At 43.3% G+C, this 71,170-nt stretch overlaps 2 protein-coding genes across 6 annotated transcripts; one reads left to right on the forward strand and one right to left on the reverse strand.

Moving 5' to 3' along the window:
- Positions 1-2,493: 2,493 nt before the first annotated feature.
- Positions 2,494-57,848, forward strand: LOC110198027 (uncharacterized). 4 transcript variants are annotated; one of them, XM_078154617.1, is made up of 6 exons: positions 2,494-3,794; positions 4,103-4,191; positions 14,661-14,787; positions 16,508-16,603; positions 20,694-23,110; positions 55,383-57,848. In XM_078154617.1, the coding sequence occupies exons 1-6, from the start codon at positions 3,761-3,763 to the stop codon at positions 56,376-56,378; spliced, it is 3,759 nt and encodes a 1,252-aa protein (XP_078010743.1). In that variant the 5' UTR covers positions 2,494-3,760; the 3' UTR covers positions 56,379-57,848. The 4 variants fall into 4 exon arrangements, with proteins under 4 accessions (XP_078010743.1, XP_020827777.1, XP_020827779.1 ...); XM_020972118.2 differs by lacking the exons at positions 2,494-3,794; positions 4,103-4,191; positions 14,661-14,787; positions 16,508-16,603; positions 20,694-23,110 and adding exons at positions 42,636-42,723; positions 47,978-48,215; positions 48,703-48,788; positions 51,975-52,101; positions 53,099-53,194 and having other exon boundaries at positions 54,673-57,848; XM_020972120.2 differs by lacking the exons at positions 2,494-3,794; positions 4,103-4,191; positions 14,661-14,787; positions 16,508-16,603; positions 20,694-23,110 and adding exons at positions 42,641-42,723; positions 48,024-48,215; positions 48,703-48,788; positions 51,975-52,101; positions 53,099-53,194 and having other exon boundaries at positions 54,673-57,848.
- Positions 31,970-38,905, reverse strand: OTOS (otospiralin). 2 transcript variants are annotated; one of them, XM_020972123.2, is made up of 4 exons: positions 38,759-38,905; positions 38,224-38,306; positions 37,426-37,452; positions 31,970-32,404 (listed from the first exon to the last, which is right to left on the reverse strand). In XM_020972123.2, exons 2-4 carry the CDS (start codon positions 38,279-38,281, stop codon positions 32,220-32,222), a joined length of 270 nt encoding a protein of 89 aa, XP_020827782.1. In that variant the 5' UTR covers positions 38,282-38,306; positions 38,759-38,905; the 3' UTR covers positions 31,970-32,219. The 2 variants fall into 2 exon arrangements, with proteins under 2 accessions (XP_020827782.1, XP_020827781.1); XM_020972122.2 differs by having other exon boundaries at positions 38,711-38,905.
- Positions 57,849-71,170: the final 13,322 nt, after the last annotated feature.

The following is a 71,170-nucleotide window of genomic DNA, read 5'->3' on the forward strand; positions in this document are numbered from 1 at the left end:
AATTAAAATGTTTTTCATAAACGAATGTAATGTGGTCACAGTTAGAAGAAAACAGATAAATGGGAAAAAGCTCTGCAAGAAGTTCCTCTGATATAAGTCTTTTATCCAAGATATATGAGGAGTTGATGCAAATTTGTAAGATTAAGAGTCATTCCCCAGTTGTTAAAGGATATGAACAGGCAGTTTTCAAAGAAAGAAATCCAAGTTATCCACAGCCATATGAAAAAAAGTGCCTTAAATCTGTAGCAATTAGAGAAATACACATTGAAGCAATTTTGAGATTCTACTTCAGACCTTTCAGGCTGAAGAAGATGACAAAAGATGAAAATGACAAATGTAGGAGGGGCTATAGGAAAACAACCACACTGGTGTACTATTGGTGAAGCTGTGAATTAGTCCAGCCATTTTAGAAAGCAACTGGAAACTACATCCCCAGAATTACTAAATCATGCATGCCCTTTGACCCACTTATACCAGCACTAGTCCTATACCCCAAAAGAGATCGTAGAAAGAGGCAAAACATCTTTTATGTTAGAAACACACTTGACAAATGGTGAATGTCAAAGCACCAAAAGTTATTACAGGAGAATCTTAAGGAAGTGTTTACCTTTCTGGCCAGAAGTAGGCTGCACTCTCCTTCAGGGAGGAGTGAGCACTGAGTACAGAAGCAAGAGAAGCTTTATACTGTTAATTAGGCACAAGCCCTGCCATCAGAAAGCTGGCTGGCCAACTTTCTTCCAGGTCACAGTCTTTCTCATCTGTCCCCTGTATGTTTGCTCCCGATGTGTCTCAAACAACGTGATCATGCAGCCCATGATCAGTTAATGAGGCTCTGATTTTATGCGGGATATGTCAGTTAATATTACGTTAGCTAATTGAGCATTTGCAGTAGCAATTTTGACCCCAAGCGGTTTGAGCCAGATTGGTCCTTATCCTAAACTTGCATTTTTCTTGAAACTACCAGCTTGCTTTTTATTGACTAAGCCCACCTACAGCGTAACTGTTTCTTTCTATTTTGAAACAACTTGATTATTTCATACTCCCAGCACTATCTTATCTCTGTGGAAACCTATCCCTTGCCTGGCTCTCACAATTCCCAGCATTATTCTATCTTTTTGGAAACTTAACCCTTACCTGACTCTCACATTTATGTTCAAAAATGTCTGTTATAGCAGCTCTTTTGGTAATAGCCAGAAATTGGAAACTGTGGGGGCATCTTCCTACTGGGGAATGGCTAACCAAATTACGGTACATGAATGCAGTGGGATGTTACTGTGCCACAAGAAATGACAAAATAGACAACTTCAGGGGAAACTGGGAATACGTGTCTGAATGATGCAGAGTAAAGTGAGCAGAATTAGAATTTATGCAGTGATAACATTATAGGGCAAAATCAACTTTGAACGACGGAAAAAATTCTCTGATCATTGGAAATGATAAACTACCAACCCACAAGACTGATATTGAAATGCTCGTCTTTAGCCAGAGGTGGCGAACTTAAGATGCAGAGAGAGAGACAACATTTTGAGGCATAGCAGAGAGAAGAATTTGATTTGTTGGGTCACCTATGACGAGGGTTTACTTTTTCAGTTTTTAGTAGTTCAACTGAGGGTCAGTGTGAGGGACAGGTTATAAATATATGTAAAAATTAAAAATAAAACATCAATCTGACCATGTCACTCATCTACTCCAGTTGCTCCCAAGTACCTACATGCTCAAATATAAAGCCTTTGCTTGGCCTTTAAAGCTCTTCCCAACTTCACCCCTCTCTACCTTTTCTGTCTTCTTAGACTTTCCTCCTCTCCACAGACTCTATGATCTTGCCACACACTGACTTACTTGCTCTTCCCCACATTCTACCTTCCATTTCTGTGCCTCAAAGCTTGATGGTCTCTACAAATGGAACGTCCCTCCTGGCTTCCACCTCTTAAAATACCTTCATTCAAATCTCATCTCAACTCACAGGCTACCTTCTCCAAGAGGCCTTTTCCAGTCCCAAGAGTTTCCCCCTTTAAGGTCACCTTTTCTCTGTTCTGTATAAATCTTGTATCTCTTTATCACTTCCATGTCTCCCCCAAGAGAAGGGAAACCTTCAAATAACAGAGATTCTCAGCTCTATATATGCAGTCCCTTTTCTGTTATGCTTTACACAAGTCAATAAGTCATTAAATATTTATCAAGGCACTGTGCTAAGCTCTGGAGGTAAAAAGAAAGGCAAAGACAGTCCCTGCTCTCCAAGGACTGAAAATGTTCCTTTTATTTGGAGTTTGTTAATTTCTAAAAAAAAAAAAATGGAAAAAAAATGGAAGCTGCTTGTGGGCAGTGAGTTTTTGCTTTTCTTTGGGTCCCCAGATTTCCTTGTGTCTTGACCACTTTTTAATGAAATAGGTCCATTTAATTAAAGTCACTTAGCCTCTCTAGGCCTTAATGTCCTTGGCTTTAAAATGAGGGGAGGGAAAAACTATACTATTCCTAAACTCCTTTCAAGTTTCAAGGAAGGAATGCAGGAAATAGAAGTTCCTAATCCTAAATCCAAAATCTGAGTTCCTATTTAGGAAGTTGGCATCCATTTAATTTGGAATGTAATGGTAATGAGCTGGAACAGGAAACCGAAGACCCCGGTTTGAGTTCTGGCTCTGTCCTGGACAAGTCACTGGCCCTCTCTGGGCCTCAGTTTCCTCATCTGCTCCATGTGGGAGTCGGATTCAATAACATCTATGACTCCTTATAGCGTAGACGCCTCCACCTCTCTCCCCCTAGAGGGAGCTCTCTGCTCTCGTTAGCCTGGGAGAGGAGGGCCGCGGAGCACTCTGGGAGTTGGAGTCCGGGCGCTGTCTCCGGACTCTATTTCCCAGCATGCATTCGCCCTCCCTCTTCCCTCCCCCCCAACCCAGTGTCCAGGATGCCTAGTGCCTCTAGCCAGTGCAATGAGGAACCCCCCCAAGAGCGATGCATTGTGGGAGTTCTCCCCTGCAGAGTACAAACTTCCAGGGCTGGTTTCTGATGCAGACTCCCGAGTGTGGGGCGGCAGGGTGAGGGAGTTTGAGTGCGCAGGCGCCAGTTCTCTTTCCGCACCCCACCCCCCCGCCGCCTTCCCTCATTTCCCCGCCCCCTGCTCTGAGTGCAGGGCTCAGCGTTCATGATCCTTGGGGGTGAGTGAGTGAAAGTGTGTATGTACACGCGCGCTAGTGCCCACGCGTGTCCGAGAATGTGCATGCACCTGTGCACGGCTCTGGGCTGCCATGGCCCATTCCGGATCTGCGGGCGAGATTATGGGTGGGAATGAGGTTGTTATACTTGAATAGGTTTGCCTGCGAGTGCGGAGCAGTGTGGAAGTTCACGGGTGCCAGTGGGGCGGTGCGTGGTTCTTGGGACATTGCTGTGGCCCGGAGGATGCATTGGCAAAGAGCCCCGCGGTGGTGGGGGTCGCAGTGACTTTGATTATCTGTGCCTTGGATGAATGAGTCAGAAAGCCTGAGTGCCCACGTGTGACCGTGATTCCTTCCTTGCCCCTGATGCTGTCCCCCCCCCCGGCAGTGTTCTCAGGGGCCCCAGGACGGTGCCCACCCAAGACAGGGACCTGGACTCCACAGGGAAGGTCCTCGGCCCCCCGGCTTTCCTGAAGGTGAAGATGGCGGAGACCCCCGGGAAGAGGAACCCAGCCCACTGGGGTCGGGGAAGCCCCTGATCTCCTGGGGGGCTGCAGTTCGTGGTTGTCCTGCCCGCAGTGAGAAGACATGGGAGCAAGCGGGAGGTGACCATGGACAAGTTGGCCCCAAGGTTCGGGCAGAGAGGTGAGGACAGAAGTGGGAATGGGGAGTGGGGACGTGCTCCCAGGGATGCCACGGCTCCCATGCTCCTCTTCCTCAGTACACAGCAGTGTGCGTAGGCTGGCTCCAACCGATTGATCAATAATGAAGACTTCCAAGTGTGCAGGGCTGGGGTTAACTTCTGGTGTTCCTTCCTCGGTGATTGGCAGCTCAGGAAGAGGGGGCGTGGAAATAGATGGAAAGGTGGGCTTTGGAATGCCTGTGGCCTTGGGGCTTGGGAGGCTCGGGGCTGGTGTTGGGGTGCCGCGCATAACTGCTTTGTCTTCGTCCAGGTCAGCCTTCAGATGCAGCTGCTCCCCAAGACAGCTGCAGAGAAGATGGAGAGGGAAGGACTTTGGGGTTCCCCATATTCAGGATTCAGGTGAGTTCACGTCGACTCCTCTGGCCCCTTAGGAGCCCCATCTGTTCACACAGTAACATTTCTTTACCATTTCTTGGGTGGTCTCAATTCTCCAGGTCCAGTCTAAGGACCTGAGACTCATTTATTCTCCCCCAGAATCCTCTGACTACTCTGGGGGCTGATAAAGAGAACATAGATACATAGAACTGAAATGTCTCCATAATACCAATAAACAAACTTGAGGACAAGTGTATAGAATTCTGAAAGCAGGTATATTTATGACTACAAGTAGATGATGGCAGCTGGGTGGTGCAGTGGTTAGAGTTAGGAAGACCTGAGTTCAAATTCAGCTTCACACACTTCCTAGCTGGGCAAGTCACTTAATCCTGTTTGCCTCAGTTTCATCATCTGTAAAATGAGCTGGAGAAGGAAATGGCAAACCTTTCCAGTATCTCTGCCAAAAAAAAAAAATCGTAAATGAGATCACAAAGAGTCGGAGACAACTGAAAAACAACTGAGCAACAAAAAATGTTGGCTGAGTAGTTCTGAAAGTAGGCTAAAAGTTGTACTAGGTAACCTCCTGGGTCTAATTCAACAAATATTTAATAAGTTGCTTCTATGAATCAGTCACTGGGGATCCAGGTACAAATGAAACTGCACTGAACTCAAAGACCTTAGGTCAAGCTAGGGATTTGTGTGTGTGTGTGTGTGTGTATTTTATATACATGTGTGTGTATATATATGTATAATATGAATCAATCAATCAATCAATCATTCAGCCTTTATTAAGCACCTGCTATGTGCCAGGCACTGTGCTAAGTGCATAGATAAGAGACAAGGAAAAGAACATAACAGAAATGGAGGGAGGGAGAGGCAGGGAAGAGAGGGCTGAATAGGAGTTGGAAAGAAGGTAAGTGGGAGGAATTGAAAACAGACAAAAGGGCTATTTTTTCTTGTGGTTCATCATTACTCTGCCTTCAGTCTACCATGGTGTCGGTAGGAGGAGTGGCCATAGCGGACCATTCTGGACCAGTGGATTAGTTACACTTAGGTTTGAGAAGATAAGGTTTAGGGGGAACATGAGAACTTTGCCAGTATATCTGATGGGAAAATGTTAGCAAAAGGAAGCTGGCTTTTTTTTTTTGCTCAGCCTCAGAGGGTAGAACTAGAAGCATCACAGAAATTGTAAGAGGAAATAAATGTTTCATCTGAAGGAAAACTTTCTGACATCCTAATTGATCAAGAAGTGGAAGGGTCCACTTCAGGAAATAGTGGGTTCCTCTGGAGGTGTTTTTAAAAAACAGGATTTGAGATTTCTTAAAAATAAGATTTGTGGGGTTTAGAATAGCTGTTTTCAGTTATTTAAGTAGATTTTCCCCTGCATCCCTTTTCTTCCCTCTTATCAGAGAGGTATCCCTTCTAAACAATAATTAAAAAGAAAAATGAAAAGAAATAGAGATGAAAAAAATTCAGCAAAATCCATCACTGAAAATAACCTGAAGTTATACTCAGTCCAGAGTAAAATAGCCTGGATAGTTACCCCCACAGAATTAGCTAAATATTTTCAGCTATATAAAAAATGCTTTCTGGTTAGTTAGGAACACACACAGACATACACAGATGTACATATATACACATATGTATATACATATATACACATGCACAAACCTTTCTTTAAAAATTCTTTGTTATATGTGGGAGGGGAGAAAAAGAGCTATAAGGGGAAATTTAGGCAATATTAAAACAAAGCTATCAAATATATAGCATCTAACATCCTTGTTAAATATTTAATATGTATTATAAACAAAAGATATCCATTAAGTATTGCATATTTAATGGATATCGTTTATTTTGACATTGCCTAAATTTCCCCTTGTGTCCCTCCTCCTCTCCACATATAACAAAGAATTTTGTTTTAAGAGAAAGAAGGAAAAAACAGGATCAGCACATTGAAAAAATTTAAAAATACATGCAGTGTTCCACACCCATAGCCCTCCCTCTTCTACTAAAGAGTAAGCAGTGCTGTCTTCTCCTGATTCCTCTTTAGAACCGTTGGAATTCTGCAACATTCACTTTTAATTGTTTTGCGTTGTCGGTCTTTCCATTTACATTGTTATAGGCATCGTATTGTTTTCTTGGTTCTCCTTAGTTCAGTTTGCATCAGTGCATGTAAATCTTCTCGTGCTTCTCGATATTTATCATTCATCATTTCTAACAGCACAGCAAAATTCCATTCATGTGACATGGTTTGTTTGCTTTTCTCCAGTTGATAGACATCTGCTTTGTTTCCAATTCTTGTTTCAGCCGTTGCTTCGCTCAATGCCTAGCATATAGTAGGCCTTTAATAAATGCTAGTAGATTGATTAATTGGTGTATGTGGAGTCTTTCTTTTTATCTGTGACCTCTTTGAGATATATGCTGAATCGTGGAATCTTTCAGTCAAAGGACATGTACATTTTACCCACATTTTTTGCATAATTCCAAATTGCTTCTGAGAACTATTGTACTAATTCCCAGTAACGGTAGGTTAATGTGCCTGTTGCCATTCTACTCCAGCATTGTTCATTCCATTTTTTGTCATCTTTGCTAATTTGCTGGGTGTGAGGGGAAGCCTCAGGCTGGTTTCGATTTGCCTTTCTCTTACGAAAAACAAAACCAAAAAAATCCCAAATTATATGATTATCTCGAATGTAGGAAATCCTCTGACAAAGGATGTAAATGGTCAATATTGAAAGGTTAAGAAGAGAAAATTTTGATTTGGGAGTCAGAGTGGGGTAAAAAAAACAAAATCCAGCCCAAAACCTTTGTTTCGGATATCTCTGACAAGGGGTTACTATACAATCTGTATTGGCAGTTGTGACAAAAATACGTGACCCAAAAGTATTCCCTGATAAATTATCAAAACATGTAAATGCATAGTTCTTAAAAGGAGAACTGCAAACTATTAATACAAAGAATGTTCCACATCATTAATATTAGGAGAGGGATTCTCTTTTTGTTTCTTTTTTAATAAATTTTTATTGCTGTCTTTTTTTAATGGCAACATAATTTCTCCCAGCATCCCTCCCACTTCTGTGATGGGTGAAAGAGGAAATGACTGAGGGAACAGATTCAAGCTTCTGAGCCTATGGCTTTATTAAGCACTCGTGCCAATTTCATGATAAATCGGGACGCAGTGTCCTCGCTTGGCACCATACCCCAAATACAGGGGTGGACAGATTTCTGTGCATTAAAAGAAAACAGTTAAAAGGATGTGAACCAGGACACAGGATTAGGCAATCTGATTTCTAATTGAAGGAGAGATTAGGGGCTTTGCAAGTTGGGAGGGGAAGAGCAAATGGTGCAATTCCCTGAAATCAAAAAAGAGATGTCCCCATGCTTCCTCCCTCCTCCCTCCTCCCAAGTGTCTGGATTCAATTAAAGAAACATGGAAACAATAACTGATTGATCAGTATGGAGCAATTTCAGATCATACATATGAGTTGCTTGAGGATGTATAATTATGAGGAAATTCCTTGCATCAGTCTTTGGGTCTGACCAGGTTTCTGGTTAGCATTACCTAGGTCCTTAGTTTTTTTTTTTTGTTTGTTTGTTTGTTTTGTTTTGTTTTTAGGCAATTGGGGTTAAGTGACTTGCCCAGGGTCGTACAGCTGGTAAGTGTCAAGTGTTTGGTCTGAGACCGAATTTGAACTCGGGTCCTCCTGATTTCAGGGCCGGTGCTTTATCTACTGCATCACCTAGCTGCTCCTATCCTAGGTCCTTAGTTAAGGGTCACTAAGCAACAGATAGAAGGTGGTCCAGCTTCCCAACCACACAGGACTAGGCTCAAATAATGCAATAAAGTTTTCACACAAGACAAAAATTGGGCTAGACCCGTAATTGAGTAGAAAGAGAGCTGAGTTTGCTCCAGAACTGAGTCACAAGATGGAATCAGTATGGTTCACTGAATTCCCACATTTCCAGAGAGTCATCCCATATAAATAATACTGTTTGAAGATGAAAAACGAAAGAGGAAAAAGATCAGTAAAACTTATTGAGACATCAAAAATGTCTGAAAAAGAGGCAGCTAGGTGGCACAGTAGATAGAGCCCGGCCTTGGAGTCAGTAGGACCTGAGTTCAAATGTAGTCTTAGACACTTGACACGTACTAGCTGTGTGACCCTGGGCAAGTCATTTAACTCTGATGACCTCACCAAAAAAAAAAGTCTGAAAATGTGTACTATGTAACACATTTGTGAACCTGCTACTTTACAGAACTGGGATATCTTTTCTTCCAAGCCATGCTTGTTCTTTATTCTTTGTAACATTCATTTTTTGTTATTTTGTAGTTAATGAGCATCAACTTTGTTTCCAATTCTTTGCCATCACAAAAAGTGCTGCTATAAATACTTTGATGTGTGTAGGGACTTTCTTCCCATCAATGGCCTTCTTTGTGTATGGACCTAGTATAATTTCTGGGTCACAGAGTATGGATATTTTGGTCACTTTATTTATACAATTTTAATTGCTTCCAAAATGGTCATACCTATTCACGGTTCCACGAACAATACACCACTGTACCTGTCTTTATCCATTCCTCCTCAAACTTTAAATATCTCCTCTTTTGTACTTATTTTAGTTTTGCTGCCTTGTTGGCTTTCTGATTTTTAAAAATGTACATTCAGTTCATTAATCCTTTCATTTTTTATGTTTTGTTTTAATGCATGCTCTTACAGTTACAGTTTTCCCCCGACAACTGCTTTTAACTGCATGTCAGAAATTTTGATATGTTGTATCGTCATCATCATTTTCTTTCATATAATTATTGATTGTTTCCATAATTTTTTCTTTGACCCACTCATTATTTAGGATTTTATAGTTAAATCTCTATTTCAGTCTTTGTTTTTTGCTTGTGCTTCCTAAAGTGATTAATGTTTTTATTGTATTGTGCTCTATTAAAGATGTATTTACTATTTCTCCCTTTTTATTGTGATTTGACAGTATCTCTGTGCTCTAATATATGGTCTATTTTTTGGAAAAGTTATATGTGGTACTGAGAAACACATATTCTTTAACAGTCCCATTTAAAAGCTGTCTTAAGTATTTTAGCTCTAGTTTTTCCAGCAGTTTGTTCATTTCTGTATTTTCCCTTTCCATTAAATTTGTCCAAAACTGAGAGACGATTAAAATGTCCTGCTACTATTTTCTGGAGTAATTTATTTTGTATCAGTGCTTCATTGTTTTTGTTTGCCCTTCTTGTATTTTCTGTTGTATGGGGTGTTTGTAAAGCAAATAATCTACCTAGGTCTGATTTTCTTTATAGGAATGCTTCAAATGCCTCTTTTTTTATTGAACATATTGAACTTTTTTCATTAGTGTTACGTTCAAGTTTACAGAGTATGTGCCTCCTTGGGTTGCACCTTACTTCTTTGCTCAGAGAAACATGTTATTCTCTCCTTTGGTTTCTGGTGGGTGGAAAATAGTCTTGTGTTGTTCAGATTTTCTTTCCTTTATGTTTGAAGTTCTTTCTTCGGGCCACTTGTAGAATTTGTTGTACATCAATGGAATTGTTAAATTTAATCACTGTTGAGGGGATGAAGCCAAGATGGCAGATTAGAGGCAGCAACTCCGCTGAACTCTCTCAGGATTCCCCTCAAAACAACTTTAAAAGAATGCCTGAAATAAAATTTTAGGATGGCAGGGCCAACAAAAGGTCAGGGTGAGACATTTTTCCAGCCTGAGAAAAGTTAGGAGGTTGTCAGGAGAGGTCTGTGATGTCTGTGGAAGACAGTCCAGAGCACACATGTGCAGTGGCTACAATGGTGGTGGGCCTTGCAGGTGGCCACAACAGTGGCGGCAGCAGCAGCATCTTCAGGAGCTGAGGGTTGGACAACTGGTCAGAAAGAGATTATGGGGATCCTTTGCTGGCACTGGGTGCAGCTGATATGATTGTCCATGATCAAAAAAAGAGCCTAAATACCATCTTTCAAGAAATTATAGAGGAAAACCACTCTGATATTCTAGAACTAGAGGGTGAAATAGGAATGGAAAGAATCCACCAATCACCTCCTGAAAGAGATCCCCAAATGAAAACACCGAGAAGTATTATAGCCAATTCCAGAGCTCACAGGTCAAGGAGAAAATGTTTCAAACAGTCAAAAAGAAACAATTCAGATATCATGGAGCCATAGTCAGGAGCACACAAGATTCAGTGTCTTTCACATTAAAGGACCAGAGAGCTTAGAATATGATGTTCCAGAAAAGAGATAGGATTGCAGCCAAAAATAACCTATCCAGCAAAACTGAGTATAATCGTTCAGGGGGGAAAATGGAGAGCTAATGAAATAGAGGACTTCCAAACATTCATGATGAAAAACCAGAGATGAATAGAAAATTTGACATTCAAACAAAAGACTCAAGAAAAGCATAAAAACGCAAACACAAAAGAATAATCATAAGGGACTCAGTGAGGTTAAACTGTTCATATTCCTATGGGTATGGGTGAATTATGTTGGGATGATCTCAAAAAAAAAAAAAGGAAGGATAGGGGGAAGGGAGAGGCAGAATGGGGAAAATCTCACATAAAATAAGTACACAAGGAAGGGCTTTTACAGTGAAGGAGAAAATGGAGGGGGTAGGTTTGAGCAATATTTGAACCTCACTCTCATCAGAATTGTTTCAAAGGAGAATATATATACACACTCAGTTGTGTATAGAAATCTACTTTACCCAACAGGGAAGTAGGAGGGGAAGAGGAAAAGGAGAGTGGATTAAGGGAGGCAATGATCAGAAGCAAAACAGACTTTTGAGGAGGTATAGGATAAAGAGAGAGAAGAATGAAGAGAAGAAAATAGAATGGAGGGAAATACACAGTAATCACAACCTTGAATGTGAATGGAATAAGCTCACCCATAAAATGGAAATGGGTAGCGGAATGGATAAGGAATTAGAATCCAACAATATGTTTACAAAGAGATACACTTAAAAAGAAAGACACATACAAAGTTAAAATAAAGGGTTGTAGAAGAATCTAACATGGTTCAGTTAAAATTTAAAAAGACAGGGTAGCAATCATGATCTTGGACAAAGCAAAAGCAAAAATCAACCTAATTAAAAGAGGTAATCAGGGAAACTGCATTTTGCTAAAAGGTACCATAGGTGATGAAGTAATCTTAAAAAATTTTACAGCAAATTTTTCTAATAAAGGCCTTATTTCTCAAATTTACAGAGAACTGAGTCAAATTTATAAAAATAAGATTCATTCCCTAACTGATAAATGGTCAAAGGATATGAAGAGGCAGTTTTCAGAAGAAATCAAAGCTATCCATAGTCATGAGAAAAAAATGCTCTAAATCACTATTGATTAGAGAAAGGCAAATTGTGTGGTTTGTCCATTCTCAAAGAGGACTGTGACATCAGGGAGATGATATGACTTGCACTGAATTGGATTCAAGTGAGGGACCTCAGTACAAAGTCACTAGCCTCACTTTCTCCTCCAGAGCCATCTGGGACCAAGAAAGGGATAGAGGCAATTACACATGATAAAATAGACAATTTTGATCACAGGAAATTGAAAATTGTTTACAAAAACAAAATAGACATATGTGGGATAAGAAGGGAAGTAGTCCAAGTGGTCATCTAGGGGGAAAAAATCTTTGGAATATGTCTGATAAGGGGAGAATCAACAAAAATATAGAAGATGAAAAGCCATTCCCCAACAGCTGAATGGTCAAAGGATATGAACCAACAGGCTCCAATGAAGAACTGCAAACTATTGACAAACACGTGAAGGAATGTTCTGAGTCACTAGTAATAAAAGAAACACAAATACAAAATGTCCAAGCGCTTGCTCGCTCTCTCTCCCTCTCCCCCCTCCCTTCTTTCTCTCTCTCTCTGTCTCTCCCTCTCTGTCTCTCTCTCTCTCTCTCTGTCTCTGTCTCTTTCTGGAGGTCTTGAAGCAAAGGCAGGATGACTACTTCTCAGGGTTATTGTATGTAGTATACTTAATTAGGTATGGCTTGGACTTGTTCATTCTCACCACGCTGTACTCTGGGCTTCCTCTGTCAGGACCCAGAAACCTCTTCATCCTAGAAGATCCCTTCAGCCCTAGAATCCACACTTTAGAAGCACCCTTTGTCCTTGGGGCCCCCCTCTCTCTCTCTCTGTCTCTCTGTCTCTGTCTGTCTGTCTGTCTCTCTCTCTCATTGGATGGCTCCATTTAAGGAAGGTGCCCAGGCTGCCCATTCCTTCATTTCTCACCAGGCTTCCCTCCAGACTACTCCATCCTGGCCACTTGCTAGGTACTTTTATGTATTATCTTCCCCTTCCCCCTTTAGAATGTGATCTTCTGGAGAGTAAGAACTGTTTCTTTTTGCTTGTATTTATATTACCAGCAGGTCCAGCATGAAGTAGGTGCTTAATAAATGCTTGTTGACTGACTTGATGCCCCCAATGTTCTTTCTAATTCCATGATTCTGTTATTATGAAAAATATAGTCACGTACAATAGGAATAAGTAACCATAGGAAAAATTATGAAAAGCTTGGAATGAGACCAAATTATACCAAAACATCCTTACAATTGTTATGGATGAAACTGGAACTCTTAGCCATCTGTTTTCACTCTGATATTAACGACTCTCATGCGCGCTATAAGGTAGTAGAAAACACCTTGAAAAAAAAACATTAAGGAAGTGTATTTGGAACAGGCCAAATTCGAGGCAGAAGGTCCAAGCATTGCTCTGAGAACGTTCAGGGATCAATTGACAGGAACTCAAAAGAATGTTTTCCAGCTGCTTACAAAAGATCAGAGGCTGCTGTGACTTCTGAAAGGATCCATCCACAAGATGTCAATGGATACTTGCTGTCCTCAGCACCGACTTCCCCAGCTACAAAATCTTGATGAGGAAAACTTTGATACCTAATGCGGGGATCCTTGAAAATCTGAGAAGGGAGCAGGCAGTCTTTCTCAAACAGTATTCCCCAGCATAACACAACCTGACTTTCAGAGAATAGATTCCACTGGGTTGATTATTTATAACTATAAATTACTATTTGGTTTAGTAGAACAAAATGCAACATTCAGGCCTTTCCTCCACCAATATGTGCCCCAGAGAAGGTTACTTGGATGATAGGACAACAAAAAAAAAATGATAACTTTTTTTGATAGTTCCTGAGTATATCAGTCGAGCCTTAAAAGAAGGAGACTGTGTTTGCCGGTTATGGAGTCCATTCTGCCAGGATTTATCTAGAAGAGGGATCCCCTCAAGGAGGTTTGCCAAATCATTGCTCTGATTCCATCAAAACCTAATACATTTCAGTCTGCTGAAAGAGATCCCTAAGCACCCAAAAGAGTTTGGCCTGGCCATCACGAAAGGAAAAACCGAGGCAGAGAAGAATACCTCTTGTCCAAACTATGGTGGGTAATTGTATGGTCTGGCTATAGAGTCGGGTCAGAAATTCACATGTTTTGTTCAAATAATGCAGATTAGAAATGAACGAGGCCCAGACTGAACAAATGAAAAGGACTAGGTGTATAGCATTTGAGAAACTGTGTAGTGCCAGTAATAACCCCAAACATCTGCCTTAAATGGAAGCATCACAATTGTTTTTCTGGTGGTTCTTTACAGAGGCAACTTATCCCCATTTCTTAGGAACTGACTTTTCTGAGGGACATGTGTTGGGAGTAAATAGGTTGCTACCTGTTACCAGCAAAGACCAGAATACAACTGTCAACAAAGAAGTTATCAACAGAAAAACAATATGACTTTCAAAAGACCAGAAAAGGTTGCAAAGATTGAATGAGGGATGAGAGAGAGACAGTCTCACAGGCTGCATTTGTGCCCCAGTGTGATAAGGGGTGGAGAGGATGACCCCCTGCATGTTGATTGAATTCCCTCTGGAGATTATCCTGGGAAAATGCAATCAATCAGTCATTGGAATTAGAGACAAGGGTCACATGGGCTGAAAAGGCATGGTTGGGCCTTACCATTGGAGAGAAGAGTCTTTTCACAAAGGTCACAGATCCATTGAAATATAAGAGGAAATATCTCCTTTAATATGCAGCAAAGTTTTGTACATAGAACCTGTAGTTAATAAGTGTTTTAATAGGAAAAGGACACAAAATTTTCTTCCAGGTCTTCACAGTACAAAGGAGTGGGTGACTAGTAAGAGAAAGCAGAGTGACTTCAGAGGTTGGAACTTGGAAGGTCTCTTAGCCTGTTATGCCCTTCATGGGAAACTGTCTCAGTAAATTTGCCCAGCATGGTCATCAGTAATGGGGAATGGTAGAAATTAATATTTGGAGTGTGACCACTGATGTCTGTATCAGACTGTAATCTGGGACCTTATGAGAAAAGTGCATGATTTTCTGGGGGTTAACTTGCAGACAGAACTGAACATGGTGAATTTGAATAAAAATCGGGGGAAATTAGTAGGAGGTGAGGGACATAGTAAGTAATCAAGAAATACTTGAAGAATGGCCCCAGGTTAAGATGGAATGTGTCTTATTCAGGCATCAGTGACCTTCAGGGACGTGGCCGTGGACTTCACCTGGGAGGAGTGGAGACGTCTGGACCCTGCCCAGAGGGCCCTGTACAGGGATGTGATATTGGAGAACTATGAGAACCTGATTTCCCTGGGTAAGCACCATTAGCTCCGTGACTCAGAATCCATCCACCGGGTTGTCTTTGCAGTCTCACACTGCACACTGTGGGAACTTTGAAATGCTGAGCTGAATTTTGCCTTATTGTGCAGAAATCTTCCAGAGGATGCATCATGTTGAGAAAAGTCTTGGCTCCTGTATGACCAATAGAGAGAATGTTTCTGTTCTGTGTTTCCAGGTGAAAGTTCTTTGCCCATAAGTAGGATAACTCCATGGCTTCCTGGTGCTGGCCCTGAGGCTATTGAGGACTTGCTGTTGACCTGGGGTTCTTAACTTTTTGTGTATCAGGGACCCCTTTGGCAGTCTGGTGAAACCTTTTGACCCTTTTACAGAACAATATTTGTAAATGCATAAAATAAAACACTAGGGTTACAAAGGAAACCCAAGGTTAGTGAAAGTCAAATTTTTTTTCCCCATCCAAGTTCAGTTTTCCCCGACATCTCTCCACTGCCCACCCGGGGTCTGTGGGCCCTAAGTTAAAGAACCCCTGCTCAAATCCTTGATGCTTGCTAAATCTCATTGGAATTTGGTGACTGCTTCCTAAGGGAAAGCACCCCCCACTCTTCCGCCAGGGAACAATTCCAAGGTGCCTCTTCTGTCTCTTTACCTCTTCCGGTAGTGGCAGCCCCATGAGGTAAGCAGGAACTGTGTCTTAGCTACACCTTTTATCTCCCCCACACAATTATCTCTCCGCAGTAAATAATTCATGTTTGGTGATTTTTTAAAAAATGCACCAGGGAAGACATTTTGACCAGTCCACTGCCATGCCGTAGAAAGTCCTTCTTGAGTCTCCTTAAATCAAGTGCAGATCCCATTGTCCTAATCCCAAAGCTGTCCTGAGCTCCCCCGCTCACTTTAATGTTCTTGCCTACATCTTTGCAGTTTGCTCGCTCTGTGGTCCAGGGTATCTGGGCTGGCTGCCACCCTTATAGGGCACATCCCAGCTCTTCCTTCATAACCCACCTCAATACTGCCTCCTACATAAGGCCTCCTCCCCTAGATTATCTTGCATAGATTTTCTTTGTGTTTTGGTTTTACGCGTGTCTGTGTGCTGTTTCTCCACTAGAGTGGAAGCTCCTCATGGGCATTGGTTATTACATTTTTGTCTTTGTCCCCACTGCCCAGCACAGTTGTTAGAGTATAATATGCACTTGATCAATGCCTGTTATAGTATGGAGATACATGGCAAAGTCTTAATTTCTCAGAATGGAGTGGGTCCAATGAATTAACATTCCTCCTGAGCTTAATTTAGATCTGTGACCCATACTCAGATGTAGATTTGAAAGTCCTTCGAATGGTGCAGATAGAAACCCATGTATCCCCGACCATTCCCTGTGACCCTTGCCCACATCTTCCCATCAGTTTGCCATCAAGGGCCCATCCCACCAACTAGGGGCCTTCCTCTTTTTTTTCTCCTGATACCATGAGTGTACCCAGGAACTCACAGACTGGCCTTCACCCTCAACATGGTGCCAGCTCGTCTTCTGTCATCATATATTTCCTTAGTGATGTCTTTTCTTCTCGTTCTTTGACATTCTTCCACATTGGTTATATGTTACAGCCTGCTTCCAGTAGTTACCTTGCATTACCCTCTGTGTGATACTCACTTCAGTTCTCTGGAGATCGTGTGTTTCTTATCTCAGATTTGGGTTAACACCTGTTCAGTGTTTACATTAAAAAGAAGCCTTTGTTTCCAGGGATTCCTGTTTCCAAACTGGATGTCATTTCCCTCTTGGTGAGGGGAGAAGCACCATGGATGCCCAGTGGAGAAGGCCAGAGAGTCTTTTGTGCAGGTCAGTGAGTGAAATGGGAATCATTGCAAGCATCCTGTCCCTAAATCGGTTATGGTTTTAAAGAGGCATTACTAAATTGTAGAGTTTAAGACACACACACACACACACACACACACACACACACACACACACGTATATGTATGCATGTGTATATATATATATATATACATATGGTATAATTATCATTTATTGCCATATTACTTCCTGAAAGACCATGCTATTTAACAGCAATTGTGTAACAATATATTTCTTATTTCTCCGTGGTCCAACAGGCATTGAATGTTATAACTCCTTTTTATTGCATTCGATATATAGTGGAGATTTTTTCATTGTAATGTTTATAGTCATTGGAGAGTTTGAACAGTTTTTATTGTAGTTTGTGTCCCCTGAAAAATTCTTGGTATCTTTTTTTAATTTATCTTTTTCAATGACCTTCACTTTCTTTTCCTTTTAAATTCTCATTATTTTTTAAATCCAAGCTTGATAAACACCGATGATTATGAACATTTCCATATACAAAGAATATGGTACAGAAAACTGAATCTGGTTTAGCTGGTTTCCTTTTTAAAAAACATTTGATCAGTTCAGTGCATCAGCATCTCAGCTGCCCCCCTCATCTGTGGCCCAGCAAAGCCTCTTTCTCTTCTTTCTTTGCATTCTTTTAAATGCTTCGTTGTCACTCTTTTCTTTTCTTTTCTTTTTATATAGGATCCCCTTGCAAAAACCCCCCGAAAGCCAAAACAAAACAAAAAACAAAAAACGCCCCAAACTCCTTTATAACAGGTATGCATCAGCAGGTAAAACAAACAAATAGTGGCTGTGTTCAAAAATATGTTTTACTTTGCGTCTTTAATGTCACTTTCATTTTCATTCATACCAAACCCTCCACAAAAAGCCATCCTGAGTGGAAGAGGAGAAAAGGATTTCCAGAAAACTAAATAGTGCACCAAGAATTCCACACTCGGGGCAGTGGATAGAGCACTGGCCCTGGAGTCAGGAGGACCTGAGTTCAAATCCAGCCTCAGACACTTGATTCTTAGTAGCTGTGTGACCCTGGGTGAGTCAGTTAATCCCATTGCCTAGCCAAAAAAAAAAAAATTCCATATTCTTTGTCTCTCCCTCACACGTTACAAAGAAATTCTCATCTCTTCCTTATGGCCAAGCTTGGTTAATAGAATTGCACAGCATTCACTTTATAGAATTGTTTTGTCTTTTGTTATACTCAGTATATGTTTTGTTTTCCTCACTCTTCCTCCTCGACTCTATATCAAGTCATATAAGTCTATCGTGCTTCTCTGATTTCTTCACATTTATTATTTCCTGAAGTGCAGTAACATTCCACATTCCCAGATATTTTTAGCCATTCCCCAATCACTAGACAGCTACATTCTTTCCAAGTCTTCATTACTACAGAAAGAACTGTTGTGAATATTTTGGTATGAATGGGATCCTTCCTTCTGTCTTTGACCTCCTTGGGGTATGCACTTAACGTAAAGATCTCTAGATCAAAGAATAAACGCTTTCTGACCTTGATTTCAAATTGTATTCCAAAATGGTTGGAGCATTTCACTACTTCACCAACACTATAACATCTGTATTAAATGTAAATGAAATATAAATATAGATCATATACACATAACATTATGTGTGACATGGCGTATGATACACTGTCATACATTATACGATGTATTATTAACAATGTACTTTATAAGTATAGTAGATAAACAAGTGCACAAATATAGATAAATTATAAATGTATAGATGTAAATTATAAGATGATAAGTTTGGTAGCATTTGCATTTTTATTATACTGGTTTACTGCAACATGAGAAAATAATAAGGATATGACATTTACGTAGCACTTCGTGGCTTGCAAAATCCTTTACGGATCTTACCTCATGCTCCTCCAGTCATTTAGGTTGTTCTTTTGTTAGGTACCATCTTTTGCCACTTAATACAGTACCTGCCACATAGTAGGCACTTAATAAATATTTTTTGATTGATTAATATCTTGTATCTTGTTTGTGTCTTCATTGTGCCTTGGCAGATTGGCTCCCAGCTACTTTATGCATTTTATATCTATTTGATTCAGTCTTCTTTTTCTATTATTTTACCATGGGTTTTTTAATTGCTTCATAGACCTCCAGTTGGTTTTCCAGTAGGATACTACTACTTAAATGACTCATTGTCTTAGTTTCTTTCTTTGCTGGTTCTCTGGAGTTCTCCAAGGAAACTATCGTGTCACCAGCAAATAGGGAGATTTTAGTCTCCTCTTCACCAGCACATTTAACTTCAAATTTTCCTCTTGTCTGTTTTGTTGTCACTAATGTTTCCTGAAATATATCAAATAACACTGAGGGGGAAAGGATGTCTGTGATGTCATCACCTTCTTGGCTGGACTGCTTGCCACTGGATATCAGGTCTTCGCAACTTTCTGCTGGCATTGTGTGTCTCTGCTACTCTCTTTTGTCTTCGTGGGTCCTCGGTCTTGATTTTATCTTCATTGAGCTATTTTCATGACAGCCTCTGTCCCCTGAGTGAGTAGGGGGAACTGTATTTGATAAAACTCTCCTCCACAGGCCAGGACCCAGGTCTTTCAACCACTTCCACCATCTATTGGATTAATAATGCTATCCATGACAGTGGAGGATTGCTGCTCTTTTTAGCCAGATCTTTTAGCCAATGACTGCTTTCAACCTTACATCACGTATGCCCCTCTTGCTTATATAAATTACAAAGGTTGGATTGGTTGGAAAAGGGGGAAACACTTGGGACCTTTGTCCCATAGCCCTTCAGGCAACAAATTACACTCCTGTCTTTTCTCTAGATATTTTCAAATGGTTAATTTTTAAATTTTTCTACATGACTGAAATTATTTTTCTTTTATTCTTTTTCGTTTTTTATAATCAGAATTTTTCATTATCACTTCCCTTACTTGAAAAGAGAAATATATAAACTCTCCATAACTGAGATTTCTTTTGCTTTAAATATGTCAGAGAATCACAGCAGTTCAGAGTTGGATGGAATCTCACTGACCTTCTAGTCCAGTCTCTACCTAATCCAGCATGTACCCTGTGACATGGCTGAGAAGTGAACATCCAGTGAGAGGAAACCCACTCCTTCCCAGAAGCATTCCGTTCTACCTTTAAAAAGCTCTAATCATTAGAACATTCAAGCCTAAATCCTCTTTGCAACTTGCACCTCTTCCACATGAAAACCTTTCAGATAGCTGAAAACAACTATTCTGCCCCACCTTAAGTGTTCTGCAAAAGGCATTAAAGTGTGTAGAAGGCTGACCTTGGAGTCCAGAAATCCTGGGTTCAAATTCTGGCTCAGACAAATACCAGAGAAGCTGCCAACCTTTCATTGTAATTGACAGCTCTTGGTAATAGACAACTATTGATAATGGAAGTTCCTCGATGGGATTTCCCTACATTCAGGATATCCTGTGTCCAGTGGAAGTGGGAACAGTCTTCTTCAAGCTAAATGATCCCATTTCCTTTAGCTGACTCATGGATGCCATCTTGGCCTATTCGCTTGATGGCGCTGATATTCACTTGACGTCAACTATTCAGCTGATAGCGCTCCTTTGGATGGTCTCCTGCTCATCAATGCCCTATCTGTGATATCTTTCCTGCCGTTGTGGTTGGGCCAGGGAAGTCTTATGGTTTTTCACATTCCATGCTTTCTCAATGAAGCCCAAGATGAAATAGCATCTAATAAGCCTCATTGGCTACCACATATGACACTTTACTTAGATTGAGCATCCAGATAACTAAGATCCCTGGATCTTTTTCCAGATGAACCACTATTTGGCCAAACCTTTCCTATTATGTACTTGTGGATGTGAGTATCTGAACTTCTCTCTCAACAAAGTGGCTCATGACTTTTAAAAAAAATTTCTTTTAGATTCCGGGGCAGCTAGGTGGTGCAGTGGATAGAGCACCGGCCCTGGAGTCAGGAGGACCTGAGTTGAAATCTGGCCTCAGACCAAACACTTGACACTTACTAGCTGTGTGACCCTGGGCAAGTCACTTAACCCCAACTGCCTAAAAATAATAATAATAATAATAATAATAATTTCTTTCAGATTCCATTAGCGGTGAGACCAGCTCTGGAACCAAGGATTTGTGTCTCATGGAGGACAGTTGCATGGAAGTGTCATTGGAGAAGATTCCACCAAAGGATACCACCTGTCATTCCCAGATAAGCAAATCTGAGGAATATGATGTTAATTTAGAGGAACAGAAGGGCAGCCAAGAGAGACAATCTAGACAAGTAACAAGCATTCCCAGAATGATTTTTAACGATGCTGGGGTACTTCAATATACAACATTTGGAAGACAGTTTAATCTGGGGTCAACCTTGGTTGCACTATGGAAAGAGACAATGGGAAAAAGCATCTTTAAATATAGGACATTTGGAAAGAGCTTCAGCCATTTTCCTGACCTAATCATGTCCAAGGCTATCTCCTTCTGGCAGAAGGTTTCTAAGTCTGACAAATGCAGGAAACCCTTCAGTTACCACACAGACCTAATTAAATTTCATAGAGTTCCTGTTGGAGAAAAGTTACAGGAACAGAATAAATGTGGAAAATCCCTTGGCAGAAAATCAAACAGTAACAAAATGCAGAGAATTCGTACTGGCGGGAAATATTACAACCACAGTAAATATCAGAAGTCCTTTACACACAGAGAAAGTTTGACCAAACTTAATGCAATTCAAATTAGGGGGAAATCTATTATTATTAGGGGAGAATCTATTAAGTTTGAGAAAGCCTTCATCAAGAGGGGCCACTCTATTGCCCATCAGAGAATTAATACTGGCAAGAAACCCTTTGAATGTAATGAATGTGGAAAAATTTTCAGTGAGAGAAGAAACCTTATTAGTCATCAGAGGACTCATACTGGGGAGAAACCATTTGCATGTAGTGGCTGTGGAAAAAGTTTTAGCCAAAGGGCACACCTTATTAGTCATCAGATAATTCATACTGGAGAGAAGCCCTTTACATGTAATGAATGTGGAAAAGGCTTCTACCAGAGGGGACATCTTATTACACACCAGAGAATTCACAGTGGAGAGAAACCCTTTGAATGTAATGAATGTGGGAAAGCCTTCATCAGGCGGGGACACCTTATTACACATCAGAGAATTCATAGTGGAGAGAAACCTTTTGTTTGTAGTGAATGTGGAAAAACATTTAGTGAGAGGAGAAACCTTATTAGCCATCAGAGAATTCATACTTCAGGAAAACCCTTCATATGCAATGAATGTGGAATAGGCTTCCGGCATCGAGTAAGTCTTATTATTCATCAGAGGACTCATACTGGAGAGAAACCATTTGTGTGTAGTGAGTGTGGGAAAGGCTTCAGACAGAGGGGTCATCTTATCACACATAAAAGGATTCATACCGGAGAGAAACCTTTTGCATGTAATGAATGTGGGAAAACCTTCAGTGAAAGGAGAAATCTTCTGGCCCATCGGAGAATTCATACTGGAGAAAAGCCCTTCTCATGTAATGAATGTGGGAAAGGCTTCCGATGCAAAGTCAGCCTTATTACTCATGAGAGATCTCATACTGGAGGGAACCTGTTTGAATGTAATGAATGTGGGAAGAGCTTCAGTTGGAGGGCAAGCCTTATCATCCATCAGAGAACTCATACTGGAGAAAAACCTTTCTCATGTAATGAATGTAGAAAGTCCTTTACCCGAAGGGCAAGCCTTATCATCCATCAGAGAACTCATACTGGAGAGAAACCCTTTGTTTGTAATGAATGTGGAAAAGGCTTTAGCCAAAGGGGGCACCTTATTACACACCAGAGAATTCATACTGGAGAGAAACCCTTTGAATGTAGTGAATGCAGAAAAACCTTTAGTGAAAGGAGAAACCTTATTACTCATCAGAGAATTCATACTGGAGAGAAACCCTTTGCTTGTCATGAATGTGGAAAAGGCTTCCGATGCAAAGTGAGCCTTATTACCCACCAGAAAGCTCATACTGGAGAGAAGCACTTTGCTTGTAATAAATGTGGGAAAGCCTTCAGTGAGAGGGGACACTTTGTTACTCACCAGAGAACTCACACTGGAGAAAAACCCTTTGAATGTCATGAATGTGGGAGAGCTTTCAGTGTAAAGGGAAGCCTTAACAGACACAAGAGAACTCACACTGGAGAGAAACTCTTTGAATGTCATGAATGTGGGAAAGCTTTCAGCCAGAGAGGAAACCTTATTAGCCATCAAAGAGCTCACACTGGAGAGGCACCATTTTCTTGTAATGAATGTGGCATTGCTTTTATCAGGAGGGCACATCTTATTAAACATCAGAGAATTCATACTGGAAAGAAATGTTTTTCATATAATGAAAGTGGGACAGCCATCACTGACCAGGAACTACTCAGAAGCCATTACAGGATTCATGCTGGAGAGAAACCCTTTGCATGCAATGAATGTGGAAAAGCCTTCAGCAAGAAGGGATACCTTATTAGACATCAGAGGAATCATAAAGGAGTAAAACATTTTGAATGCAATAGTACATAGAATAGCACAAAACAGTTCAATATTAGTGTGGCAGGAGACATCTGATCTAATACCCCAGGATCTGTGCTTGGCTCTATGTTATTGAAGCCAATGACTTAGATGACCCAATAATCAAATTTTCAGGTTATCCGAAAATGGGAGGGATTGCTAACATACTGTATGGTAAAGTCAGGCTCCGAAAGGATCTTTACCAGTTTGGACATTGGGCTAAATTCTAAGAAGATGAAATTCAGTAGGGATACAGGCATACAGAAACCTTTGGGAGTCAATAAGTAAGCATTTATTAAATGCTTATTATGTGCCTGGTACTGTGCCAAGCATAAATATCCCTGCTCCTGAAGGATTCTTTGGAAACAACATATGCTAGATACGTACAGAGTAGGTGGAAGACAATCACAGAGGGGATGGCACCATCAGCTGGGGGAACCTGGAAAGGTCTCCCGCAGAATGTGGGATCTGAGCCTTCTTGGAGGTAGTCAGGGAAACTAAATGGCAGAGGTGAGAAGTCACAGCATTCCAAATGTGACAGTCAGATGGCACCATGACCCAAAAATGGGGGGTGGTGGGTCGTGTGTGTGCGTGTGCATGTGTGTGTGTGTGTGTGTGTGTGTATGTAATTTCAAGGAGGCCTGAGTAACTAGGTTAGGAATTGAGTTCATGGAGCAGAATAAATCTAGAAAGGGGCCAGGCTGCCAAGTTTAAAATGTCAAACTAAAGACTATATTTAATCCTAAAGTTAATGGAAATAAATGCTTGTTGACAAACACCTGGAGTTGACTGAGTAGTGGAGTGACAGCAGACCTATACTTCAGGAGATTCAGTTTACCTGAGTCGAGGCAATGAGAAAAGACTTAAAGCAGGGAGACCATTGGAAGCTCACTGCTGTTCTACAGGCGAATGGAGACTGGCAGTGATGCGATAAAACCTTTAGAAAGACAGAATGTTCTCCTTTGAGCAACAACGTTGTCAGTGGCATTCTGTTCTACATTAAGAGTCATCTTGAAATATTTGAGTCCTGTGGTTTTCTGAGCACAGTAAAGGCCAAGATGAAAAGGAACTGATCAGTAAACCATTTGCTAAGCACCCAAATGTGCCAGGTGCAATTTGCAAAAACAAGACCTACTTCCAAGTTAGTCATGAGAGCTTTCTTCAAGAATTTGATTGGCTGTCAAGTCAGAGGCATCAGGCATGTTCTGCTTGCCCCCCAGAGTCAAAACTCAGCAAGGGGATGGGACGCATTGAAATATTTTTCAGCTGATAGTAAGGAAATAATTCCTAATGATCAGAACTGTCAAAAGAGGAATGGGCTGCCTTAGGAGATAGTGGGTTACCTTTAAGGAGTCCTCCTCAAGTCAGGCCCCAGCAATCTAATAATTGTGTATGAAGCACTTGCTAGCCAATGCAGCTGGGAAGACAAAAATTAGGGTTTTAGGTCTGTGTGGGAAATAGGATGGCTGCAAAGTTGGCTGGAGCAGATGACGGTAAGCAAGCAGCATGGTTGTTGCATTTACAGCTCATTCCACTCACCAACAGAGAAAGTTTGAACCGAGGTGGGAATTCCAAAACTAAGATTCATTCCCTCTGTGACTGGAGGCATTTTTCTGTCTGTCCAGTGGTGCTACGTTAGGGAGGGAGAAGTGGTTTGACGTCAAGGCAGATGGAAAGACGTCTGGACTGGATTGCTGTAAGTGATGTTGAGCATGGTCTCACCTACTGTTCTGGGACCTCCTAGATATGGGGGTGAGTTCAGTTTTCAATTCAGCAACATCTGCATCAAATAGGCCAGGCTAGCTTTGCAAATCTAAGGTCCCTGCCATATAACTGAGCTAGTTATGCCTTAAAAAAAAATCAATGAGACCAGCTTTAAGACTTCAGTGGGTCCAGAGACTAGGTATTGATCCACTGACATAACTTTTTGGTCTCCTAAGTATAAAATCTAGTACAATCAGAGAGTCAGGGCTTCCTAGTTGCCTCTGCAGCTTCAAACCATTGCTCTTTGACAAAACAGAATGTCAGATTCGTCCACATGACAGTCCTTCACATACTGATTATGTCACCCCAATCACAGTCACCTAATTCTATGAAAAGCTTGACCTCTCATTCAAACTTTATATAGTGTTTGTTTATTCAATCAATTCAGAGACATTATATATAATATTTCTATTCTGCATTTCCAGATGTCAAAAACAATGTAGATGCTTAACCTGGTGTAGCCAGGATGGGATGACCCTGATATGGATATGATAGTTGAAAGGCACTTGAGCCCTCACCTTGCTTTTCCTGCTATTGCTGTATTTCCCTCTTAATTGTCAGACTGTGTTCTAAGGCAAACAAGAAGGTATTTTCTGCATAAATTAATAAAAATTAAAAATATTTCTTAATTAGCTCCATGTCCTCATTCCAGTTGGCCCGGAGAATCAGCTATTCTCATATATGCCTTTCCCTGTCTCAGACTTCCTGGTCTTCTGTTTAGACAACACCAGTGTTAGTGCTCGTGTTATTTTTACAATAGCAAATTATAAATATTTGTGATGTATTAGCAGTAAGAAAAGTTCACAGAGTCACTTCTGCACGGAAAGACAGATCAGGTTATTCCCATGACTCAATCTTGGAAACAGGATGGTGATCCAAGTCTGTCTGGAATTCTCTGTGGGATGTCTCTTGTAAAATAAGATTACACTCAGTTCTCTTCACTAATGGCTGAATCTTGTCCTGCTCTCATGGATTCTTCACAGTTCCAACCTCACAAAAATGATCATTAAAAACTGACAGTTTCTCACAAGATGGTGGCTCATCCCCCTCTCACAGAGGAAAATTGTCCTCTTTTCTCTCAGGAAAAAAGCTATTTAAGTGGGGTTCCCTTACACTACGTCACTCCTTTTGCAACAAGTTAACTGTTATCCTCCCAGTATTCTTTTCCCCCTTAAATGAACAGTCATCATGTCAGAGATGGAGAGAGCAATTTAAGTTAGAGAAAATAGAACTTGGGTCAATCTGTTAGCAAAGAAGACCTCACTGAAATGTGGTTTTTCTCCTGAGGCTTAAGAGATTCTGTGTTAGAACTGGGGGGATTATTTACACCAAGACTGCAATCATATACAGGAAAACAACGTCGAAAGACTAGTGATTTCTTGGGCACAGTTCCAAACTGCTCTCCAGAATGGCTGGACCAATTCAATGATTTTGTTAATATGGTGAAGTCCCTCTACCAATGCAGGTTGGAATGAGCAAATGGCCAGGGACGCTTTATGATCTCATTGGCCCTCTTCAAACTAAGGACAAACAACAACGTGCAAGGGAGGGTGGCACAGCAGAGGAATGGGAGTTTGGGACTCAGGACCTGGATTCAAATCCTAACTCTTCCATTACTACCCCTGGGACCTGTAGCAAGTCAACTTCTCTAGGATTCTATATCTATATCTACATCTATAATGTCATTTAAGGTCCCTTCTAGCCCTATATCTATAAGCCTATTTTTCCCCCCATAGTCACATCAGGTTTGGTGTGTGTGTGTGTGTGTGTGTGTGGTGGGAATTTGATGCATTTGAATAGGCTCATTTATGTTTGGGGTTTTGGGGGGGGAGGGTTGAGGCAATCGGGGTTAAGTGACTTGCCCAGGGTCACACAGCTAGTAAGTGTCAAGTGTCTGAGGCCAGATTTGAACTCAGGTCCTCCTGACTCCAAGGCTGGAGCTCTATCCACTGTGCTACCTAGCTGCCCTAATAGGCTCATTTATGACACGAATGATAGAATCGTAAATCTCTAACTCAGAAGAATCTTAGGGGCCATCTGATCAAATCTCATTTTTACAGAAGAAACCAGGTTCAGAGAGGTTAAATGTCAGATAAATAGTAAATGGCAGAGCTGAAATTAGAACTCAGGTCCTATATCTGCAAATTCAACCATCTTTCCAATGTATTCCAATACTAGCAAGTATTTCAACATGGGTAGAAGATGTTAAGTCCAGATTAATATTTCCCTACAAACTCTGTCTGTGACTTATAGAGACCCATGCTCCTGTGTCTTTTATTTCAGCAACAGTACCCAAAATATGAAGCAAGCAAAAATACCAACAGTCTTGCCAGAAACTATATTTGAAAATAGATCTGTTTGTTATTCTTTGGAGAACACTTGGACTGTTCAAAGCACCAGGCTCCCTTGTTCAGCTGCCCACCTCTCCCCAGTGAGCATAGTATGTGCCCAGAGCCCCAGCACACTTGCAGTTTGTCCCAGCAACTATTCATTCTAGATAAATATTCACACAGCTTCTGAACAAGAAGTTGCTTACTTTGCTTTTAAACAGAGTTGTGCAATTTAATCATGGACTTTTGAATATCATAACTGGCAGTATTAACTTCTCATGGGTGCCTGGACCTGATTTCCAAGCAAACCATAAACAAGAACGAATTAAGTAGAAGAAAAGATAGGCATCTGGAGATGCCATTAAATAAGTCAACAATTTATTCTAATTATTGATACACTATTAAGGAGGAAATTAACTTCATCATTGTATGCCATTTTGTCCGCTACAACACCTAGCCATGGGAGAGTGCTTAATGAATGCTCGTTATGTATATTGAATTAATGAAATGCTCAAGGGAGTTATGGCTGGAGACTTAGCTATGCAAGAAGGAAGGAGGTCATCGCATTTTACTAAAAAGTAAGAATACTTTTATGAGAAGTACAGAGTTTAAACACTGACATTCTGTGTCATGCTCCTTAGACACAAATCTTGGATCGCCACACATTTGTAATAATTAGATTACACAGAACAATAAAAATTGTAGTTCACAGTTTCTGTCATTCTTTGGGATTTGTGAAGTACGCTACATGGAAGATCTTGTTGGACATGAGATATCTGTAGCAGGAGGATGGAAGCCCATTAAATCATGAGTATAACCCACACACAGGGACAAGGACATTTCTACTCATCTGATGAATAAACTGGAACCAGAACTGAACAAGTTACATCCTTTTGGTCTAAATGTCACATGTGTAAAATGATGACCATGACATAATTATGAGCTGGGATACAAGACGTTTTGTTGCTAACTGAATTGAAAGAAGAGTAAATATTGGTTGTATCACCGCCCCCAAAATCTAGCAGAAAAACTGCATTACCTTCTTCTCCTTGGCAGGCTCTGGTGCCCACTTGATTTGATTTTTCCAGACAAGTGAATGTTTTAAAAATTCTATGTGTTTTATTTTTGTGGAGGCTTAATTGTTTGCTATGTGAAAAATGCCTACATTTCTCTGGTTCAATTTTAATTTCTACGGAAGTAAGACTGTGTATTGTTGTTGAGTCTTCTCAGTCGTGACCAACTCTCCATGACCCCATTTGAGTTTTTCTTGGCAAAGATACTGGAGTGGTTTGCCATTTCCTTCTCCAACTTGTTTTGCAGATGAGGAAACTGAGGCAAACAGGGTGAAATGACTTGTCCAGGGTCACACAGCTAGTAAGTGTCTGAGTCTAGATTTGAACTCAAGTCCTACTGACTCCAGGCCCAGGGCTCTATCCACTGCACTACTTAGCTGCTTTTTTATTTAATTACTAGCTCAACCCACTTAAGGGTCTTTGTGGTTCTTGATTTTCAAAAGCAACAGTACAGGTCAAATTCTATTCCAACAAACTTTATTCCTTCTTTTAATTATTTTTATTCTGTACATAACTTGCTTTGTATATATTTGTCTGCATGTTATCTCCCCCATTAGACTGTAAGCTCCTTGAGGGTGGCACAGTGCCTGGCACATAGTAGGTGCTTAATAAATGTTGACTAATTGATTGATATGGAGGCTACTTCAAAGCCTTCTTCTGTGGCCCATAAAGCATGTGCTTTGTGGATGTGCTCACAACAGAATTCACTATTGCCTCATGAAAGTGAAAAGTCTTTATTATCCTGGGTACTAGGAATTAAATTAATCCCTCACCACAAGGAACATAATTTGGATCAGGATTTTCTTTTCTATATATCCTGGGATGTTATAATGACTGTATGACAGTCAAAACAAATATTGTTTCTAGTTCTGTGGCACAGTACAGAGAGGAACCCAAGGTCAGCGGCTATCCTTGGTGAAAATCTCAATCTGATTCCTTCCCAAGATCTGTGATTTCATCCTTGTGTGTATTCTAAAGAAGACTGTGACCCCTTCATGCCTTACTAGCTAATCTTCCTGAGGTGCTGTAGTCTAAAGAAAGCTAGCTGCTAAGCAGCCTTCTGGGAATGAGCTCTCTGGCTGGTCCTTGGATGACAAGCATTCTGTGCTACGCTCATTTTGGTAGGTGAGATCAGCCACAGCTTGTACATCAGTGGCATAACCTTGGAACACTGAGTCACTGCTGTGTCCCAATCAGCCATCAGAGGAGGGCTGTCTCAGAGGTCCCTGAGGAAGCTGCAGCTGTCAAAGGCGTCCCTGCAGGGAAGGAGAGTGTGATTTCCTTTACCTTATTTTATTCTGTAAATGGGTATCTGAACTATCCTATGGTCCAGATTTCCAATATCACAAAAACATGTAACATGGACTTGATGAACTATTAAGAAGAAATGTCATCCCAAATTATAATATCATTACTGTTAAAGAAATCTGCATAAACTGTCATTTTCAGTGGCTTCCAAGGCCATCTAAAGTTCCATATTGCCTCCTGCTTAGCCAATGAGTTAAACGTTGCAAGAAAACACAAAAAATGAGTCATATGTAAATATTGAAAACCTAAAAATAAAACCTCTACCATTTACTATTTCTGTTTCTGAGTCACCACACAGAATTGTATATATCCCCAGTGATAAAATTTAAAATTAACAGTTATACTTTAAGAAAGAGATGTAAACAATTTCTAAGGTGTTAGGCATTATCTCTTGTCATCTGCACCAGTGAATGGGCACAGTGTCACAGCTAATCCAATCCAGAAGTAATGGTATTGGGCATTGGCATCAGTTTTGGCACTTACAGCTGAATGTGAGTGTTTATAAATATGTAGCTATATCACACATATATAGAACACAGCTGACATCTATATACTGTTTTAAAGTTTGCAAAGTGCTCTACATATGTAAATCATTTGATCCTCAGAGTGAGCATTTATAAAACCATAAACAAATAAAAGACTTTTAGGAGAAGGGGGGAAAGTTGTTTGGCTTCTTTACTATAGCTAGCCTCCTTGTTCTCTACTCTGCATGAGACGCATCCTTGGAGATCTGGCCAAGCCTCACCCCTCTAGCCTTGGCAAAGCACCTCCCTAAGTGAGCTGTGGGTTCCTGAAATTTGAAGTCTTTATGGTTCATGTCTTCCCTAAGCTTGGGCTGTAATTAAGCAGCTATAGCTTGCTTGTAGATACTGTAGAGGGGAGATGGGGAGACAAAAAGTAAGTTTAGAAGCTAGATCAAGTTACATCAGAGACTTTTTGCCCCTAAATTTCTCAGTGTTATTGAAGTCTGATTAAATTGAAATGCTTGAGCAGGTAATGAGAGGAGATGCAGGAAGCAGAAGCTGTAGCCAAAGAAAACCTTAGTGGAAAAAATGTGGGTATTTTTGGACTCTAACATGTCACCTCTCATGGTATATAGAGATGAATAGAAGCAACCGAAGAATGATTTCCAGACTTTAAACTGCAAACCCAGTCTTCGAGGACTATGGACTCTTGTCTTCTTTACTATTGACTTTTGCTTAACTATTTACTTGCTGTCTTCATTAATAAAAGCACGGTCAGAAATCAAGCCAATCGACTGTCTTCTCAAAAGGAATGCAAGAGGGAAAACCTTTGATACATTCTATGACTTTCATAAGAAAAAGAGAAAGCCAGAAAGAGTCTCCTTTGGATCAAAAACCAGCCACCCTAAAACCGCTGCCTGCGACATCACCCCCACTTCTGCTAAATTAAAGCTTTCAGGTCTTCAAAGGAGATGCCCGTGAGACCCGAGACTGAGAGTCCTCCAAAGGCATCATCTGAGGTCATGTCATGAGGGGATGGCCAAAAGCACTTATTCATTTTTAATCCATTTTGATTGATTTTATTTTGTTTTACCTACATGTCCCAATGTAGCTTTCCCCTCTCTCCTGCCCAAAAAATTTAGGTAATTAGCCTAACATCAGATCAGGATCTGAATCCAGGTCCTCTGAGCCCAAATCAGCACCCTGTCTGAGGCACCATCCTGCTTCTTCTGTTCCAATCTCTTTCCAATGCAAGAGTCTGCTTCACAAGGTGCAGGACACACGCTCAAACTTCTATTTGAACCATTCCAGTGACGAGGACCTCACAACCTCTGGCAGCAGCCCTTCTTCGGTGGCTGATTGGGACACGGCAGTGATTCAGCGTTCCAAGGTTATGCCACTGATGTACAAGCCCTGGCTCTGGTGGAATGGTTCTAATTGCTGGAAAGTTCCTTGCATTGAGCCAAAATCCACCCCACACAACCCTCTTCATTTCCCTTCATTCTGCTGTCTAAACAGAATGACTGATTACACTTACAAATAGCCTTTCAGTTCTATATCCCTGTAATACCTCTGTCTTTTCTTAAGGCTAAGCGTCCCGGATTGCCCTCCATCATTCTTCATCCGACCTGCTGTCTAGACCCCTCACCATCTTGTTCACGTTCCTCCGAACTTGGTGGGGCTCACTGGCATCGCTCAGGGTGGGGCAGACAGATCGCAGCGCCCTGCTCCAGAGTTAGTCTGACCAGGGCAGGAGAGCGTGGGACTCCCCGCTCCTGTCCTCCCTATGTTAAACTTCCATCAGAATAACTAAGACCGAGCTGCCCGTTGGTGGCCTCTTTGTTCTTTTAGGGTTTCCCAGATCACATTTTCACCCTTGACAAACGCAATACAATAGTCCATTCAAAATGTCTTTATTAATATTTTAGCACAAAGATTGCTCCAAGAAATCAACACTAATGTTATTTGGAGCTTTATAGAGAGGAAAATAGCACTGTACTAATGACGGGGGTCCCCCTCTAGAAGCATTGTTTCTATTTAATCGAGTGTTTACTAAGTGTTTATGTTCTGGTCGTGCATTTTAGGAGGAAAGGAAATTGACCCGTTGGCTTGAAATTCCTTGGTCTCTGTTCTAGGGAGCCTGGAAAAAGATTCAGTCTTCCTGGTAAGGGACATCGTAACCCAGGGTGGTGCCCAGGGGAAAATGAGCAAAGAAGGTCCGGGCCAGATCATTGATCTGATGGTAGGCTCCCAGCGTCTGGAAGTATTCGAAATAGGACCAGAAGTCTGTGGTGGAGAAAGGCCAGTAGGGCAAGGCCGGCAGCTCTGCGAAGGGATCTAGTGGAAAGAGAAAATAACAATAATAGCTAACAATCCTATAGCAAAGCTCTTTACACATATTTGATCCTCATACAACCCTAAGAGGTAGGTGCTGTTGTTATCCTCAGGTGGGAAAGGTGAGAAAGCTGAGAAAGCTGAAGCCCAGAGACGTTCAACGACTTGCCCACGGCCACACAGCCAGGAAGTACTTGAGGCAGGATTCAAACTCAGGTCTTCTGGCTCCCAGTCCCACACACTATGCACCCTGCCCCCAGCTGGCCCCACTCCGCAGCAGGCTAGATACCCAGAAGAGATCATGCCAAGGCATCTTGAATGGAGAGGAGACATCAGGGACCTCTTAGCTCAATCTCCCCATTTTACGGATAAGGAAATGGAGGCCCAGAGAGGTTGCCCAGGGTGACAGTAAGGGGCAGAGGCCGGATTCAGACCCAGGCCCTCTGAGTCCCTGTGCCACGGATCTAGGGCAGCAGGTCTTTTTAGAATAATTTTTGATTTGGCAGAAAGGACGTTGTTCTTGGTGTTAAAAGACCTGAGTCTGAGACACTTAGTAGTTGTATAACTTCAGAAACATCACCTTCATTTGTTGAACCTCAGTGATCTCATCTGTGAAATGGGGACAATTTTTTTTGGGGGGTGAGGCAATGGGGTTAAGTGACTTGCCCAAGGTCACACAACTAGTAAGTGTCAAGTGTCTGAGGCCAGATTTGAACTCAGATCCTCCCCCCTCCAGGGCCAGCGCTCTATCCACTGTGCCAACTAGCTGCCCTGGCACAATACTTCTTACACGGCCTAACTTGGGGGCAGACCTCGATGTGTGGTTGTCAAAATAGGAATTGTTGTGACTGTGGGCACAATGGCAGAAGACACTATTCTGCCTTATTTGGAGCTCCCAGAGTTGGGAGAGAGGAGACCCACAAGGGGCAGTAGGGGGCACCATAGTGCACAGAGCACCAGGCCTGGAGTCAGGAAGACTCACCTTTGTGAGTTCAAATCCAGCCTCAGACACTTCCTAGCTGTGTGACCTTGGGCAAGTCACTTCACCCTGTTTGCCTCAGTTTCCTCATCTGTAAAATGAGCTGGAGAAGGAAATGGCAAACCACTCCAGCATCTCTGCCAAGAAAACTCCAAATAGCATCACAAAGAGTCAGGTATGACTCAACAACAACAGAAGACCTACATGGGTGGCACAAGAAAGGAACAACACAAAATGTAATATGACTGAGCGCTTGTACGTGTCGTCCAAGCAAGAAGGGCCATGGGACATGAGAGAATAAAAATAATAGTTAATATGTCTATAATCCTTTAGTCTGAAAAGTACTTTACACATCTCATTTCATCCTTACAGGACCCCTGGAAGTAGGTGCTATTGTTACCACCATTGTACAGATGAGAAAACTGAGGCTGAGCCCAAGTGTTTTGTCTAGAGTCACACAATTGATAAATGTTTAAGGTAGGATCTGAATTCAGAGCTTCCTGACTCTGAGTCTAACACATCAATCTCTACCTAATTGCCCCTGGTGAGAGGCTCTCAAATCTTCAGAAATAGAAGGGTCTGGATGGAGAGAGGAGGGAACCAGCCACACAAACAGAGGTGCAGAGCGGGAATGAGCAGAAGGTGCCTGATGGCGTGGAGCCTCAGTGATCTCTGAAGGGCCATGGGTTCATCTATCTGGACTTGGCAGGGATCCCAGAGGTCATTCTACAGTGGAGGAGACTGAGGCTCACAGAGGTGCCTCAGCTGGTGGGACTTGGGCAGGATCACCAACTGGTCAGCAGATCAACCACCAAGCATTTATTAAGTGCCTGCTGTGTGCTAGGCCTGTGTTAGTCTGGGCTAGGGATACAGAAACAAAAAATAAATCGGTCTTAATCTCAAGGAACAGAGACAAGGAATGAATGCACGACCTTCCTGTTATCCCTGCCCAAAGTTAACTTGGGCGTCCAAAGGTATGAGGGAGGTTGCTGGGTGTTTTCAAAGCTTTGGGATCTGGCCTCCTGGGGGCAGTATGGTAGAGAGGAAAGATTGTTAACTGGAATGGGAGAACCCGGGTTCAAACCCCACCTTGGATGCGCATTCCCTCTGTGTCCTTGGGCAAGCCTCAGTTTCCTCAGTTGTCAAATGAGGGGGTTGACCTAGAGGATCTCTGAGGCCCTAGGAGATGTTTCAGAAAAGGCCACTGGACTCTGAGGTTAAACAATATGGAATCTGATCACAGGAGGGTAGCCAACCTCTGCCTCCTCTGAGGATGGAAAAAGGAACCAGGCGAACACAGAGGAAGCCACTTCTGTCACAATGGAGAGGAGTCAGAACCAGCCATCTAGAGAACGGCTTTCATAGAAACAAAAGGTAGATGTGAGCAATGAGGTGGTAAGGGATGGTGGCTAGAGCACTCTACCTGAAGTTGGTAAGATCTGGGTTCAAATCCCGTCTCAGACACTCACTAATTGTATGCTCCTTAACCTCCGTGTGCCCAGATCCCTCAAGAGTAGGTCTGGCCACAGTGGAGGGACCCAAGGAGCAGCTGTTGGCCATCGATTCATGCATAGTCCCCTCATTTCATAGCACTTCTCACCTAGGGCTGTAATTCCCCATGAATGAACGAGGTAACTTAATACCGAGAAGCCCAAATGGGATTGCCAAGTCCTTTAAAATTCACAACATTCAAAAGAAACCGAGCTGGTTCTGTCTAACTAAGCGCCCCCACTTTGCCGCACAGTCTCCAGGGAAGGGAGATACACAAAGCCAGGACAGAGCACTTGGGCCCCGTGGTCTGGGACGGGAAGCAGAAACTGCTGACCTTTCGCTTTAGAGAAGCGCCCGGGGGCTGGCATTCGGCAAAGCAAACGATTCTCAAAGAAGAAAATCTTTATTCCTGAAGGGAGCTGCGCTGTAGTAGCTGCACTGTAACGGGGAGAGGGCCACGCCGGGAAACCTGCTGCTGGACGCACCCCGCGGGCCCCGCGTGACCAGAGCTGGTTTATTTACAGGCTCCCTCCCGCGCTGTCCCGGCTACGCGCTCAAGCAGGGGGCAGGGACAGCTGCAGCCGGTCCTGAATGCAATCATGGGAAATCAGCGGCCGTGGGCCTTTAGTCCGTGGGGGTCAATCCACCCTAACTCAACTTCTTACCGGCTTTCTGGGGTGTAGTGCTGGGAGGGAGCTTAGGCACCATGGGCTTTCACCTCCTCCTTTGACTCAACCAAGACCAGGGAGGGTCACGAGGGGACCAAGTAGTAACTGGAATTCTGGCCACGAGTCCCGTTCTTTCTCACTTTGCCTTTTAGAATCCCCTGATTCCTTTAAGATTTAGCTCAAGCACCTATTGGTTCATGAAGGCTTTCCCGATGCCCTCAGCCCTGGAGTCTTTGCTCCCAAAATGACCTTGTATGTATTGTGCACATATTCTGTGCAACCTTATTAATGCCTAGAATGTCAGCTCTCCCAGGAGAGAGATGGATTCATTTTGGGTTTTGTACCCCTGGTATCTAGACCAGTATAAGATTTAATTAATCCTTGTTGCTGAGTTGCATCCAATGCTTTGTGACCCCATTTGGGTTTTTCTTGGCAGAGATACTGGAGTGGTTTGCCATTTCCTTCTCCAACTTATTTTACAAATGAGGAAACTGAGGCAAACAGGGTGCAGTGACTTGTCCAGGACCACACAGCTAGTACGTGTCTGAGGCTGGATTTGAACTCAGGTCCTCCCGACTCCAAGCCTGGTGCTCTGTCTATTGCACCACCTGGATGCTTCATTGATTGCTTAACCACTTACTTTTTGTGACTTCTTTGGCTTCAGGTTCTGGGCCAAAAAAGCTTTCTCGCCCTGAAATCCGCCAAGCCTCGTGCCTAAATCCCACCATTAATGCTTCATGTCTTTGCTCTTTGTGCTGTTCCCTCTGGGCCCCTCTTTTAAAACATAAATTCTTCTAGAAGGAAGAGCCAGCCAAGTCCCTAACACTTGAATCATTCATCTAGAATTAGAAACGACCTCTCCTAATCTACCCTCTTATTTTACAGATGGGGAAACTGAGCCCCAAGGGAATGAAGTGACTTGCCCAAGATCATACAGCCATTGCCAGGAGTGGGATTTGAACCCAGTTCCTCTGACCCGAGTCAGTGCTCTTTCTACTGGACCATGATATGACTTAGAAGACTGAGAAATGAGGCTGTGATAAAAACACACATTTCTCTGGCCATGGGAGTTTTTGCAAAGTGTTTCCTCTCCAGTAAGGAAAGTAGTATAGATATCTTCATCCCCATTTCACGGAGGAGCACAGTGTGTCCCAAAGACATTGACTGACTTGCCTGTGACAGGCAGCACAGTAAGTCTCAGAGCTGGGCTCAGACCTACATCTCCTGACTCCCAGTTAAGCATCCTTACCACTTCTAGCACGCTGTCAGCTATAAGAGGACATTGAATGGGAATGAGGAACCCAAGGACCACAGAAGTCTAGATCTAGAAGGGACCTCAGAGGCCACTGAGTCTCACCCTCCTCTTTGACAGATGGAGAAACCAAGACCCAGGCAATTAGAGTGGTTTGCTCAAGGTACCAGGCAGGATTTGGACCCGGCTCCTCGCGCTCCAAACTTGGTGTTTCTTCCATACTACCCTAGCACTGGAGGGGAGCCAGCATGGCGGCCAAAGAGACAGGAAACAGAGGGCACCACAGGCCAACTTTGGCCCTGGCCAGGTTTTCCCCTCCCCCATGCTTCCTGCTCCAGGGCCCCGGCTCTTCACACATATCAGCCATTTTATTTAGAGAGTCCCCCAGAGACTCATGCTTTCCCAACCTGAAGTCTGGTGGGGCAGCCTAGAGATTCTAGACACCAATGACAATGCACACAGCCACTTAATATATTTATGGCCACTATTTCCATCTGCCTAAAATAAGATGGAATGTTTCCCCCTTCCTAGGTTTCCTCCTCACCGCCCCATCACCCCTGACCCATTTTCTAATTCTGTCTTTTTAAGAAACATTCACACAGAGAGATGTAAGAAGTGAGAATCATCCCGTTACCTCCATCCTCCTGGACTGGCTTGGCACCTACAAATAAAGAAGAAATACATCACTTGGGGGGAGAGGAAGGGGGGAGTCTACAGGAAGGGTAAGAACATGACTGACAGCTAGCTCTGTGTCAGCTTCTGGAGCCACCAGAAAGAATCCTTCATGTGCAAAGGCCAAGGATGTTGGGAGGCCCCAAAATGGGAATTAACATAGATGTGTCAGCTAGAAAGAGCAGGGAAGCCTGCCACAGCACTTTTTAGAGTAAAGAGGCAACAGGTGGCACAAATATGGTATTCTGAAGGTTTCTCAAAGCAGTTCATGCACGTTCTTTCATTTGAGTAGAAAAAACACCCAAGCTGGAGTCAGACGACCTACCTCCGTGACCTTGGGAAAGTTACCAAGGAGTCTACCAGCCTCCCTGGAACTCAGTTTCCTCATCTGTAAATCTAAAATGATCTTTATATTTTAAAAAAATCATTTTTCAACATAAGCTTCTGAGAGCAGGCTCTGCTTCTTTTATCTTAGTTATCTCAGCATAACCAGTCACTGGCTCACAGCAGGCACCCTAAGGTCCTTCCCAGCCAGTGATCAGCAATCCTCCCAATAGCCCCAAGGTAGATGCTGTTATGGTTATGGCTTTGCCCAAGACAAAACTGAAGCTCCCAGTGGTTAGGTGCCTCACCCAAGCTTAGAAAGCTCCTGAAAATCTGCCATTAGATTTGAGCTGAGTCTTCCTGACTCCAAGTAAGGAGCTTTACTCACTCTGCCTCTAACCACCCCATGTGTTAGCGTTCTCAGAAGCCAACTCACCTATGAAAGCCCCCATCAGCAGGCAGAGGAAGAGCTGGCTGACAATGCTGAATTTCATCTTCCCTGGAAATCTCAAATGGCAGCTGTCCAACAGGTGAGAAAGAGACTGTCATTACTATCCACGCATTTCTTTAAAACTAATTTAAAACTTTTTTATTGATGCTTTTTACATTCCTACCCCTTCCCTAATGACACTGTATCCCCTCAAACACTCACATCACAGAATCCTCCCTTATAAACAAACCAGCAGATGGACCATGACAATACATTTCTGGCAGCTTGCTGAGTAAGCAATGGTTGCTAAAACCTTAAATCTCTTTATGGAAACAATCTCTCATTATTTTCATAGCAAGGGTGAATTGAATAGAATTACTAAAATATGCTTTCTCCCTTCCTCATGTTTTTCCATCCATATATTTCTTTTTGAGAGGTTAAGCCTTAGTCCTCAAGCCTGTGCATTTGAGTCTAGAAATCCGAGAAATTGTACCTTTGTTTTTCCCCTGAGGTCCGTCCCAGTTTTTATCTCAAAAGTTACCTCTCGGCTGATTCAGCAGTCTGGCTTGAATGGGCTTCTGTCAGTGGTATAAAGAGGTGGCTCTCTTTCCAAAGGCAAAGGGCTAAGGAAAGGAGACGTCACTTCTGGAAGCACCAATTGGAAGTTTTCCTTCTTCAAAGAATTGGAATGTAGTTCATCGTAAGACCGCTTGTGTTTAAAAAAAAATACGGAAATCATCTCTGACAGATCACAACTGTGAATCCAAAGCACACAAGGAAGGAGATTCTTGAAAGGAATTCCCCTGGGCTTCTTCACTTTTTTTGTGTTGTGAACTCCTTCTGTGGGCCCCACTTCAGAGTTAAATTTTTAAGTGCAATAACAAAGGAAACCAATTATACTGAAATACAGTTATCAAAATATTTTTTAAAAAAAGTTTATGGACCCCAGGTTAATCCTTGTTTAAAGGTTCTCAGGCTGCACACAATGTTGGCAAATTGAAATCTAATTTAATTAATTTTATTAAATTAACTAATTAAAATCTAATTGTATCATTGTTGGATAGTTGGAAGGGACTTTAGAGAATGAAGCATGAATCCCATCCCATAACATTTCTGATATTCGTAGCTAGGGTAGTTGGGCAGGTGAGATTTGGGATCTCTGAGTATTTAAGTACTAGACATTGAATTAAAATATAAAGGTTCTAATGACTCACCATCCCTCCTCCCAACATGTGTTAAATGGGCTCAAATGAAGTAAAAGCATCAGAGTCCCAGACTGTAGGAGTTGGACCCGGACACTGCCGCCATGTGGACCAGCCCATTCATAGAGGGCATCTCTACTTTAACCTACCTAACAAGTGGCTTGAGGAGGCAGCCCTTTCCTCTTCTGAGAGCTGCCTGCGTTGTTCTGATGGTGTTATGGGAGACATAGCTCCTCTTTGAGTTCTTGTGGAAGGTTAGTGATGCTGAAATAAAGCTACCAACACACCAAAATTAGTACTAAGAACCTAGGGGATACAGAAAAATAACCCCTGAACCAAGATTAGGATTCTAAGAAGGCTTCTTAGAGACAAAATTTTGTCAGAGTGACAGAGAAATAATTCCTTTAAATATTGCAATCTCATACATTCTTTTAGGCTATGAAAGTTAAAAAAAAAAGACATTCAAAATCCCACGATTCCTTCAAAGTCATAAAAGTTGAACAAATTTCATTAAGCAGAATCTGAAGCTCATATATCCCCTAAGGAAACAAACCTAAACAGACTCTACAGGTAAACTAAGTTAAGTTACTGATTAAACTACATTTGGAGAGTTCACAATGGGCTGCTTGAGAGGGGAGATTTACTTGTCACCAACACAACCAAGCAACTGAGGACAATTGGGATCCTTCCTGTAGCTTCTTATCTGAGGGATGTTTGAGGCCTTAAGTAAATTTTCACATCCCATAGGACAGGTTTCAGCCAGTTCGATAACCTCCTAACTTCATCAAACTAACTCTATAGGTAAACTAAGTCAGCTTACAGATTAAATTACACTTAGAAGGATTCACAATAGGAGAAATGACCCCAACTCCCCTCCCCAAATAATAAAAATTTAAAAATAGATGAAAAATTATTATCCCAAATGGCCATGAATCTATGGGTCCTTTCCTTCATACAGGCCCCCTAAATGGAAGGAAGAATATGGAAGGCCCAAGTCGCAGATCTGGATGGTTTGCACCATGCTGTGGATAGTAAATCGTTGCTAGTTGCATAATTGGCCTCTTAGTACTAAGAGGTGACCGTGAGCAGCAGCACCAGAAAGATTGGGGCGACGAGGAAAGCAATGACATTTCACGCGCGGTCACCGATCCTCGTTGTGAGCCAAGGTCATCTGGAATGCAATGGGAATTTTTGATTTTCCTTTTATTATTTGAGACTCAGGGCCATTCCTCCGGCAATCTTTGGTTCACTAAAAGCCTGTCTTTACATTAACCTCACCTGATCAAACCCTGTGCCAAGGGGTGTGAAAATTGACCCAGAGCCTTAAATATTCCTTAGAGAAGCAGCCAGAGGAAGCCTCTCTACGGTTCCTGCCTCCTTGGCGACATGCAGATCCTCTTCCTCAATCAGCTGATGGGAAACCCTCCAGGTACGGTCTACTCGGCAACCTGACTTCGTTTACCTATCAAGTTTGTTTGAGGCAGCTTGGCTCCTTAGGGGTGTAAGTCTTTTCCACTTTCATGACACTGGAGGAAGCATGGGATTACAGATCTATCTTCTCTTTACCTTTCCTGGCCTGAGAGGAATGTACAAGATCACAACATGTAAATGAATGACTTCTCTGTCACTCTGACGTCACTTTGCCTAGAAGAGGGCTTGTGAGACTCCTAATAGGGGTTCAGCGATTCTCTGAGGCCTGAACCTATGCTCGAGCAGAATACTAAAAGGCTTGGTTTCTACCTTTGAATTTCCGTGTTGTGGGGAATACGTATGGGAGCAGCAGTTACTGACCACATGAACTCAGGGAGGAGCTATTTCTCCCCTCACAGTAATAAGGCAGAGCAGAGGTTATTAACTCTTCGGGCAGCCTGTCCCAGTGCAAGGATCTATACCAAGGACAACCTCCCAACTGGTGAACTTGGATACAAAAACCATACCAATCCAAGAAGGGGCAGCTGGCGAGTTTTCCTCAGAGTACAGTTCACATTGCCATCTACCTCTGGTTGCTGAATGGTCATGGCCAGCTTGCTGTACAATCTCCTGAGGGCATGGGGATGTCTCAGGTAAGTGGCCATCATGGTCTGAGGCATCACCAGCAAGGCCAGCTAGAGCCCACCTTCCCCTGAACTGCCCATGCCCAGCCTGAGGTCACTGGGAACTAGGTAGGCCTATATGAAGATCCGCAAACGTAGGAAAGGAATAGCTCAGGTCCTTCCTAGTAGTTTTGGTTTCCATATTGGAATGAAATGGAACTCTGGAGGAAGATCTGATGGTTCCCGCCAGGAGATCTACCTGGCCCTAGCAGAGGAGGAGATTAACCAGGATGTCCAGTGAGGACAGCATTGATCTCAGCCCTCAGGAATCTCTCTCCACTTCTGTCACGTGTAGGGAAGGGTCCTCTAAATCTGCAGAGGCATCAAATGGCCACTGGGTTACCTACCTCCAAGCCAATGCTTAGCACGTAGTAGGTGCTTCATAAATGTTTATTGATTGACTTCAGAGCTCGGGCAAACCAGATTAAAATGTAATTGGGAAATATCTAACAAAGTCGATAAAAATATAATAGGCCATAGACAATGTTAATACGTGGGTTTCTAAGTCAGTATGCAGTCCCTGGGGAGCCTTATGTAGAACTGATGCCCCTGTTTCTATTTCAGTTTGACACCAGTGGTCTGGAGCACACTGACAGTTTGAAAATGTAGTATTATCTTGTTCTATGGTATTTTTATTCATTTTTTAAAAAATACTTGCCAATTACATTTTACTCTGGTCCCCAGCATTTCTATTTGGAAAAAATCAGTTGCAGCAATACAAGGTGGGGGAGGCATAGCTGGACAACTAGTTCTTTTGAAAAAGTTCTGGGGGGTTTATCAGACCGCAAGTCCGGTTAGAGTCAGCATGCAGACTGCATGTGTGTGCATATCTACACACGCATGTCTACATATGAAATACACATATGTCTCCACTGGAAACAGGCCCTGGAGGGGGCAGAGCAAGAACGAGGTCGAGGCCAAGGCGACATCTGTGGGCAAGATTGCCAAGGCCGCGCCGCACCGCCCCGCCCACCTCGCCCAGGGCGCAGGCGCAGACTCCCGCAGAGGGCAGGAGGGTCTGGAACCGCGCATGCGCAGAGAGCGCCCAGGCCGCCTTCCCGCAGCTGGACTCCATTTCCCAGAATGCATCCGGAGACTCACCTCTCTCCATTCCCACCCCATGGCTTGACTCGGCCCCCTCCCCTTAGCCCGATGCATTGTGGGAGTAGTCCTTTTGGGGTTCGGAGAGCGGGGGCCCCACAGTCTGTCAGGTGAGGGCTGGATTGCGGGGCGGCGCGGGTCCGAGGGCCGAGGCTGGGGGGAGGGGAAAGGGGGAAACTGAGAGAGTGCGCAGGCGCGGCACGTACATCCATACGCACCCGCGTGTGCCAGTGTGTGCACATGTGTGCGTGTCTGAGGAGAGTGTTTTTGTGTGTGTGTGTGTGTGTGTGTGTGTGTGTGTGTGTGTGTGTGTGTGCGCGCGCGCAGGTGTAAGCCTGTGCTGGAGGTGCTGGTGCGTGGGTGTGTCCACGCGTGGGTCTGACCTCCCCTCCTCGACCTCCTGCAACCTTTTCGTCCCTCCCTAAGCCCTGGAAGCCCTCCCTCTTCCTCCGGCCCAGACACCCCTCCCCGTCACTCGTGTCTCTGAACCTGCCCCCTCCCTCAGCCTGGCCCCTCTCCCACTGACCCACTCTTGTGGCCCTCGCCCATGGGTCCATTTTCCTGGGAGGGGCTCCTGTCTACACCGGTGGCTTCTTGCCCCCGCTCCCCTGACCCCACAGTCTCGGCTGCATTGGAGCTGGAACCGATGGAGCATTTACCAGGGGAGGGGTTCACGCAGCGTCCAGCCCTCGCGGTGGGTGCCCTCTTTTCCTGCCGGGCTGGTGACCCCGACCCCTCTCTCCAGAGCTCCAGCCCCCCCCCCCTTCCGCGGCCTTCTGGCGGACCTTAGGCGGATGCGTTTGGGGGGGGGTGTCGCGGGTCATCCCCATTCAGAAGCCCCACTCCTGCTGCGTGCACTAGCATCCCTGCAGGGTGTCATCTGCCTAGGGGGCTATGGGAGGAGCCCCACACCAAATCCAAGCCGGACCCTCTCCTTGCTCAGAACTCTGTCCCCTCCGGGATCCGACAGGAACGATTCTTGGGGTAGCGTTCAATGCCCTTCCCAGACTGGCCCCGCCGGACCTCTGGGAAGGTCCCGATCGTGCCTCGTCCCTCCAGGCCCCTTGGCCCGGGATACTCCCCCTCCTCACTCCCTGCTCCCAGGACCGGGGGCTCCTCCGTGGCTCCAGCATCCCCTTCCCTACCCGCTCCCAGGGCCCCGTCCCTCTTGCACACGCCTGTGTTCCTTAGTAAGCCCCTTGAGGACAGGGACCGTTTTCACGTTTGTCCTGGTAGTCCCAATGCCTCGCAGTGTTTGGCCATCGTGGGCGCTTAATAAATGCTTCTTGATCGTTGAATCCATCTGAGCACGGATAGGAGGGCCGTGAGTGAGAGGGAGGTGGGGGCTGTGTGGATTTCCAAGTGCGGTTGAGAGAGACTACTGGGGAGGTGGGCGATTGTGCCCAGACACGCCCTGCCCCTTTGCAGGGAGCAGGGGTTACCTGGACGTCTCCTGGTTGCTGGTCACCGCAGTCTCGGCCTCCCACACGCTCCCATCTCAGGTGCCCCTAGTTTTGGGGTGATTGGAAATGCTTCCTGGGGCAATCAATGCCTCAGCCCCCCGGGGGCATCTCGGCCGGACCCAGGGAGCCTTCTGTCCAGGGCCGAAGCCGCGATCCCTTGTGAGTCCCGGGGCTCTGTGGGGATGGGGCGGGGCAGCGAAGGCAGAACCCAGCATTTTACGCTTTCGAAGGAGAGTCTCTGTTCCCCAGTGGGTGAACTCCCGATGCCGGGGTGGGGCAGGGGAATGAGTGAATGAATGGAGCCTGCATCAGCGCTTACAATGTGCAAAGCCTGTTCAGCGCTGGGGACCCGGTAGAAGACCTGCTCCCCTTCTAATGGGGGAGACAACCCAGCGGGGATTGGATGGAAGGGTCCCCGGACCTCGGGATGCAGCCTCCTGAATGTCATTCCCTCCGAGAAAACCGTGCGGGTCCCTGATGGGGAACCAATTGGCTACAGCGGAGCTTTGGTGGAGCGAGCCTCCTTTCTGGGTCTCAGCACCTGGACGGGGTCTCCTGGGGCTGGAGGCAGGATCGGGGCGGGGCAGGGAGGGGCTGCTCCACTCCGGGAGGCTCCTGGTCTCAACTGCCACTTGTGGCCGTTGATGGCGGTGTTGTTGAAAAAGGTGGGCCCCTTCTCCGGAGTGATAGCTCCCCTCAGTGATGGCATCGGGGTCTGGTCTGGAAGTAGGGCCGGGTGGGGGCCGGGGCTCCTTCTTCGGCCCTCGGGTCCTGGATCTGTTTCCACCGGGGTGGGGGGCCGGGGGACAGGAGGTAGCCTGCAGTGGGGGTGACTGGAAGGAGGGTGAGGGAGGAAGGTGAGGCGAGGGAAGTGGTCTGAATTTTAAGTTAAGAGTTTGAGTGAAAGGAGTTAGTTTGTGGCAAAGCTTATATTTTTAAAGTCAGATTTAGTTGTTAATTTTTAAAACAGTAAAGGTTAGTTAAGTTTCCGTTTCCTTAGTTTATGGATAAAAATAATATCCTTTATGATTAATGAATCAATAATGTTCATCTTTTTAAAAATATCTGGGTGCACCCTCTAATGAAAAATGCTGTATAGACCTGTGCCTTTGTTTGGGGGGGGGGCGAGCAGGTGGATGCAGTGAATAATATCCCCTCCACACCATAGTGGACCTTCTTGGTGCGTTACTGTGCCCCCCCCAAAAAAAATCATCTCCCGATGACTAGTCTTCTGGTGGCTGACGCCCACCTCCAGGGGGCCGATAAGGCCTTATTTTCCCCAGTAAATGACTCACAGTAGGTTTTTCTTAACTCTTTCATGAGTGAATGAAACTCATTACCATCCTGTTTTTATGGCCAGGCTCTGTCTAACTGCAGGGCTGTGATTCCTTGCCCCCTTCCCACCCTCCTGCTCTGCCCCCACCCCCAGTCAATGTGTGTGTTTATATATGGGTCATACACTGTACTATTAACATATCTTGTACATTTTAAAACAAACCAAGAATTAAAACTTTAAACAGGATGAAATAAACAATAGTTTATTTTCACATTTTTTTAATGGTGCAAAACCTATTTGCAGTCAGTTTATTAAGATTTCATTGACAGCAATATGATTGGATCGTGCTTCATTATTTTTATTTTTTTGTTAAGATTTTTTTTTAATTGAACAAAATCTGTTGTCCTTTCTTCTCGGCTCCCGCTCCATTGGAAAACAAAACAAAACAAAACAAGCTCCCTCATTGCCCATGCTCAAAAAATACAAGCTTCATTCTGCCTCCTGACTCTCTCACCTTTTTGTCAGGAGGCAGACAACATGGCGGGCAGCTAGGTGGCGCTGTAGATAGAGCTCCAGCCCTGGTGTCGGGAGGACCAGAGTTCAAATGTGACCTTAGACCAGACACTTGACACTAGCTGTGTGACCCTGGGCAAATCACTTAACCCCCATTGCCCCATCCTTGGCTCTTCTGGATTGTCATTGCATGGATCTTAGTTCTTATAGCTCTCAAAGGTGTCTTTGCTGTGTTGCTGTTTTAAAAGTGATTTTCCTGGTGTTGCTCAATTCACTCTTCATCTTATAAAAGTCTTCAGAATTGTTTTGGTAATATTGATGTTATGGTGAAGCTCGTTGTATTGGTTTAGCTCACTGCTCAGTTCCTGTGCTCGCATCAGTTCATGCCAGTCTCTCCATGTCTCTGAAATCATCTAGTTCCTCATTTATTATAGCACAAGAATATTCCATCCCACTCATATGCCACAGTGGGTTCAGCTATTCTGCAGCTAATGGGTATCCTTTAATTTCTGGGTTTTTTTGTTTTTGTTTGTTTTTTTTGCCACCACAAAAAGAATTGTTATCAGTATTTTTGTACATATAGGACCTTTTTGTCTTCCATTGATTTCTTTGGGGTGTCGTCCTAACAGTGGTAAAGGGTTAAAGGGTCACTTTTTAGTCACTTTCTTTATATAATTCTAAATTGCTTTCCAGGATGTTTATACCCATTTCACAGGTCCATCAACAGCTGTACATCAATGTGCTTGTTTTCATAGCCCCTCCAACATTTGTTATTTTCCTTCTTTGTCATCTTTGCCAATATGATGAAAGGGAACTACCGTGTTTGCCGGCCAACCCTCCTCTGTCAAGTGACTTAATAAAATTCTCTCTAAAACTTTTTCAGGTTTTGGGATTTGTTTTCAAATGGAACATGCAATCAAAATCATCCATTTTATCATCTGTGATTCCCTCTATCCCTTGTTTGGTCATGAACTTTTCTTCCATCCAGAGAGCTGAGAGAGAATTTTTTCTATGTTTCTCTAACTTGTTTACTATGTGACCTTTTATATCTAAATCACATATGCAATTCTTCTTGGTATATGGTATATGTAGTGAGGTGTCCATCCAAATCCAATTTCTTCCATACTACTGTCTGATTTTCCCAGCAGCTTTTATCAAATAGTGAGTCTTATTAGACCCCTTTATTAAAGAACTTTATTAAGGACCCCTAGTAGCTGGGGTCTTTGTATTTGTATTTGTATTTGTCAAAAACCAGGTGAAAAGTTCATTTTTTCCTGTACGTTGTATACCTCATCTGTTCCACTGATTAATCTCTATTTTTAACCAGTGCAAATTATTTTGAGAATCAATGCTTTGTAGTATAGTTTGAGATCTGGTCCTGTTAAGCTTCCTTCCTTCACACCTTTTTTTATTATTTCTTTGTGTTTTTTTGACCTCTTTGGCCACAATATAACTTTTCTTATTTTTTCTACTTCTATAAAGTAATTCTTTGATAGTCTGATTAATATGACATTTAATAAGTAAATTGATTTTGGTAGAATTGTCATTTTTATCATGTCGACTCATCATACCCATGAACAATTACAGTTCCAGTTATTTAGGTCTGTGTTTCTGTAAGCAGCAGTTTGTAGTTATATAATTCTTGTGTGTACTTTGTAGGTAGATTCTCAAGTATTTTATACATTCTGTAGTAATTTTAAATGGAATTTCTCTCTTCCCACTGGGTTTTATTGATACTATATAGAAACTAATAATTTATGTGGATTTATTTTATATCCTGCAATTTTGCTGAAGTTATTTCAATTAATTTTAGTTGGCTCTCTAGGGTTCTTTAAGAATGCCATCATATCATCTGCAGAAAGTGATCATTTCGTTTCTTCTTTACCTACAGTCATTCCCTCAGTTTCTCTTTCTTGTCTTATTGCTATAGCCAGCATCTCTTGTACCAGGTCAGATAGAAGTGGTGACATTGGACATCCTTGTTTTACAAACCCTGATTTCATTGGAAAGGATCCTAGTTGACCCCCAGCCTGTAGTACCAGAGACACAGTTCTCAGATGAGCCCCAGAGGGAAGAGCCCCAGTTGAAGCGATCTTGCTTTTGAGTTCCCAGGTCCCGGCTTTACTAGAAGGTGAAGGTGGTAGACGATGTCTTCCAGGAAAATGTCTCCAGCACAGGAGAAGGTTCCTGTCCTGAGACCTTTAATCAGAGTTCCAGGGCAGCTCTTGAGGTGAAGGGGCAGCCCCTGGGACTACTTGCTGGTGGCAGAAGAAGTGGCAGTCATCCTGGCTGGCCAGAGAGGATTGGATGGGTGACCACGTGGCCTTGGACTCAATGCTTGGGGAGAAAGGTAAGAATTCCAGAAGTGCTGATGGGGGATTAGAATCCTGTCTGGGGTGGGGGGCTGGGGAGATAGCTTGGGAAAGGATAACCATAGCTGCTAGCTGCAACTTTTATTTCCCCTTCTGGCTTTGCTCACCTTTAGGGTATATCATTACCCAGTCCAGGTACTTTAGCATTTCCTGACCTCTGAATTAATCTATAAATTTAACAAGCATTTATTTAGTGCCTACTATGTGCCGTGCCTGAAAGAAAGGACTGACAGAGTGAAGTCTTAGTTGAAGGTAGAATGAATTTATAAGACTAAACGTCCAAAAAATGTCATCATAACTTTGTTTAGCAGTGAGTGGCAGCTGGGGTCCTTAAAGGGCTGATCTAGGCTGTGGGAGTGACGATGAAGATGGGCTTGGATGAAGACATCTGGGGTGCTCTTGAGGGCTTTGTTTAGGAGGTTGGCTTTAGAGTTGGTCTCCCCGTGGTTTCTTTCTCTTGTCCAGCTCGAGGCCGTGCCCTTCACCAAGACAGCAGCATGGAGGTGGCTGAGGAGGGTGTGACTTTTGGATTCCTCACAGCCACATTTCAGGTGAATTCAAGTTCACTTTCTCTTTCTCTTTTGTCACATTGTATACCATGTCATTTCTCAGTGTATTGATACATATCTTCCTTTATTCAGCGGCACCCTTTCCTTCCAGTCTTCTTTGGGGATCTAACCCTCGAAGCCTCTGGCTGTTCTGAGAGATGACCTCGCGCTTATAGATTATGAGAACTAGAATGTCTCCATAATAGATATTGACAGATTCTAAAATCAAGGTCTATACTTTTTTTTAAAATTCAGTTTTATTTTATTTTTGGTTCAACATTCTCTCCCTCTCCCTTACCCCTCCCATTGAGAAGACAAGAAAAATAAAACCCATTACAAATTTGTATAGTCATGCAAAACAAATTTCTGCGTTAACTGTTTCTGAAAAAGGAGAAAGTGAACTAAATATGATTCTGTCTGCACTCTGAGCCCAGTAGTTCTCCATCTGGAGGTGGAGAGCATTTTTCATCATAAGTCCTTTGGAATTGTGGTAGGTTATTGTGTTGACCAGTCACTCAGTCTTTCACAGTTGATTATTATTACAATGTGGCTGTTAACGTGTACAGTGTTCTCCTGGTTCTTCTCACTTCACTTTGCATCAGTTCATACAAGGCTTCCCTTGAGTATTCCATACGTTCATATGCTATAATTTGTTCAGCCCATTGATGGATACCTCCTCAGTTTCTAATTCTTTGCCCCCACGAAAAGAACTGCTGTAAATATAAATATTTCCTTTTCCTTTGCTCTCTTTAGGATACAGACACTCTGGGTTAGTGATATTGCTGGGTCAAAGAGTACACGTAGTTTTATAGCTCTGTGGGTGTAGTTCCAAAGTACTCTCCAGATTGGTTGGACCAGTTCACAACTCTGCCAACAGTGCATTAGTGTAAACTGTTTTCCTACGTCCCCTCCAGCATTTATCATTTTCTTTTTCTGTACTCTTAACCAGTCTGATAGGTGTGAGGTGATACATCAGAGTAGGTTTAATTTCCATTTCTGAATCAATAATGACTTAGAGCTTTTTTCATGTCCCTATTGTTGTTTGTTGAGTTGTTATCAGTAGTGTCTGATCCTCCGTGACCCCATTTGGAGTTTTCTTGACAGAGATACCATAATGGTTTGCCATTTCTTTCTCCAGTTCATTTTACAGATAAAGAACTGAGGCAAACAGGGTGAAGTGAGTTGGCCAGGGTCACATAACTAGTAAGTGTCTGAGGCCAGATTTGAACTCTGCTCTTCCTGACTCCAGTATACTCTATCCAGTATACCACCTAGCTGCCCCTGTCACTATTAATAGCTTTGATTGTTTTCCTTTGAAAACTGCCTGCTGGGAGTTTAATTCTTAACCAAACTGTAGGGATAGAGACTGTTGCAAAAGGTAAAGAGATAATTCTGATTACGTGAAAATCTTTTGCACAAGCAAAATTAATGCATCTGCAATAAGAAGGGAAGTGGTTGACTAAGAAAAAAAAATCTTTATTAAATTTCTCAGGTAAGGGTTTGGTGTCCAAGATTTGCAGAAAATTAGCCGAAATGTTTGAGACCAAAAGCTATTCTCCAAGAGATACGTAGTCAAAGGAGATGAAGAAATAGTTTTTGAAAGAAGGATCTCAGTATTCTAACAACCAAATGAAAGAATGCCTCATGTGACTAATAGAGAAATACACATCAAAACAACCCTAAAGTTCTTCACACCCGGAAAATTGGCAGGGATGAGACTAGTCCTTGTTGGAGAAGTTGTCAAAAGACAGGTGCAGGCATGTGTTATTGGGTCTCTGTGAATTAGGACAGTCACTCTGGAAAGCAGTGTGGACTTATGCAAATAAAATGACTGAAATGTCTACACTCTGTGATCCAAAAATTTCACTACTAGTGGCTTATATCCTAAAGACAGCATTGATGAGGAAGTCTGGATAGCTACCAAATATTTATAGCAGTACTTTTTGTGGTAGCAAAAAATTGGAAACAAAGCTGCCTATCAGTGGGGAGATGTGGAATGGGATATGACTACGCTATCAGAAACAACAAAGATGCTGAATACAGAGAAGAATGGAAAAGGTCATATGAACGGATGCCAAATGAAGCGAGCAGAGCTGGGGAAACAATGTAAGCAATGACAACAACAGTGTCAATAGAAAGAACCACCACTGGTCAGTCGAGACTGACCATCATGAGACTGTGGAGACAAGCTTGGTGTCAAAGTGGAGATGAAAGAAGGGATTCTTCTCCCTATTCCTTTGCAGAGGTGGGGGCCCATGGATGCAGTACATGGGACATAAGGTCTAATTTTTTCAATACATTGTTAAGTTTGCTGAATTTCTTTTTCTCTTCCCCTATTGAAAAAAAACCCCAACAACCTTGTTATAAGGGATAGTTCTCTAGGTGAGGTTGGAAGAAGCATAGAACAGGACATCTAGGCAATGTCAAAACAAAAGATATCAATGAAAATCTTTTTCTTTTCTTTGACAAGTGTAACTGGAAATTTAGGTGGCCCTGTCCTGTAGGGAGAATAAGGGATAAAAGATGGCTAGCCCCAGGCTGTACAAACACCTCAGGAGGAGGAGGAGACATGGAGAAAGGCTCCTGCATGAGTCTGTTGGGTATTTTCTGGGATCACCCGGCCTGAGAAGGCATGGGTGGGTTATAATCTTCATTTGCCATCATCAGAAAGGTCATGGATCCATGGAAGTGAGTGTTAGAGAACAGAGCAGGCCTCTGCCATTGTTCATCGTCAGTATTTTAATAACTTGGACACCATGTTGTTCCAGGTTTCCACAATAGGGTGGAGAAGCAGTGATCCCTCTATGAGAGAGAGCAGAGGGCCATTAACAGTTGGGAATGGAGAGAATGCTGAGCGTGACCAGCCTCTTGTGGGATTGGTTTCCCCCAAGGCCATCTGCCAGAGGGTGTGGGTTAATGGTAGAGAGGGATTGCTATTACATAGCTGCTAGGAATTACTATTTCTGGAGCAATTGCTGATGTTAGGGTTGTGCCTCAACTCTGAGATGAAGCCTGGTCTGGGGCCTTAGGGGTAAAGGACATGTTTTCTTGAGATTTACTTGTGGAAGGGACTTTTCAGGGTGAATATGAGCAATAAAGAAAAGCTGTCCATAAGAGCCTAGGACAAAGTGGTAAGCAGTAAAGACTAGGAGGAGTGGCTCTGGTTAAGCAGGAATGTGTTTGACTCAGGAATCGGTGATGTTTAAAGACGTGGCTGTGGACTTCACCCAGGAGGAGTGGAGCCGCCTGGATCCTGCCCAGAGGGCCCTGTACAGGGATGTGATGTTGGAGAACTATGAGAACCTGGTCTCCTTGGGTAAGCAGAGCTGCCCCGTGACTCAGTGACTGCTTATCCCTCCAGGAGAGTCCTAACTCCTTTATGGACAGTAGGCAGACTGGTTCTGTTCTGGGTTCCCAGGTTAGAGGTCTTCCTGTGTTATAAATGGCAATCCTGTAGCTTCCTTGTGCCAGCCCCAAGGCTGCAGCTTCTCTGCTCCCTGGACCCTCAGGTCAAAGATTTCTGCCATAATCTCAGGGGATTAGGATACTACTTCCTCTGGGAAACCTTTCCTCCCCCTTTTCTTCAGAGATTTCTACATGGATTTTACTCTTCCTAGACTGGAAGCCCTACGAGGCAAGCCAGCTAAGCTTTACATCTCTCTAGTGTAGCTCTTTACACACATAAGTACTTACTGGCTGAAAGATTTAAAAATGAAGGCCCAGAGGATATCCCAGGTCTGATCCCACCATCCTCCATTTCTAGAAGCTCCTGACTGCCTGGCTCTGGTGCCATATTACTCCCCTTTGTCACCTCTCCAGCAACATCGGCCTTGACTTCCCACCTCCTGTCTCCCCGAGGCCATTGTATAACTCAGGGACCACCTCCTTCCTGGGACCTTTCCTGACCCCCCTCCTTGAGATTCTCCCATCCTTGTTCTTTCTCTGGTGACATCTTCGTGATGTTTGCCTGTCATGTCTCACCGTGGCCAGGAGGGATTCTGTTCTCCTCTGTATCCGAAGTATCTAGCATAGTGTCTGGCACATGCATACTAGATGCTTAATGAATGTCTGACGTTTAATGGCTTGAGAGAGCCAAATCCCGTAGTGTTGGGAGTGTTCAATGAACTTGTTTTCTTTCTAAGCCTGAACTAGATCTGTGACCTACCCTCCCTTACATTACAAAATGGTACATACTTCAGAGGTCCCCTTGTCTACCTTCTATGCTGTCTAGCCTCCCTCTTTTCTGGGACTAGGGGGAATTTGCAGAAAGCTTCCTGTCCCCAGCAATTTTCCACTTCTCTCCTTATGTATAGGGCTTCCTGTTTCCAAACTGGATGTGATCTCCCTGTTGGAGAGAGGAGAAGCCCCATGGAGGCCTGAGGGAGGAGGCCCAAGATGCTCCTGTCCAGGTGAGTGAGTGAGTGAGTGAGTGAAGAAAAGGTAGATGAGAGTCCTTTAAGTGTCTTCCCCTTCGCAAGATAGGACAGGGAGCTCTTCTCAAAGGTTTCAGAACCTGGGGCTGGCTGGCATGAGGTGTATCTTTCACTTGAGCATATGACTTTGCTGATATCTCTCTTTCTCCTCATATGTCCTTGTATCAGAAAAGAGATGTATGTTCCTTTATTTTTGTTGTTTTTAATAGACATTTAAAATTGAATAACCATCAACTAAAGCATTCATATGTGTGTGTGTGTGTGTGTGTGTGTGTGTACATATACACACTCATATATCTCCATCCACTTTGTTTCTAGCTCTTTGCCTTTACAAACTGCTGTTAGGAATATTTTGGTATATATGTGATCTTCTGTTTGACCTCTTTGAGGTATATGCCTAAAGGGTATGGACATTTTAGTTACTTTGTGGACATAATTCTAAACTGCTTTCCAGAATGATTGGACCAATTCATAGCTCCATCAACAGGGTATCAGTATGCCTCTTTCCACAGGCAACCAAGAAAAATTTCCAAATGTCCATATACTTGAACCCAGAGAGCCCACTTCTAGGCCTATGCCTCAAAAAGATAGAAATAAAGGTCCCATATGTCCTTGGTAAGTTGATTGGAATAGCTGCTAATCTGTATATTTGTTTAGATGGTATCATCGTTTTTATTATTTTGGCTCAGCCCAACAGTGAGTAATGTCTGTCCCTCCAGTCAGCAGAAGGGCATTCTTTACTTTGTTACAAGGTGTTTTAAAATTTCATTTGAGTCTGGAATATGCCCTGATGGGCTGGCTTTCAGAAATTTTATGCCATTTGGGTTCATTTTTCTTGGCACCTCCCTTTCTATTATTTCTTTTTAGATTTTGTGCATTGACTCCCAAATATTTTATGCATTTTGTAGTTATTTTGAGTGTGATTTCCCTTTCTATTGTTGCTTCTTGTATTATGTCCTTATTCACACAGAAATACTATTGATTTTTGTGGATTTATTAAGTAGCCTGAACCTTTGCCAAAGCTATTAACTGCTTCAGTTAGTTTCTTTGCTGATTTCCTAAGGTTTTCTAAGTAAACTATCAAGTCATCAGCAAGTAGGGATAGTTTTGTCTATCCTTTGCAATCTTTATACTTTTTCTATTGAATAATAGAGTTAGTTGATCCCTTCTTCAGTGACGTTCCTCTGTTCTGCAGAGGATAATTCAGTTTTCTCGCTGACGTATCTTTTTAATGACATCTGTAGCTTTTTAATTCATTGAGTGTGAGCACTCAAGTGCTCTGTTATTATCTTTTTACCTGTTTTTGGCTTCATTTCTTCTAAACAGTTTTGTTCTGCCTGGTCCAAATTGAACATTTTTCTCCTGATAGAAGAGATAGGTACTAAAGCTTTCTATGAAAGTTCTTTTCAGCATAACAAATAGTAAGTTAGTGACTTTTCCTTCCTTTGTTTCAGATCTCTGTATTGAGGACAGCAGGGTTACAAGCAAAGGCTCCCTTCTGATACAGGCTGTTTGCATGGAAGAATCATCCAAGAAAATATTGCCAAAGGATCCCATGCAGTGTTCAAAGATTCAAGAAGCTGGAGAAGATGATATTAATTTAGAGAAACCGAAGGGTAGCCAAGAGAGGCAGTCCAGACAAGTGGCAATCCCTCCTAGAACAACATTTAATAAAGGGGATGTGCCTCAGGGAAATACACTGGGGAGAAGTTTTAGTCTGGGGTCAGTCTTGGGTGCATTGTGGAAGGGAGGTGTGGAGAAACGGTTCCATAAATATAAGACACTTGGAAAGAGCTTCAGGGATTTTTCAGAACTGAATGTGTGTAATAGATCCTCCTTAGAGAAAAACTTGGGTAAGTGTAGCTCGTGCAGAAAGCCCTTCAGTTATCGCTCAGACCTAGTTAAATTTCATAGAATTCATACTAGAGAAAGGCTACATGAACACAATGAATGTGGAAAAGCCTTTGGCAGAAGACAAAATATCACCGGACATCAGAGAAGTGACACTGGAGAAAAGCATTACGAATGTAATCAATATGGGAAAGGCTTTAGTCACAAGGAACTCTTGATTAAACATAAGAAATTAAATACTGGAGTGAAACCCTTTGAATGTATTGAATGTGGAAAGTCCTTCAGGGAAAGTAAAGTACTCAAAAGCCATCAGAGAATTCATACTGGAGAGAAACCTTTTGAATGTAATGAGTGTGGGAAAGGCTTCAGCCAGAGGGCCAACCTTGTTAGGCATCAGAGAACTCACACTGGTGTGAAACCCTTTGCATGTAATGAATGTGGGAAGGCCTTTAGCCAGAGGGGACAGCTCATTTATCATCAGAGAATTCATACTGGAGAAAAACCCTTTGAGTGTAATGAGTGTGGGAAAGCCTTCAGCCGGAGGGCAATCCTTGTTACTCATCAGAGAACTCACACTGGAGAGAAACCCTTTGCATGTAATGAATGTGGGAAAGCCTTCAGTGAAAGTAAAGTACTCAAAAGCCATCAGAGAATTCATACTGGAGAAAAACCCTTTGAATGTAATGAGTGTGGGAAAGCCTTCAGCCAGAGGGGGCTGCTTATTTATCACCAGAGAATCCATACTGGAGTGAAACCCTTTGAATGTAATGAATGTGGAAAAGCCTTCATTGAGAGTCAAGTATTGAAAAGCCATCAGAGAATCCATACTGGAGAGAAACCTTTTGAATGCAATGAATGTGGTAAAGGCTTCAGCCAGAGGGGCCATCTTATTAGACATCAGAGAACTCATACTGGAGTGAAACCCTTTGAATGTAATGAATGCCAGAAAGCTTTCAGTCAGAGAGGAAACCTCATTTATCATCAGAGAATTCATACTGGAGAGAAGCCTTTTGAATGTAGTGAGTGTGGGAAAGGCTTTAGACAGAGGGCAGTCCTTATCACCCATCAGAGAACTCACACAGGAGTGAAACCTTTTGAATGTAATGAATGTGGGAAAGGCTTCAGCCAGAGAGGACACCTCATTAGACATCAAAGAACCCATACTGGAGTGAAACCCTTTAAATGTAATGAATGTGGGAAAGGCTTTAGCCAGAGTGGACACCTTATTAAACATCAGAAAATCCATACTGGATCAAAACATTTTGAATGTAATAAATTTCTTCATCAAGAACAGGCTATCACAAAGTAGCTGCCCGTTGATTGGGGAATGGCTAAATGTATTGTGTTATAGATAATGAAATTCTGCTGTGCTATAAGAAATGGTGAAGAATTCAAAAGAACATGAGATAACCTGAACTGATGCAGGATAAAGTAAGGAGAACCAGCAATACAATATAGACAATGAATACAACAATATAAACAGAACAAGAAAATTAAATGCAGTGTCATTTTAGTGACCCAGCTTGACCCCAGGGAATGGGAAATGCACTTGCCTCCCTTTTTTTGCAGAAATGGGAAGACTGGGGATAGATAACCTTGTGTTCACTGTTGGATTTGCTGGATTGTGTTGGTTGGTTTTACTTCCTACCCTTCCCATCTTCATTCTTTATTACAAGAGATGGCTTCCTGGGTAGAAAGGGGTGGAGGTCATATGAAAACATATGAAAATTATTTTTAAAAGAACATGTTATGCTGGACTAAACTCATTTCCTTTACTGATTGATGAGGTTACTAAACTAGTTTATATCTTGTTTACATGCTGTTTCCACCCCTCCCCCTTAGACTGTGAGCTCCTCGAGGGCAAGGACTGTTCATTTTTTTTTAACTTTCTTTGTATCCCCAGTGCTTGGCATAGTGCCTGGCACATAGTAGGCATTTAAGAAATGCTTGTTGATTGAATGGGGTTAAGGGAATGCTGTAGGTATAGTTTAACCTAGAGTGAAGGTAGTTAACGAAGTCTTTTTGTGGAAAAAAAAAATAGAGCAATGTAGACTAGATAGTGTCGAATTAAATGGGTCCAAAACTGGGTTGAGTCATCAACTCTAAAGAGTTATCATTAGTGATTCAGCGGCAGAGTGAAAGGCCTGCAAGGGAGTGCCCCAGGCTCCCGAGCTCTTGAAGTGGAGACACAGATGCTGCACTTACCAAATTCTCTGCTCCCTTCTGTGTATTTAAAAAATATTTTGTTGACGTTCTTTTTTCTTTAGCCTCACTGTCACTAACCTTCCTCTCCTCATCTACGTCTGTTCGCTCACCCCCCACCCCCAAGCCTTCTATTTTAACATATACACGCAGTCAAGCTAACCTGGTAGCACTTCAGCCACGTCTGAAAATAGACCTTTCATTCTGCATCTCTGCTAGGATGTGGAAGACACGGTTCATCCTCCATCATTGGCAGTCATCATTCATTGCACTGAAACAGGGACACAGACAAGACGGTTTTGGAACTACTACCTCCAGTTTGTTGTGTAATTAAAAAACAACCTGTATATAATCAAAATCCACAGTTACTGGTATTGTTTTTCAAGGGTTTTATATATGGAAGTGATGTAAAATAGGTAGACAAAACCTATATGAAGCTTGTGTTAGGCAGGCACTGGGTGCTGTATGAGGAGGCTGGACTGTAAGAGTCTTTGAGTTCACACTCTGTGGTCTTAGGAACTATAATCCTCGTTTATTTTTGTCAAGTTCATAATAATAAACATTTTATTTTTAGAAACTTGAGTTCACATCAATCTGGGTCATACCAAATAATAGAATCAGGATCCAGGAGTGTCTTGACAGTCTAGAACATGGGGCCAAATTTCAAAATTAAATAGATGTTAGATCTTGCATTTGGATTGAAAAACACACAAAACTTCAACAATTCCAGATGGAGCAGACGTGATATGATGGCAATAGGAAAAGATTTTGGGTTGGTTATTATTGAATTGTGAACTCAGTATGCATCAGTGCTATGATGTTGCAGCCAAAATGTCTGAGGCAGTCATGGGGTACATTAAGAAAGGCCTGGTTGTCAGGAATGAGGACGTTATAAACACAGTGTGATCCTCCTTTGCTCACACCTGGAAGGTTGTGTTCAATTCAGGCTAGCACATTTTAAGGACTTTGAGGAGCTGCATTCGTTTCAGGGTTGGGGAGGGACTCTGGGTTGTATCATGGAGGGATCTGTTCAAGGGTCCAGCAATATTTAGCCTGGAGAGAAAAAGATTTGTGGAGAACATGATGGATACCATTTAGTATCGGAAGGTAGTCCTCTGGAAGAGGGAGAAAACTGGTGTTTATTAGCTCCAGAGAAGCAAAGGGTGGGTGTTTCAAAGGGACAAATTCTGACTGGTTGTCACAAAAACTTCCCAAAAAAGCTAAGCAGGCATAGAAAGTGATGCTTCAGGAAGTGGTAGGGGTCTCTCTGATTGGAGTTCAGGGCTCAGCGAGCACTTTAGGGAGATGTTGAATAACGTCAACAAAAATATTTAAAAATCTGTTACCTAGCATTCCTCAAGTGCCTGCTCTGTGCCAAACACTGGTCTAAGAGCTGGGAATAGATACAAGCAAAGACAAAAATAGGGCCCCTGTCCTCAAGGGTCTTACATTTCAATGGAGGAGACAATATGGACATCTCCGTCCCTCTCTCTATCCACACGTAGTGTAAGTGGAAGGCACTGTAGAAATGAGAATTTTCAACAAGTCCATGTGAAAGAGTAACCTTTATTTATGGTCTTTAAAAATAACATGTGGGGGTGGGGCAGCTAGGTGGCACAGTGAATAGAGCACTGGCCCTGGATTCAGGAACCTGCGTTCAAATCCAGCCTCAGACACATAACAGTTACTAGCTGTGTGACCCTGGGCAAGTCACTTAACCCATTACCTAGCCCAAAACAAAACACCAAAAATAACACCTGGGCTCCTTTCCTTTCCCAAGGTGCTAACAAAGGGTGCAGCCCATTACCTTATGCCCCTAGGACTCTTTCCCTTCTGTGGGGATTTTCAAATTTGTCCAATCTGCAAGAAAAAAAACTGAGACAGAGCTCTGAGCCAACGATATTTTAGTCAAGGGTCCATGGCCCCCTCTAATGCAGTGGATCTGAGATGCCTCGTGCCTCCAAGGCCTTAGTTTTATAATGCTTGATAGCTGGACGATGCAGGTGGAGCGGGCCAAAAATACAGAATCTGATTGGTGGATAGACCTTGCCCTCGCCCCTCCCGGAGGGTCTACACAAAATGCAAAATCCCATTGGTTGCCAAACAGGCTAGTGCGCTATCTTGGGTCCTACCAAAGCAGATGCACAGGCTCATGGGGTGGGGCTAATGAGTGGATGTCAAGGCATCCACATGGGCTGAGGGCTGCTAGAAAGGCAGGTCGAAGACAGGCAACTAGGTCACTCATTGGCTTATGTTTATCTCCCATGTCGGCCAATAGAGGGATGAGAAGCTGAGGGGCTTTCCATGTAATTGACTCACCTCTGGCACGCAGGGCTCCGTCCCGTAACAAGGAAAAACAAGGGTGGAGGGCGTCTGGTTAGCTTCCTATGATTGGGCAAGTGAACTTGCAATCTGCAGTTCCCAGCTCTGAGGCCCAATATGCAGAGCTTATAATCAGCACCCCTGATTAATACTGATTGGAATAAGAGAGGGGTCCAAGAAGTCACCCGTTGCGCTTCTTCGCGGTTTTCCATACAGTACTGGGGTTGTGCAGTCGCCATCCGTGGATAAATGTCTTCTGCATTCAGCACGGTTAGATTTTGTATGTATCCTCCACGTCTCCTTCGGGAATGATGCATTATTTCTTGTGATGCCTCAAGAGTCCATCCCCTTCCCCTAGTCACAGGTCCTTCCCTTCCTGGAACAAGGCCCTCCCATTCTGTCGCATCCAGGGCTGGCCGTTTCTAGCTTGGCCTCGCCACTCCCTGCCTCTGCCCCATGCCTTTTGGGGGCCACCCTGTTTGCCACGCTTTCTGCTGTCAGAGGTGCCACTTCTTCACGGGCGCCTCTCACAGCTTCTGTGTCTCTGTTCCCCATTCCTGCTTTCAGAGCTCTTTCCCTCTCTGTCCTTTCTTCCTCCCTTAGATCACTTTTCCCGCTGCTTCTGCCATATTAAGTTTCACACATTCACCTGATAAGAGTTTAACTCTACATCACATTCTCATTTATTTTCAAGGGCTCTGTAAACATAATTAGCCTTTCAATTTATGATTTACTACACACAGCATTTGGAATATAAAGATGAAAAAAAAATAGTTCCTTCAGTGAAAAGACCTTATAACAAAAAAGCCAGGAAACATTTATACAAATATCTAGAATAGAATTGAATCTAGAATAAAATAGAATTTAGGATAGGATACCTATAAAAAGAGACACTAACAGAGTTCTTTATCAAGTTAGGGTCTATCATGGAAAAGATAAAATATATACCTAATCCTTTCCCATTATATTTCCTGCCTTATGTTCTAAATGCTCTCATCTAACTGAAGGCAAAAAGTTACTTTTCCCACATTAGAAATGAGAAGATGCCAGATTGATCTGTTTTGTGAAGAAAACTTGGGAAGCTGGAAGAACGGGTTTTCTCATATACCCAAGGCCTTTCCTTTTGTGGGTTCTCACAAATGTTGGCTTTCAAGAGTTGGCTCCCACCTTTCAGACCTGTCTCTCCCCTCCCCCATTCACTCCTATTCATTCAGTCTCCTGGCGCCCTTATCACATCTGAGCAGCTGAATTGGATCATTTTTGTCTCAAACTGAAGCATCAGTTCCCAAGAACGTTGCCCCTGGGGTGCTTGCCAAATGTGACCTTGAAGCCTGCTCCCTACCTGTTCTCACTAAAACCCACTCTCTTTCGGCTCCTATGGGTCTGCAAGTGTATAAATATGCCACTATATTCACTGATAATTTGGGATCCATTACTCTGAAAAAAAGGGCAACTCTCCCTAAATAAACTTGAACGATTTGCCTGCTAACCAGAATGCAGTCTCTTGCATTGCTATGCCAATTCTTGATGTCTCATGGAGTTACTAGTTTCTATTTGGCCAATTCTAATTTTCAAGGAGTCATTTTCTTCATTAAGGTTTTATGCCTCTTTTACAAAGCTGTTCATTCTCTTTTCCTGTCTTTCTTCCCTAGTCTTTCTTTTCTCGTTTTCTCTACTGCTCTCATTTGGTTTTTAAAATCACTTTTTAACCCTTTTTTTTTAAACTCTCGCTTTAGCTCTCCTAGGAATCCTTGTTAGACTTGTGTCCAATCTGCCCTTTCCCTTTGAGTCTTGCTTGTAGATGTTTACAAGTCACCGTCTTCTGTGTTTGTGTCTTGACTTCCCTGTCACCATAGCAGCTTTTGATGCTTGGGTTCTTTCTGCGTTTGTTCATTCTTGTAGCCTCCTTCTGGACTTTGCATTTTGTGTTAGTGCTGGGCTCCACGTACTTTGGGAGGGGATGTCTGGCTTGACCTTCCATCCTTTTATGTCTTGCTGCTTCACAGCTCAGTCTGGGGGCCCTGCATGTTTTTAGCACTCCCAGAGTGGTGTGGTCTGTTTATCATCCTCTTGGACAATGAAGTTGGGTCTGTTGGCTTGTGTGGGGTTGAGTTCCAATAGTCTGCTGGAGGCCTTAGACACTGTTAACCCACTGAGAGGTTCTGCAGGTTCAGAGAGACTGAAGTACTTACTGGCTCCCCTTTGGTCCGGGATTCCTGTCCTGGCAGTTCTGCGGGCTTAGCCACTGGGCCAAAGGCTAGAACCGAGCTGCTGCTCTGCTGTGGGTCTCAGGACCACACAGCCAAGCGTCTGGAACTTGTTCCTTGTCCAGTTCATGGCGAGGGCCCGTGCTTGCAGCTGGGACTGTTCCTCTTCACCCAGGATCCAGGCGGTAGAGCCAACAGATGGCCCAGGTCCCAGCACCCAGTGCTAGTTCAGGGGTCCCCTGGGATCTCTTTCTTCCCCTGTGCTTCCTGCACTCGTGTCCTGGAAAGCTCAACAGAAGCCTTGTCTCCAGTGTTCACCGACCTCTCTGTCTGTCCCTCTAAGCTGCCCTGGTCTGCAAAAATGCCTCACTGTGGCTTTTTCTTGACTTTCCCAGTAAGAATTTGGTTTGGCGTGTTTTCTAGATCTTTGTCAAAGAGGTGTGCTGGACAAGCCAGGCTAAACCTCATCTCTCCCTGCCATCTTGATTCTGCCTCAGTATGACAATTCCAACACACTTTCCCCCCTCCCCTTAGTGAGTCTCCATACACTCGGTATCTTGGGTTTCTCTTATAGCATCCCTAGATATGTTGTCTCCCCTTTCTCCCCCTTGAGGATGCATGAGTTCTAACTGATTATAGTATTTAGAGCTGAGAAGGATCTTAGACTAAGATCAATCCTTCCAGTCCCCTCATGTTAAAGATGAGAAAAACAAGGGTCAGTGATAAGCAGTGACTTGCCCAAGGTCATACAGATCCCAAATAACAGGAGCCTGTAGGACCAATGATCCTTTCTTCAGACAATGTGATTTTGATTCATGTTTATTTTTGCAATGGACAAGACAGCAAGCACTGGATCTATCTAAACAAAGGCTAGCCTCCTCTAGGTGTGTGAGTGGGGTGGGGGGAGAAGGGTGTTTTCTGGGGTCAGGGGGTCACTTTCTTTTCAAACAAGGGGCATCCAATCTGGGTTCTTCCAGTTACAAAAAACAACTGATCCCATAAGGGTGGAAAAGGGCCCCGGACAAAAAGCCTTGTGAGTCCGAGTCAGTGCCCTAAACAAAGCTGGGGTCAACCCCACTGTCCTCCACCCAGTTCAGACCACAAGGCCCCTCAGGACCCGACACAGGGTCATGGGGTCACTGGGACCAACTGAGCCCTGGGTAGAACTGCTCTACGAAAACACGGGCACAAACGCTTATTCTCGTCCACCCATGGAAGGTGGGGGCCAGAAGACTCTGATCTATAACAAGTCACTGAAAACTCCCAGCAGGATCGATCGATTACTAAGGAGTCCGGTGGGTCTCTCACAGTCAGAACCCCTTAGGGGTGGAACAGTGAGGGGCGGGGCAATTCCACGATTGGGTAATTCCAGGAGCGCGTTAACCACAGCTACGTCATCTCGGCGGGGGTGGGGTGGGGGGTGCTCTCCAAAGGTCATAAAACCCTAACATTTGACCCACGGCGTCCCAGGGTCCGAGGGAGTTGTGGTGTGGGGCAAAGGTAACTAAGAAGTGATGCCTAGGGGGAGGGGCACCGCACCGGCAAATAACCTTCATTACTTCACATTACAGAGGGGGAAGCGGGGAAGGGGGATGGGTAAAGGGGAGAGCGACACACTGATCCTAACATTAACATACACAACTACCCTAAACTTAATCCTAGTCTTATTTTACTAATACAATCGCTGGCACCCATCAAATCACAATGAACTGAATAAATGCTGATTAAATTGAGGGGGGGGTCTCAAAGGAAAGAGTGGGGGAGGAGGAAGCCACTGTGCTTGGGAGCTGGAGTCCGGGCTCGGACTACATTTCCCAGAATGCCGTGGGAAGCCTCGCCATAGAGCGCGATGCATTATGGGAGTGCTCCTTCTGGGTCCCGGGCTTCCGGGCTCCCTCCCTGCTAGGGAAGCCGCAGAGCAGTTCGGGAAGGAGGAGTGGAGGGAGGGAATATGCACGTGCGTCCCACACTCACTGCTCCGACACCCTCCTTGCTGGGGGAAAGAGGTGGGGGCGAGGACTAGAGTGCGCAGGCGCAGCCCAGGTTCCCTCCCCATCCCCTCCTCTATGCTGTTGCGCGGGTGAGGGGTGAGTCTGGGGGGCTGGGTCTGGGTGAGTGGGAGAGCACGTGGGGGAGGAGGCTTGTCCAGAGCACGCGCGGGCGTGGGTGTGCGCGCGGGAGTGAAAGGCGCGCTCTGCCCCCTCCCTCCTCCCACTTCGTAGCTCCCCTGAACCCCCCCACCCCCGCTAGAGACTTTTCCCCTCTTCACGTGACGTGCACCTCCCCCATTAGAGCGGAAGCTCCCCGAGGGCAGGCCCTGGGCTCCTCCCAGCAACCAAGAGCTCTCCTTAAATGGCTGACCCAGGGGTCTGGGGGTGTGGCCTCGGGGGCCTCCCAGACCTGCTGAAGCCCCGGCCCCCTGCGATGCCCCACTCTCTCCCTTGCTGGCTCATCTCTAATGGGGAAGGGAGCATTTATAGAGCGTCTGCTGAATGCCAGGCACTGTGCTTTACACGTACAACTGTTGCGGGTTGAGAGGTTGTGACCCCGTCAAAGACCGGAGTACAGGATGGGTCGTCTGGAATGAATTCACAGACTCAAGCATTCTTTAATTCAAGGTGGCAAAGATTTATTATTACGTTTTTCAGTGGGCAAGGATTCCTAAAGGATCCTGCAACCTTAAAGAGGTACAGGTGAAGTTTATATAGGATAAAATGCAATAAAACATATGTCAAATATGTTAACTAGGGGATTCAAGATGGGATTAGGGAGTGGTTAAGGAGTGGTCAGTTCTCAATTGAAACTCAAGATAAGAAAAGTCCCATTATTCAAGAGAGTATCTGGTCCCAGACATCCTGGGCTCAGTGATAACAAACAGGAAGAATACTGATCAGCTCTATCTGGTCCTGGAATTTGCTGACACAGGAAGGGGTGTTTTTAGTTCACTCAGAGAGAAAAAGATTAATTTAGGTTTTTTGGCCCTCACTGGGGCCCAGTTGATCTTAAATGATTATCAAGGGACAGTGTTTCTGAGGCTAGGGAGAAATTGGGGTCCAAGTACAAGCACCCAAACATAAGTACCCAAGCACCCCAACATTCCCCCCTTAAACAGATGGGACCCAAAATCTTTTGGGGTAAGGGATGAAGGTCTCAGCTTCTGAAACTACTGCTGGGTTTGGGCGTAGAGCTGTCCCTGCGTCCTGGGGTCCCTCTGTTCAAGGGGTCAGTTCTTCAGCCAGTGTCCAGAACTTGGCCGATGCCAGATCCAAGGAGTGATGGGTTGAGGTCTCAGACAGATGTTGGTACCCAGTCTGAGCAGTCATCTCATCTGGAAGTGGAGGGCACTGAGCCTAGAGGGGACAAATCTGGCAAGGAAATTAAGCAGACAACGGCCAAAAAGAGAGAAAAGGAATATAATCAGGAGTGAGGCAAGAATAGGGGTTAACATAGAGAGAAACCAGGATCCCCAAGAAGAGGATGTACTGGTGTACTAAGGGTTGTTATGGATGTCTCACATCCAGGTGGCTTTCTCTAGTCCTATTGAGCTCTACCTATTGAGAGTTGTTACTATACATACAGCAGGAGGTGTTGGCCAGGGCACAGACACTCCACTAAGCAAGTAGATAATCCAAAGCTATCTGATTATGCAGGACCACATTTGCCAGGGAATCCAGAGGTTGCTGAATGTCCCAGAGACCATAAGCTCTGTCATTTGCCAGTTGGTGAATGGTCCTTGTCAGGTTTGAAAGAATGAACTCATGTTGTAAACGTCCATACCAAGGCATGAGATACTCTGCTCGCTTTTAAGGTACCAGAGAACATTGTCCCAGAACCCACACTTCACTCTTGTTAGAGGGGAGGTACTGGGTGTAGTGATATTGAAAATGGTCAGAGGTGGTGCCAAACATCCAAGGGAGCACACAACAAAATCCTCATAAGGTGTTAAACACCAGGTGGCCAGAACAACAGTCCTGGGGTCCTGCCAAGTAGTGGCATTTTGCTTTACTTATTCCCCAGAATCCTCACCACCTGGCCCACCCATCCCACAAAGGAAGGAGTATCCCTTAGGGGTACAGATGGGACCTGTTTATAAAAGGTACTGGGCATGGATGCTCCATGGATCAGTATGATTACATGCCAATATTACAGGTAAGAGAGAAACCTTCAAAAGATCAATAAGAGTGTTACAGCTAGAAGCGGGCAGTAACATTGTGTGTCAACTAGGAAGAGAAGGTTAAATAAGAAATACCTACTAGGAGAGTGGCTGGAAGAATTTGGTCATAGGTGCAAGTAGGGAGTGTTCCCTCAGAACAGGTGGTACGGCTGGCAGAGGTAAAGTTCTGGGGACACATCACTGCAGGCATCATTACAGGTGGTGCAAGTCAAGAGACCAGCAGAGACATTTACAATCCCTCCCCTGGCAAGGGTCTTTACCTGTATAGTGGCCATAGAACTTGTCTCCCAAGCAAGGGAATAATTCCCTGTTGAGAAACAGGATGTTGAGATAGAAAAATTTTCCCATAAAGGAGTGGCCAGTACAAAAGGGCAAAGACCTCTGAGGTGGTTACATTGGGGAGGGGGGGCTCTTGCAAAAACTGCCTTAAACAAAAGAGGTTCCTAACTTTAACCTCACAACTGAATAGATACACAATCTTGTTCCGCAAGCTTGTTTATCCTTCTCTAATTACACCAGAAATTGAATCTTTTACATATGATAAATTCAAACACTAATTTTACTACTTAGGCCATGGGATGACTACAAATTCAGATCAAAACAGCAAGATCTCACATACTTATATTGTGCTGATGTCTTTTACTGACCACTTGCTCTGATCAGAGAAATCTACCATAAAAGGAAAAAGCAGGGACATGTGACATCCAAATATGACAGGACAGAATATCTTTAGCTCTGTTTGAATTCAGATAACAGTCACAGTTCTCCAATCATGCAGTATCAATTCCACATCATAGCCAGACTCAGGAATAGTCAGGCGGGAAACATTCCTTCTCAAAGGAACACAATGGGGAAACTGAGCCAGGAGGATCCCATCCTAGATTGAGGCTAAGATTGTCCTCACAGCTTTTTCCCAGATGCAGACATCCACCTGTTCTGAGTAACTTGTGGCATTTCTGATACTGATTTAATGCAGACAACTATATCCAAATTCAAACTCAAAACAAAATTAGTTATAGTCCCAAGAGCCTTTTACCTTAAACAGCAAGTTTCACTAATCACAGCTTAAAGCCAGATACAGTTAATTTTACTCCCATAGAGTTGCAATAAACAATATTTACCAGGACTCACATACATAAGAGATTTCATTTAACATCTTTCTTAAATTTAAACTTATCCTGGTGTAAAAGCCAATCATTAGAAATCATTTCTATCTACTGTACATAAACTTGCAACTTCTCAGCAAGCCAAGTTCATTGTTTAGGAACTCTCAGAGCAGATCACCTTGCCCACACAGGTTTTTTCCAGGGACTGGGGCAGGTTTACAAAGGAAGGGGAATTGCCTTATACCCCAGGGAGGGGCTAATTTCTGGTGCCCCTGCCTGCCGACTTCTTTATCCCAAAGAGGACTATTTTGAATAGGCAGAACTGATCTGGATAAGGCTTTTACCCAATCCCCACCTTTTCACACAGTAATCAATTAACAATTCTAGGTTTTAACATTAAAACAGTAACTTCAAATAACTTAGTTAACAATCTTATAACTTTCATAAGTGATAGTCAAATTGTTTTAGCTATAAGCCTCTCTTTAATTACTGGTAAAGGTGGAAGTACCTAGTTTTCTAAATGACAGTTATAAAACATTATAGGACAGGGTTAGCAGGGCTGACAAAATAATATAATTGGCTTTGCAGTTTTCCCACTGTTCTTTAGTTTCTTTAAGTTCACACTTTAATAACATCCAAATTATGAAAAACTGCTTGACAAAACAATACAAAAGTTTACCAATCTGATGACTCCAATTCTGTTTGAATACATTTCCAAATTTCCTTACAAAGAAAATCAGGCATCTCTTCACCATTGACATTGCATACTGGTCACATCTAATTAAAGAACTAATAACAGTAGTTAACATTTATAGTGTCTGCCCTCTACCAGACATTGTGTTAGGCACCTTCCAATCATGTGAGATAAACTGAGGTAACTTGCTTAATGTCACCCAGTTAGCAAATTTCAGATCCATACATTTTCCCAATTTACTTTACTTCCAAACAGTATAATAAATTCTGACTTAAGCATTAAATTAAGAGCATCACATTTCATTTGAAATATTACCAGAATGAATTAAATTACCTTTTGGTTGTGTTCTGGTACACAGGAACTTTTTTATGAGAGGCAGAAAAGATTGGGAAAAGATTCACCTCTTCTTTCCTCACCTTTCTGTCTTCCACATTTAACAACTCGGCCAAGGTTGGAATGTAAAGAGAGAGAGGGAGAAAGAATTTGTTTTTCTCCTAACAATTCTCCTAAAGTTTCAAAACCTTTTTACTCTCAAACCTGTATTCACACTGTGTAAATAAATTATACCTTCCTTAAGCTTTCTACACATACTCCTCTCTCCTACATGCTTAAACTTTCTTGCCTTCCTTCTACCTAATTATCCCTCTGATGGACTTTGATTAAAGTCCCTTTAAAACTGCACATATCTAACGTCTTTCTAATTCTGACCTGACACTTCGAGGATCCTTCGTAACTTACTTTTTACCAATCATATAACCTAAATAATAAAGTATTTTTCTCTCTTTCTCATCCACCCACTCCTCTGAGGCTGCTGTTATCAGGGAGGGAGAGAAAGAAGAAAAAAACGGCATTCCAGAGTCCAGCTACAGCCCTGGATGCAAAGGGTTTCTCAGATTACACAGGACACACACCACACAGACAAAAACAAACATAGAACAGATAACATGATAATGACAGGGATAATCCAAAAACTCAGAGAGACTTCCCCTGTACAAAACAATTTTTCATGATTCTCCAGATCTTATGGAGACCAGGCAAAAAATTTTTCTTGAGGTTTTGGAGAATGAGCTTTCTCCAATTGTGTAAAAGACAACCTAGGGGCGAATCTCAAGGTGTAGAGGGAGATCGGCCCATCCTCTTTGCTATAAGCCTTAAAAAAAAAAAAAAAAAAGAAGGACTTGCTCCTGTAGTCTACTCGCCTCGACCAGTGTCCTGGTGAGGGAGAAAAAAAAAAACCGGCAGAAGTTCCCAACAAGGCGTCCCTTGTCAAGAGGGAAATCGCTAGAGCCTGTTGCAGGCTCGACCCAGCCCCAGCAAGCCTTCTTAGGTGCTTGAGGGGAGACCCAACTACAGGGTGGGTGGATGGGGGAGGCTTACCTGGAGTCAAAGAAGGCTCGAGACTTCAGACTAGCCCCACGTTGGGCGCCATAAATGTTGCGGGCTGAGAGGATGAGAGGTTCTGACCCCTCAAAGACCAGAGTACAGGACGGGTCATCTGGAATGAATTCACAGACTCAAGCGTTCTTTAATTCAAGGTGGCAAAGATTTATTGTTACGCTTTTCAGCAGGCAAGGATTCTTAAAGGATCCTGCAACCTTAGAGAGGTACAGGTAAAGTTTATATAGGATAAAATGCAGTAAAACATATGTCAAATATGCTAACTAGGTGATTCAGGGCGGGATTAGGGAGTGGTTAAGGAGTGGTCAGTTCTCAATTGAAACTCAAGATAAGAAAAATCCCATTATTCAAGAGAGTATCTGGTCCCAGACATCCTGGCCCAGTGATAGCAAACAGGAAGAATACTGATCAGCTCTATCTGGTCCTGGAATTTGCTGACACAGGAAGGGGTGTGTTTTTAGCTCACTCAGAGAGAAAAAGATTAATTTAGGTTTTTTGGCCCTTATTGGGGCTCAATTGATCTTAAATGATTATCAAGGGACAGTGTTTCTGAGGCTAGGGAGAAACTGGGGCCCAAGTACAAGCACCCAAACACGAGCACCCAAGCACCCCAACAGAACCTCGTTGGTTTTCTCACCGGCCCAGGGAGGCAGGAGCTGCCGGTCAGCTGTGTCCACCACCTCAGTGAGCCCATCTGGGCTTTTCTTGGCAGAGACACTGGAGCGGTTGGCCATTTCCTTCTCCAGCTCATTTGACACATGAGGACATGGAGGCAATCATGGATACATTAACAAAATTATCATATTGGCCCCTGTCCAAAAATGTGTCTCGCTCTGCCCCTGCCTGCGGTTCCTCACCAGTCTTCTGGACTCGCTGTTGCTCACTGATGAGTTTTTTTTTTCAAAGTTGTTCTTTACAATGTTGCCATTGCATAAATCATTCTGCAGTTACTGCTCACTTCACTGTTAATTCATATGAGTCTTCCTGGGTTCCTCTGAAACTCTCCTTTTCATAATTTCTTATGGTGTAACACTATCATACTGTATTCAGAAACCATAATTTGTTCAACCATGCCCCAACTGATAGGCACTCCTTTAGACTCCAGGGAGATAGGGAGAAGCAGCTTAGAACCTAGTTTTTTAGTTTTTTTGGTGAGGCAATTGGGGTTAAGTGACTTGCTCAGGGTCACACAGCTAGTGAGTGTTATGTATCTGAGGCCAGATTTGAAGTCAGGTCCTCCTGACTCCAGGGTCGGTGCTCTGTCCACTGCACTACCTAGCTGCCCCTAGAACCTAATTGTCATAGCACACCTGCTGGGACTCCTCCTGTGCAGGCATCCTGTTTTGGTGTCTATGGGTCTCTGGAAATATGTCATCTTCCTTACTCAATTCTAATTTTCTACACAAACTTTTCTGATCAGTGGGACTTATTTCATCTTTATATTCCAAGTGCTGAGCACAGCACCCTATAAGCAAGTTACTGCTAAGTCATTCAGTTGTGTCTGACCCACTTTTATGGGGTTTTCTTGGCACGCTGGAGTGCTTTGCCATTTTCTTCTCCAGGGTTCCCATTTTACAGATAGGGAAACTGAGGCATAGATTAAATGACTTGTCCAATGCCTGAGGCTGGGTTTGAACTCTGGTCCTCCTGACTCTAGGCCCAACACTCTATCCACTTGTGAGAGACGATTTATGATGGACCCCTACTCAAACTCTAATCAGTATTAGTTCATTAGGATTCTATAAGGGGTAATGATTGTTAGCAATTATTAATACATTTTTAGTCATCTAATAGGTAAAAGAATAAGCAATATATTAATCCATATTTTATATAATCACATAGGAATATAGGTTCTAGCAGAAGGGCCCCTACAGTAGTCCTCAAAACTTAATGTAATGTTTACTACTTGTTGATCAGCTATGCAGCTTATTTGCGTAACCGCAAGAAAGCTCACACTGATACCTCTATCCAGTTTTGCTCTAATTCCATAACCAAACC

This window comes from Phascolarctos cinereus, unplaced genomic scaffold, assembly GCF_003287225.1.
Source record: "Phascolarctos cinereus isolate Bilbo 61053 unplaced genomic scaffold, phaCin_HiC Scaffold_5;HRSCAF=322, whole genome shotgun sequence".
In the NCBI taxonomy this organism is placed as follows: Eukaryota; Metazoa; Chordata; class Mammalia; order Diprotodontia; family Phascolarctidae; genus Phascolarctos; species Phascolarctos cinereus.

Bases quoted from the DNA above. Each gene is read 5' to 3' on its own strand.
- OTOS (XM_020972123.2), bottom strand. From the start codon at position 38,281: ATGAAATTCAGCATTGTCAGCCAGCTCTTCCTCTGCCTGCTGATGGGG. The intron at 37,453-38,223 runs GTGAGTTGGCTT...CTTTATTTGTAG, and splicing joins GCTGATGGGGGCTTTCATAG to GTGCCAAGCCAGTCCAGGAG. The intron at 32,405-37,425 runs GTAACGGGATGA...TCTTTCCACTAG, and splicing joins GCCAGTCCAGGAGGATGGAG to ATCCCTTCGCAGAGCTGCCG.
- LOC110198027 (XM_078154617.1), top strand. From the start codon at position 3,761: ATGGACAAGTTGGCCCCAAGGTTCGGGCAGAGAG. The intron at 14,788-16,507 runs GTAAGCACCATT...CTTTGTTTCCAG, and splicing joins TGAGAACCTGATTTCCCTGG to GGATTCCTGTTTCCAAACTG. The intron at 16,604-20,693 runs GTCAGTGAGTGA...AATTTCTTTCAG, and splicing joins CCAGAGAGTCTTTTGTGCAG to ATTCCATTAGCGGTGAGACC.